A 72,089-nucleotide genomic window follows, 5' to 3' on the forward strand; every position below is an offset into this window, starting at 1 on the left:
GTATGGTGATATGGTAGAGACTGTAAGTTTCTCTAGATCAGCTAGGTGGCACAGTGGAAAGAGTACCAGGCCTAAAGTCAAGAAGACTCATCTTCCTGGGTTTAAATATGACCTTAAACATTTCCTAGCTGTCCTGGGCAAGTCACTTAACCCTGTCTGCCCCAGTTTCCTCATTTAAAAATGAGCTAGAGAAGGAAATGGTAAACCAATCAGTATCTTTGCCAAGAAAACCCCAAATGGGGTCATGAAGAGTCAGAAATGACTGAATAACAAAATCAAGCTCCTCTCATGTCCACCTTCTTACTAGAGTCTTTTTCTCCCTTCAGTGGACATGGAACATCTACTCTCTTGAAGTTAGAAGCTAGAGGAATCCCAGATCTTTCTCCTCTCTCAACAATGTAGAACACTGATCTCCACCAATGAGGAAAGAATCCCATGCCATTGGGCTTTGGATTACATTCCATTTGTCCAAGGTCACAGGTTGAATTAATGATAGATGCAGGGGAATACAACCTGGGCTTCTTTTCATATATCATGCCATGTTAACTATATTTATTTATTTTATTATTTAAGGTTGTTGTTTTTTGAATTAAATCTCCAAAATAGTATTAAATATAGTGAAAAAGAAAAAGAAACTTCTTCTGAACCTGGTTTCTGTAGGGCTGTCAATTATTAATTCATTCAGCAAATATTTGTTAAAATGTCTACCGTATGCAGAGAAATGTGCTGGTCACCTGCAGAGATAAAACACCAGGCTTTTTGCTGACTTTCTCACCATGGGCAAAAGCCAAAGAGTGATACCCAACCAGCTTTCTTGTTTTTTTTTTAATTTAATCCGCTTGAGTATCTATTCATTAAGAAATCTGGACCTTGGGAGAGGTTGTATAATTTTTACTACATTGAGCAAAGATACAGCACAAGGGAAGTATAGCTAAATCCTTTGTAACATGGATGACAAATGCTAAAGTCACTTTCCTCACTGGCCCAGATTTAAACATCTGATTTGGAAATTAAAATAAAAAAAATCTTCTAGCCCTAGTAAATTTCATTAGTCATTCAGTGCTGCCAACTTGGTGTTTCATCAAGAAGTTAGCTGAAATGGGAGAATGAAAAAATGAATTAATGAATGAACAACTTTCTCATATCAGTCCCTCTGGTCTTAGGTTCAATAAATGTTGCTGTTTTTCCTTAGGATGGAGGACTTGACTTCCCCTAGGTTTTTCACACCTGAAAAAATCAGAAGTCAACAGAGTGCTCCAATTGCTGAACTGGCAACAGGCAATGTGCAATTTATGATCATTTACTTTTTGAGATTTGGATATAATTGTCTTTGTCATGGATGCCTCTACTCACATGCCAAACATAAGAGGAAATGAAAAAGACCAGCCTTTGTTTCACCTTAACAAATTAAGATCTTACTATCAATAAGACTAAAGTGAATTGATGGCTTTCCACATCAAGTCAAAACACTATGACTGTCAGGATAGGAAGCAAAATATATTGAAAGCATTCCATGGAAAATTCTCTGCCTTCAGTTTGGTGACATAAATCTCCACATCATTAGCAGGAATGCAGTGGGTTCATCTAAATTGTAAATCAAGAGAGGCAATCTATAAGCTAACTAGAACACGATCCATTTACAAATTCACCTTGAACTATATATGGCTCATGGGTACTCTCTGATCCTTTTGTGAATCATCACCCAAGTCTAGTCCAAAGGATTCCAGAGAGTCTGGGAACATTCCAAGGTCATCCTCTGTGGTGTTGCATTCACCCTAGGGTGAATGAGGAGGTACAGTTTTGTCCATTACCCCTAAGAACTACCCAGTGGGAATTGTGCTGAATTCTCAGCTCATGATTAGAATGATATTCCCTCAACTGGGGTGGAATGAGACTTATACCTCATGTGTCTCTTTTAGGTTCCCTCATACTAGGTTTGTCCTGGTCATTGCTTAGCATTAGGGTAAGATAAAGACAGTTTCAACAAAGCACTATGGAAATGTTCCAATGATGCCAGGTGTTAAGCAGAATTTCTTGGGATTAGAAGGCTATGGCTACACTTCACTCAATCTGGAAAATGTGAAAGCAAGCAAACAAAAAAAAAGACCCCATAGTATGTTACTTCACAGGCTGTTGGAAAAGTGATCATTTACTCTCTGAGTTAGTCTGGTCCACATGTTTGCCTTTGCTAACACTATTCTCCATGTTGCCTCTTCTCACCTGTTGAATCTTATCCATGCTTGTCACATAGTAGATATGAAATAAATGTTAGTTTAATTGAAGCAAATTTTTTAAAAGCAAATTCAAATGGAACCTCATCCAGGAAGCCTGCTCTGATTCCTGGCCTGTCCCATTCACTTTATTAACCACTTTCCCCCTCAGACCTTACTTGCACTTTGTTTCATAACCTTTTAATGGACTTACTTACTGTGTAATATTTTATATTATGACTATCATATCACATGAGGATTAGTTGAAGAAAATGGGATTATTTACCTTGCAGAAGAGGAGACTCAGGTAAGATACCTATCTTCAGGTGCTAACTGTCCTTTGGAAGACTCTTTAGACTTGTGTTTGCCCTCAAAGAATAGCACCAGGAGCACTAGGTAGAAGTTGCAAAGAGGAAAGCTTAGTTTTGATATCAGTAAAAACTTCTTAATAATTAGAGTTGTTCCAAAGTAGGCTAACTAAAAAATATTGGGTTTCTCCTCCTTGGAAGTCTTCAGGCAGAGACTGAATGGCTCCTTGGATGTTATATTAGAGATGCCTTTTGAATCTAGCTTGGTCTAGATGGTCACTGAAGTCTTTGCTAATTCTAAAATTCTATGTTTCTGTGTTGGTGCCTTATTCCCCTGCTAGACTAAAATTTATAAATTTGTGTATTAGTGTATTAGTAAAACTTTACCCAGAACTTCTATCAAATAATTCCTAGATGGTTCTCTACACACAGAAAATGTTTAATATTTTTGTGTATTATATTTTGGATATGTGTATACGTATTTCACATATAAATTACATATAATACAGACATATGTATATGTGTGTGTGTGTGTGTACACATACAATAGAATCATTTTGTCCATCTTATTGAGCCATGACCAAAGCTTATGTAACTCAACAATGGCACGAATGACCAATCAGTTCTTTCTCCTTGTCTTCCACTCCTAAAGTCCCTAAAATGATTGTCAACTACCAGTTGAACAGAACTCAGTCATTTTCAGTGGAGTAAAATAAAAATCAGTGAGCCTCAAAGTCTTCTTAAATGTCCTATGAAAATGATTTCAGGGCTGCCTTCCATTTAACAAAATATTTTGCTCTAAAGGGAACCCCAGGTGACTGAGAACTTAGATCCAAGCATCACCTCCTTTCCTCCCCCATAGACAGATAGACCTGCGGCTAGATCTAAGGAAGGAGTAACTGAACAACAATTTATCTCAAATTTTAAAACATCATTTACCAAAATGTTGATTTGTAAGGGAGATTAATATAGTGAAATGTCAACCTCGATCTAAATCTTCAAAACTAGGGGAAAAAAAACTAGGGGAAAGCATTTCCAATGCATACTTAATTGGAAGGCAGTCATCATTAGCATTTTTTGCTGAAAGCAAATTCAAATGGAACCTCATCCAGGAAGCCTGCTCTGATACCTGCCCTGTCCCATTCACTTTATTAACCACTTTCCCCCTCAGACCTTACTTGCATTTTGTTACACAACCTTTTAATGGACTTACTTATCCTGTAATATTTTATATTATGATTATCATATCACATGAGGATTAGTTGAAGAAAATGGGATTATTTACCTTGCAGAAGAGGAGAATTTACTTTTTAATTTTCTCTTATTTTTATTGGCACTTTTTGTTTCTATATTGCATTAATTTCCAAAAATATCACTCCCTTTTCCCCTACCCAGATGCTTGGAACATTTATTATAAATATATTTATTGATTAGAGAAATTAATCAAAACATCAATTATGTATGACTATATATGTCATATTCTTTTTAGCCCTCCTTTCCCCAGACCCTCACCCTTTAATGAAGACAAGGAAATGAATTTACTCTTCTAATCCAGGCTTTGTCATTAAAGATGAACAGCATTTTAAAATTTTATTGTTATTTCCATTTCCATTGTTGTTGTTATTGTGTTTTTGTTATCCTGGTTCTGTGGACTTCACTTCATCCATTCATATGTTTTTCCTTATATCAGGCAAGTACTTAAAAAATCCAAATCATTTTTCATCCCAGTGAAAACTTTTAATTGTTTGATTTTATCGCCAGCATCCACAATGACTGCAGGTAACTATAGTGATATGCCACTATCCTCAGGATTCTATCAGTCCCTATAGGGCCTTGGAGGAGAGAGACATCTTTTGATCCAGCATGCCCAACATACAGGTAGATCACCTGATACTTCATATTCACAGGCCTTCAGTTGTCTAACTAGGCCTGCATGTTGCATGCCATATTCTTCATTCACCTTCTTCCTGGTGATAGAATACTACAGTCTAATCTCTTGCAGAGGATATTGCAAGAATAAAGTTAGGGAGGAGGCATAGCCAAGGTCTTCACTTAACTTATTTATTGTCAAGCAAAGGTGAAAAAAAAAGGGGCTCAGTCAGAAGTCCTCTCCAATGTCTGTGATGAATGCAGCTTCAGTGCCAAGGTAGTAAGTGCTATAGAAATAACCACAAGTCCCTGCATGTACATGAATGCACAATCAAAAGCAAATAATGGAACTCAGAGTCAGGAGAGAGGGACATTTGAATTGTGTTCTTTTCTTGGAGAGTATCATGGCCGACCACTGTGAGTCAGGTTTCTTCCTCAGTTTCTAGCCTGAGACCTACTGTAAGGAATCAAGAAAGTCGGGGTATTTTAGACCTTCTAGGCAATAAATAATAGATTATCTCCCCCCCCCCACCTTAACAACTTGCTTCTCAATCATACTATGGAAAGGAGATTGAAGACACATAATAGTTAATGAAGACATCAGAAGACAGTTTATTGAGTGGATGTATGACTGACAGCCTACCATTAAAAAGACTTAAGTTGTTGAAAAATGTTATCTTTCCAATGGTGCATATTCAAACTTACCTGTCAAAAGCATATTTTTAAACTCCCCCTAAAGTCTCAGTTCATCATTTTGATATACATGCTCCCATAGACAATTTATTTTACCTTTTCTTTTAAGCACTTTTACTAACATAGCTCATTGTGTCTTTAAAGGGCAATTTAAATGTTTTGTAGGAGGGAAGATATTTCAAAGAACAATAAATCTATTTCAATTTTTAAAAAATAAATTATACTATTTCCCTTGCTGGGCAAACAGTCTCACCTAAAATCTATCTTTTTCTGCCATTTGGAAAAAAAAATGCTACTATAGGATTAGCTTAAAATTCTCCCACTGGACAAGTTAGAAAGAGTGCTTACCCAAGATCTGGAACTTATTAACTGGCCTGGATAGTTTGATGTTTTCTTTTGCCTGTTTAAAATCTCTCAATGGAGTGACTTTCACTGAATGATATTTATTTACATCTGACTTTTTTCGGTTGGAGGTTGGGGGTAGGGAAATACTCTAGTTTCCTCTATCACAACCAGATAACTGTTTCTGTGCATTTAATCATTTTAAAAGTGAAAGGGAGAGTAGTAAAACCTGCATTTAATTATGAGTGCCAGCCCAGTATTGACCATCATTTCCTCTTTTATTGCAAGGTAGTAGGATTACCTTGATGTCAACACATCAAGTATATAGCTTTGTTCCCATAATACTTACCATTTACTGGTGGCACACATTCAATATATAATAACTATGATAAAAATAGTAGAATTAGAACCTGAGTCAACACAAAAATCAGTGTTACTCATCTGCTCTGATTTTTTTTCTCATGCTGAATGGAAATACTAAGAGAAATCCATTTTAAACAAGATAAAGTGAGATAATCTATAATTGCCACCCTGGAAGATTATCCAAGGAAGTCATAGGATTCTCCAAATGCTTTGTTTTGTAAGATAATCTACCCTTGTCCCTTTTATTTCTATGTTGTCCCTTTTGAGGGGGGTGGGAACTAGTATCCAAATATATTTTTCTTTGTCCCACTTTCTTCTTTTGTCCTCAGAATCAGTGGGGAAAAACATATTATTTTTATTGTAGCTGATGAAGAAGCATAGGGACTGCAAGGAGAGAGCCAAGTTTTCTTAAGAGCTTGTATAAGGGAAAGTTGACTTGCAAACAATGACTCAGAAAGTCTACATTTTTAATTACATTGTCTCACCTGAAAACACATATTTTTTCTTCACTGCTGTAACTTCAATCATTCTGGGGTTGTTTCTGGCCTAGAGTTAAAGATGAATAGTTTCACTCTTAGGAACCGCTTCCTTCCTCAAAGACCAATTGGGTGAACCCAGAAGTCCATTATGATCATTGCTGATTAATGAGACGCAGAAAAGGAATAAAGGAATAAAGGAATAAACAAAGGAAATCATCAAGCTCAGTGACTCTCTGGGGTGTTTGTTATTCTTACCCTAGCTCTTGTTTCACTTACATGAGTTTTGCTTCTATATTGCATCTTAACAGAAAAAAAAAAGTAAACAGTTGCCTTTTATTTAACCTGGCTTTTTCTAGGAATGCTTGTGCTCCTGTCAAATACTGGTATTGTGAGGGAAGGAATGAGGGCAACAGGCTAGAAACACCCAACAGGAGTGTCTAGAGGACATAAATGAAAGCTATGGTATCACTTCGGTTCTTAGGCAGTGTTCCTAATCTCCCCTTGGCTTGATTTAAACAAACCAGGGTATGTGGACTCAAACGAAGCTACGAGCGCTTCTGTTTGGATATTCCCTCCAATGAAGTAGGTTGAATCCCATCCATGTCTGCCCATTCTGGCTATTCATATCCATGTCCTCCCTTGAGTTCTGCAAAGGGGATCCATCAACATTCAAGAAGCTTTCCTTGATTTTTTTTCTGATGTCTAGTGGATTCCAATGAACACTCTAGTTGTCTTCTCTTGTTCTCACTACGTAGCTAGCTAACCTTTCCTCAGCACATCTGTATTTCCTTCAAGACGTCTTTTATTCCTATTCTTCAAAGTTCCTCCTCGATTAAATGTTGTAGCCTGAGTATGTGCACTGTGATCCTTTCCTTTGTCATTTGTGTGATATCCAAGTTTAATACTCAAAGGACTTCCATGTTTTGTGTTTTGTAACCATGCCACAATACTTACATCTATACAATAAAATGATTATTCTGCAGCATGGTCATAGAGGCAGCTGTGGTAAATTATAGAAAGGGCCAATTTCAGAGCCAAGACCTGGTATAAAGATCTGCCTCTGTCCCACACTGTTGTGAGTCCCATTTTACGTTTGAGTGCCCTAGGCCATGGCTTCTTAAACTTTTTCCACTTGTGACCCCTTTTCACCTGAGAAATTTTTATGCAACCCTGGGTACATAGGTATATAAAATAGATATATAAATCAAATATTTACTGATAATAAAGCATGAAGACATTTATTTTAAGACAATTCTTTGGCATACATATAATTTTACCATTTATTAAAAACAAAAGCAAATTTACATACTAATGAGATAGATGTGCTTGTTTAATTTTACATAATGGATTAAATCTTGGTGAAATATTTGATACTGCAGGGTACAGAGTATCTTCAAAGTTTTTTCAGAGTTGATAGATATTTTGATTTTATAATCATCAGTGCTGAGCCACTTTGCCTAAATATATAGTACAAAATGGCAGAAGTATGTTTAGGGCCATTTCAGAAATTGTTGGAAATTCTATTTTAATCCCAAACCAAAATTCATTTAATAATTTTGTATGTACAGTAAAAACACTACAATTCATAACATACAATTGTCTTGAATCTGAGCCCAGGTGTTTCTGGCAGCATTCATTGGTGTTGTGTGGCATGTTGGCATGCACAGTGCATGTTGTATGTTCAGAACCAAGGCTGCAGGGAAGTTGCACAATGCAACATGGGCGAGTGCTGCCAGAAATATCTCAGATTCATTATGCATTTGATTTTGAATTAATTTTTGATCATTGTGCATTCAAAAACCTTTTACTGTTACCAAATATTTTGAGACCCCTCAGTCATCTACGCTACCCCATATGGGGTCATGACCCACAGTTTAAGAAGTGTAGTTAGGCAATTCCCCAGGAATATAGGAATATAGACACAGCACCAATCTGCCCTGGGAAAAGGAGTTCCCAGCATTAATAAAATCCTAGATTCAGTACTTATCCCTATTCCTATGATCAGTTTAGTTATTTTAGATGGCTTGGTAATCAGAGTGCCATGAAATCAAGATTGAAAAAAAAAACCTTAAAATACAACATAATACATTCTCTGGTTGGAACTTACAGAATGTAGCAACCCTGCTAGTGCCCTAAGATTATACTAAAACTTCTCTACACCTAGCCAGAAGAAGAGGCAGGATCAACTTTAATATACAGTTTCCTATTTGCTATTACTTGTAGCCATAAAATGAATTTATCCATTTTTTTAAAAAATGGAATTTATTGTACTAATTTAATGTTAATAAATCATGCTTTAAATATTTAGAAATTTTGTTTTAAACTTTCTGTGTCATGTGATAAAAATATAAGGAGGTAAATATATGTTTTGTATTCTGCATTTATAGGATTTGAAATTCACCATTAACAATTGGAGGTAAAATATGAGTCTAAGATACAGAAAGGCCCATAGAAACATGAGTCTTTTAAAAAGGGTTTCTGGCCCTTTGCACCAAGAAATTTAAAATCTTCAATTTTATAGAGCGTCTGAAGCAAATTCAATATGTGCATAAAGCTCAAAGAACTCCATGGGTATGAATTTTAAAACAGTGCTGTCACCAAAACTGAGGTCAGGTGTTAAAAATGACTTATTTCTTGAAACTGACAACTTTAATGCTACATAGCCCTCACTCAAGTGATCAAATAAACTGAAGGTACTGGTTTCAAACTCTCTCTGATACTTGCCACTTGTACCACCTTGGGTAAGTCACTTATTCTCTCCAGGACTCAGTTTCTTCATTTGTAAGAAGAGGTAGTTGGATTACACAGCTTATGAGATGCCTTTCAGCTCTTAATCTCTGATCCTATGACTGTTGGCTTGGAAATAACCTTTAGAAAAAGCAGCCAGTGGAATTCCCTCACTTTATGGAGGAGGAAACTGAGGTGGAAAGATGCTAAGTGATTCATAGAAGGCTTCTACTGACAAGAATAGGCACTCTGTATTGATGGGCAGTTATTCCATTCAATGTATTTTGGAACCATTACATGCAAAGCACTGTGCAAGGCAATGGAGTGGGGAAGTATGATAGTCTTATTACTCACACCTCATCAGTACCCTCTGCCTCTCTGATGGAGAGTAGAGTCAAAAACTCCTCCACTTAAGGAGAGGGAGCAGGATAGACATTTCCTTATTTACTACATTTCCTACATGCACTCATTCTGGATTTCTGTGACTTCTCCACCATGCCACCAGGCTGGTTACCATCCACCCCCACCCCCCACCTTTTCAGCCTTCTTTTATGTGCTGTCTTCCCCCATTTGACTGTAAGCTTCTTGAGGGCAGGGACTGTCTTTCTTTTTCTTATTTTTATCCCCAGCATTTAGCACACTACCTGGCATATAAGAGACATTACTAAGTGTTTGTTGACTACAACTATGATTATTAATGCTAGAAAGATAAAAAGACCTAGTTCTGGCCCTCACCAAGGTTACAATTGATTGGAGCACAAAATATACACAAATAATTAAAAATCCAAATAAATGATTGTTAATGTTTGTCCTTCATTCTTGCAGAGGACCATGACATCAGAGAGGTGATGCCGTGACTTGCAAGTGAATTGGATCTAAGTGAGGGAGGGCTGTGCAAAATCACCAGCCTCATTTTCTCCTCTAGAGCCATCTGGGTCTAGTGGTGAGATATAGATCAGGATGATTGGAGATGGCACTGGATGCAGTGGGAGTAAATAGATGATGATAAACTCATAAGAGAAGTATTTAAAAAATTCAATGGCAGATGTGACAAGAGAAAGATCATTTTTCATGGAGGAGCAGGGAAGGTTTTGTGGAAGTGGCATTTGAGCTGGGTTTTGAAGGATAATAGTGATTATGATTGAAAGATAGTAATAACAGCTCATGTTTATATAGCACTTCAGGATTAACAAAGTACAACAAACTTGTGAGCTATGTAGTGCAATTAGTATTACCTTTGTTTTGTAGACAAAGAATCCAACACTTAGAGTGACTGGCCCAAGGTCAGCCAATTAGTAAATGTCTGCAATTGAATCCAAGTGTCCTAACTCCAAGTCCAACATTCTTTCCACTACACTTCAATGGTGAGAGGAGGAAGGAGGTATTTCCTGACCAAAGATGATTTCTACAATGAGACACATTCCTCAGAATTATAAACCTAGGAGCTTGCATTAGAACAAACAAACAAACAAAAAAACTTTGCCTGAAATACTATACCTTCAGTCTTTCCTTGACATTCTATCAATATTAACTTCCTTTTTAACCATGTTGATTTAAAAAAAAATCAGGCTAGACTGCTAAATGATTAATTAATATTTATGTTAATGACATTAAATAATCTATAGCCAACAAAATTTGCTTTGAAACTAGATACATCAAAGTGGAAATCACGTGAAGTTGTTAGACCTATCAATGGGAAGTATTTTATCTTTATGTAATTTCTGTGTTCGTGTCTATTAAATAAATATTTATAAGATTCTATATCATGATGAGTACTTATTCTATAATCAATAGTACTCTCAAAGTTATATGGAAAGATGCCTTGTATGAATGTATAATGAATAGTACTAATAAAAAGCTGCATATATAAAATTAAATGCTGGGCAGAGTTATCTTTTTCCTACTGAATTTCACTGCAAACAAAATAAAGTAAAGTTAATAATAGAATAGAGTAGAATAATAAAAAAGTACACATAAGGCTTTGGAATGCAGAGTAAATTTCCAAGGGAATTGAATGAAAAGAAATGTAGTTCTCTTGTAGCAGCTGGAAATTTCCACTTTACTTGGAACTTTTCAGGGTCTGAGGATGTTAAGATGTTCTGAGTACTAAGAAGTTGCTAAAGACACCCCAAGAATGATCCATAACCAAGATTCTCAAAAAAATGCTGCATAATAAGCAATCTATATTTACTAGTGTGCAAAGTTTTCTAGTTCTACACAAAAAGAAGCAAGGATAACCAACTAAAATGACCACTTAGGACTGACTAAAGCTTAATTGCAGTTCAAGCTAGTTTAGTCATGCTCACTTTGGAAAACAACCTTTCTGACTTGTGCTTATTTGTAGACAATAATTCAGACTGTTATGATTTGAGGAAGAGAAAAAAATACTTAGCACAATATGCTGTCTGGGTTTGAATTCTGTTTGAGTCTCTGACCCCAGTCATTTTGAGCACACACTCCATCTGGAGTATTCCCCTAACTTGCATTCACATTCAGGAAGTGGGTCCCCAGAGGTCAGCTGCTGCCTTGAGCTCTAGAAGTGATCCTGTGAGTCTTCACTCCTAGCACTTAAGCTCATGAGTTCCCACTGGTGTGTCCTTCCCATTAAACATCTTGTAGATATGATTAGTTCTTAGCAAAGTCATTTGTTAAGATTCTATAAAAAGGAAATTTGCTTGAAAACATTCCCTCCATAAATATAGGGACCATACTCTCCCACAAACATACTCAATGTTCCAGGGAAAAATGGGTTTAAACTTAGAAGACACTGGTAGTGAGGCACACTTGTAGGATACACGATACAAAAGCTATTCACATCCCCTGGTACTGCAGGACCTGGAAGTCTTTTCTTTCTTCATAGCACCATCATACTGTGTTCCCAGAGTTTGCTTTTCTCAGCTGCCTAACTCTTGATAGCCAGTGGTTGTGATCTTTAAAGCTGCTTCCTCTCTTGGGTGATATGTCCATCTGGAATGTGTCTCTGCTCCCTGATGGATTCAGTCTCTCCTTTTGTTCTAGTAGCTTTCCTTCAAAGTTGCATGGCTAATGTGTGTGTGAAGGGAAGATAAATTCCTGTCTCCAGTGTTGTCGCCCTCTCTATAGGCACAAAGGTCTCCTCTAAAGCTTCCTCTCATTCATTCAGGGATCAGCTGTTCAAGGTGTGGTTATCCTGAATGCTTAGGCAATCACAGTGTTCATTTCTCAACCTAATCAGAGAAGAACTTACATATGATTAGGCACATCTCTACAGTCAGTTTACTACCATATTAATATCTTGTGATTATGTTATAGGCCTTCTATGACTTTATCAATAGAGATGGAAAGGGAAACTTCCTCCTTTACCTTAGTTCCACATCTGCCTATCATTTACTTTTACAGGATTTTAACATTAGTAGAACTGTCATGGGGCATATGGTATGTACTCCTTCATTTCAGGCAATAAAATCAGCTACCTCCCCCATAACTCATTGGTTGTGGCATCATTTCTTCCTTCCCTAGTTTAATTGAGAAAAGGAAGACATTTTGAGCCTCTATAGGATCATCATGAAGAGGATAAAATAACTTTCCAGGTAGCACTCCATTTTCCATCAGAAGCTCTGCTTGGTTTCCATGGAACACCATGTCTCATCCAGGATAAGCTGATCACCGGAAATCTTGTCACTATGTTGTCTGATTCAATATTTGATGCTCAACACCTTCTCAACTCCTTCAGTCATCTCTCCCCTGTGATTGGAAGACTGGGGGGTAGGGTAATAAACTCATTCTAAAGCCTTCCTTTATAAGGGGCTTAGAACTTGCAGAACTTTCCAGGTAACTCTTCACTTTCTATTGGACTCCATAAAACATCATGCCCCTATCATCAATCCTTCTGGGGCCTTTTCCAACTTCCTTTTATGTTTTGCCTTTTCTCATTAGATTATAAGCTCCTTGAATGCAGGGATTTACTTTTTCTTATTTTTATTCCTAGCAGGTAGCACTGAGTCTGGCATAGAGTAGGTGCATAATAAATGTCTATTGAATTGAATTGAATTGAATAAAAGTCTTCACCCTAAACAATGGCTATAACAAAGAGATGGACTATGTGGTATGGTAGGGCAACAAAGAGTCTTACCCTAGCGACTGGTCCCCTAGCATAGGGAGCAGAATGCATATCCTGGGCCTTCAGGGTGTGTCCTGCCTGTCACTAGTGATTCTAGAAATGCACCTGACTGACAGCTAGCTTCTGTTGCCTGGGAGAAGCTGCACAATCAAGTTTACTAAAGAGCTGCCACTGCAGTAATTAATCAACAGTGAGTTGTACAACCTCAGCATTTAAGAAAAAGTTCTAGAAATTCATGTGGTACGGAAGTCATTGACTGTCATACACTGTTTTTACTAGTAAAGGTCCCATAGGGTGAAGGAACAGAGACATTCTGTAAGTAAGGAAGAGGAGGATAAGAACCACATAAAGCAATAGAAAAGAAGATACCAACCCACTACAAATGGGAAAGCAAATTTCTCAAATCCATATATGATAACTTGGCATATGTAAATAGTGCTTAAACATCATGAAGTATTACCTCACAATCCTAGGAGGTAGGGGAGTATATTTGCTTTTTGAGAAATACGGATTTTCTAAAGTCAGTAATTATTTGCAGTGACCAGAATAACATTTATTCCTGTGATTTGTCCACAGTTGTTTATGCGTTGATAAAGGCTTTTCCATTAAAAATGTTGTGGTTGAAAGTTCACTAATATAGTTCATACTTCTAAGATAATTCACAAAATGTTGATTTATGGGTTTACGTGTCTTCAAAAGTTGGGTGATCGTCAATATTCCAGTGCAACAATGCTTCTGATACAAAATCTCAGAGCCAATAAGGACCTTAGGGCTATCCACTGTACTGGCTCAGGAATCATCCCCTAACAAATGGTCATCTACCCTTTGTTTAAAGACTTAAAAAGGAGAAGGATTGACTTTTACCAAGAGAACCCATTTTACTTTGGGAGAATTCTATTAGGAATTTTTTTTCTCTAAATTGAAGCTAAATTTGTCCCTCTGCAAGTGCTACCCGCTGTTCCTTATTTTGCCCTTTGGGGTAGGCAGTGCAAATCCCTTTTGCATGGCAGACCTTCTGTGCTTGAGACGAACTACAATTTAGCTACTCTAAATCTTCTCTTCTTCAGGCTAAACATTCCCAATTCTTTTAACCAAAGAATGATTTTGCAACCTTCATGCATTACAGGAGTTTGACTATGGATAACCAACAGTCTAACTCTTGAAGTGCTAAAGTATCTATGCTAAACTTTGAGAAAATACAGCTTGTGAAATAATGATATTCTGGATATGAAAATCTTTAAAATGTATTACTTTAGGGGTTTATTATGTTTAGCTTGTGGCCTTATGAGTCTGATTTAAAGGCTGCAAATTTGTGGCAATTCTACTTCAAAGTACAGTTATGAAACATACGAATGGCTCATGATGATGATACCACCGGTTAAAGAGAGCGAAAATCTCTATAACAGTAGGTGGAGATTGGGATCCCAGCCCTATACTAGAAAAGGTCATTCTCCCCTATGTGACCTCCAGAGTTACCTCACAGCATCCCTCATGCCATGAACAAAGTGGTGCAAAGAAATGCAAAGGACAATATCAACTACAGGTTTTTATGAGGAATGAGATTAGATTTATCAGATCTTTATCAGTCTTTAACAGAATTTATTTAAATATATGCCTAGAAATGGATGCCAGTTGTGCCCATCTGAAGTAAGGTCTGGGAATGGGATTAAGGCCTCCAGTTACTGTGTGTCTTTTTCTTTTTTTGCTTGTCATTCAGTGCTTTTGCCTCTCCAGGTTCCAAGAAGAGGCAAAGATAATTTAATCAGATTTGTTTGAGTAGCACTGTTATTCCACATGTCTAGGATGCCCCGACAGTGGTCTCTACTGCCTTCTGTCAAAAGATATTCAAAATTCTCCTCAAAGGGGAAAAACTCCACCTTTGAGTCCTGATCTTGTGTTAGTGTCCTTTCTTCCTAAAGCATGGAAGTAATGCAACTCCTAGCATCTTTAGAAGCTTTGCCTGCCCCCCCCCCACCTTGCAATGCAACCAGTTCAAGCCTTACCAGGACTGTTTCATCTGTAATGAAATAGTAGGGCACTCTGCCTCCATAAGGTTCTGAGTCATGAACCAAATAAATAGTTATTGGTGGAGGTGATGAAAATTTCCTTGTTTCTAGTAAAGACCTTGATCTAATCACTTTGTCTGTGCTGCGACTGAACAGAAGCTTTTTTCATTGCTAGTAAAAGATGGCATTCCAAAGGAAGATCTGGGACAGAAGTGAAAGTACACCCTTGTTTGAGCTTGGTATTGCTATACCTCAGGGATCTGATGCCCAAGAGTGACTTCAAAAGCAGGATTCAGCCATCAAAATGAACATAGAATTTATTGGATTCATGGGAGAATCAGATAGTCATCCCAGGATGTTAACTAGAAGGTAACATTTAATTCCACTTGACTCTGCCAAAATGAAATGCTGCCTGAGGAAATGGGAGCAGTAGTCCAAATAATTCAGGCAAAAGTGCATTTTTTCCTTTTCTTTTAATTATTTGGATAACTATGTAACAATTTCTTTTCTTTTAGCTATGTAGGCCAGCCCCTAGTAAAAAAAATACAAAAGATTTTATTTCTTTATATTTGTGGGCTAATAGTGAATAGGAATGAATGAGGAAGACAATAATGCATGGCTGAACTACACATAATAAATACATGCAGGCATACAAACATATACACATTTGCATATATGCATGTGTGTATATAGGTGTGTGTGTGTGTGTGTGTGTGTGTGTGTGTGTGTGTGTGTGTGTGTATAGTGGATAGAGAGCTGGCCTGAGTCAAGAAGGTCTGGGTTCAAGTTTCATCATAGATACATGCTAATTTTGTGATCCTGGCTAAGTCACTTAACCTATCAGTTAAGTCCTGGCAATCCTCTAAGACTATAAATTTCAGAGCAGGTGCCCATTGGTGATAGTGTCCATGTGTGTATGTATATAGGTATATGTATATATATACAAAATCAAAGCCTATACATACACATACTTCATATATAAATTAACTCAAATTATATACACATGTAATTAGTACACATCCATACATATACATATATATTACATCAAATTGAATATAAATTCATGAGATTTCTCAGTATAATCATAAACTCTTAGAGCTATAAATGACCTTAAAAATCATCAGTTTTTTATTTTATACATGAAAATACTGAGGTCCACAAAGACAATGACCTTTTCAGTTTTTTCAACAGTTTGTCAGGGATATTATCTTGAATTAAAATACTCTAACAATAGGGTTGAGCAAATTCTTGAAGAAAAAATTTTCTCATAGTGCAAAAAGTGACTTAAAATTATTTCTTAAGATATTATTGTCTCCTTCCTTCCTTTCTTCCTTCTTTTCTCTCAGTACTCCTCTACTTTTCTCCTCCTTCCTCTCTTTCTTTCTCTCTGTCTCTCTACCCTCTCTCATTTTTAGAAGGAGATTCCCTTTCCAGCTATTGATCTTTCAGAACAAATAATTCATTCAGCTTTGAATCTCTTTCTCTTCATGGATCCCTGAATTGAGCTGTTTTGATTGGTGAGTGATCACAATCAGAATGAGACTACCTTATCTAACTGACCTCAGACCACCAAATGATCCTACATCCCATCAGGTCTAACTCTTGCCTTCTTGCCATTCACCCTGCCATGGTGAGCTAACTGCCCCTACTCACTTTGCACCCTTTGCTCTAGGATCAGTAATCAGATCAATACCACCATATGATCATTGCTCCTGGATGTTGCATCCTTTCAATTGACTTCCCTATGGATCAAATCACTATTCCTGTGATTGATTTCCCCACTCCCTTCTCTGGCTCCCACTCCTATATGTAGGTTTTCTCATCAGATAGAATGCAATCTCCTTGAGGGCAGGAACTATTTGAATTTGAATCATAAGTGCTTAGCTCAGAGCCTGTCACAGATTGAATGCTTATTTTTTTTAATTTGTTTTTTTCGGTACACACAATTAGAGCCTCTGCTCCAAGTAACAAATGACCTTGGGCGAGTCAAATCACCCCTGAGTCTCAATTTCCTCATCTATAAAACTGTTTTACAAGCTTCAAAATGCTACATAAATATATTTCACACCAGTAAGAAAAGATTGTACTTTCTTTCCTGTCATGATTAGAAAGACATATCTGACGTCAGCTTTTTTTCAATTCAGAGTATTTAATTTACTCTTATTTCAGATTAACTTTTTTAAACATGTATGAATATCAGTTGTTGTTGTTGTTGTTGTTTGTCCTTCATTCTTGAAGAGGACCATGACATCAGGAAGGTGATGCCATGACTTGAAAGTGAATTGGATAAGTGAGGGAGGGCTGTGCAAAATCACTAGCCTCACTTTCTCCTTCGGAGTCATCTGGGTCCAGTGGCAAGATATAGATCAGGAGGACTGGAGATGACCCTGGATGCAGTGGGAAACCTTGGATTTTTCACCAGTTAGCAGCATCTAAATAGAGGGGTTAAAGAATTTAGAAAGAAACAAATTGGAAATAGGTTGACTAGGTGTGAATGTGAAGGAAGTTTACATTTAGGCAAAAATATCTGGCTTATATAGTAGTTGGGCTAATACATTTTGTGCAGTTCATCCAAAGTACAGAGTAGAATATATTCCTCTCTGCTAACCCTGGCAACAATAGGGAATCTGCATAAAATAAAACACATCAACCAGCTGTTGATTTCTTAATAGGGAAATACCTGCATAGACTTTTCCTAACCTTAAGTGGAGTGTGGTCTTTCTAATTTATTCATTAGAATGAACAGTGAAAATGTTCAGAATGGCAGTTCCCAGGGACATGTCAGCTGATAGACAAGTAATAACTTAAAAAGAGAGAGGAGAGAGGAGATAGAGAGAGAGAGAGAGAGAGAGAGAGAGAGAGAGAGAGAGAGAGAGAGAGAGAGAGAGAGAGAGAGAACATTTTGTGAAGACAAAGACATGAAAATTCCCTGGGGTTAGGAAATTTCCCAATGTCAGTGTATGTCAACATCAGAGAGAAAACAAGAGGACACTGTATACATGTCATTGAAGATTGGCAGCATTCCAGAAGGCAGGCTCTTTACTGCTACATGAGGACCATACAACCCTGCTGATGTTGTTTCCAGCCCTCCATAAACATAGCCCAATTTTAGATCAAAAGTTCAAGGCTTAAAAAAGTTTCTCACAAACCTGTATCATGTATTTCAGAGGGCATCTGAAATGCTGTTTACAGGGAGCCAGGAACCGTTAAAAGGAACCATTTAGCAAGTGTAAAAAAGGTCAAAGGGACACTTCAAAGTTGGTTTGATTAGATTCAAAATGTTAGATTTTTAATCATAAATCATTACCCTGGTCAAAGAACAATATTCCAGGAAGTTATAATGAAAAACCAACAGCACCAGGGAGCAATAATTCTGCGCAAGTGGAAGATAAGTGACTTAGGAAAGACTTTAGGCTCCTACTTGATAAGGAGACTTTAATTGCTACATTCTGGAAGGTTTTGCAACTAAGGCTGCTAAATCTCCAAATGTTGTCACTCTAGCCAATGTGAGTCTGATATACATTAAATTAACTCATTCCATTTGACAATAGTAAAGATATAGAAAAGGAAAAGATTGAAATAAATGAAAACTGGGACTGAAGATTAATCATGGTTAAATCAAAGGACTAGACAGACATTTATGAAACAATGCCACGTCTGAACTTTATATGCATTTGCAATTTTGGTTCTTGATCTTAGGCCAGTTCAATTTAATTTAGTAAATATTTATTAAACATCTGCTAGATACAAAACTTTGTGCTAGGCTCTGGGGATACAGATAGATGTAATATGTAATCTAGAGCCCACAACCAACACCTTGAGGTTATAAGGACTAGATTCTTTCTAGGAGATTTTTTTCCTAAAATCTCTTTTGATTCATACCTCCACCAAGATTTCCCCTAGGAAAATCAGAATTTGACTTAAGTCAAGGTCTGAACAAGAGAGGAACAAAACCCTCAACTACCATGCAAGTGAGCTAGATAATGAGATGTTACATATAGCACCAGATTTATTTAACCCAATAGAAAAAGCAAAGAACATACAACCAACCCTCCAAATAGTTGTCAGTTCTTCCCTCTTCAGTGAACCTAATCTTCCTAAGAATGTATGTAGTTTTCCAGGTTATAGTCCTTTTGTGAATGCAATCATCCCTCCTGCAAGGGAGAAGGGCTTGTGGTTGCTTGAGAGTTAACCAAATGTCCCTCTGGTGAACATCATCTCCTCAAGGACTTATAACCTAGTCCTTTAAACTTATAGTGGTACCCTGAGTAGACCTCCTGGAACACAGAAAATACTTAAAGTTGATAGAAACATCTCCCCATCTCCCTCAGACCTTCACAATTCGTTTAATTCACAGTATCAGTGAAGGATAAGGCCTGGGTTTGGGGATTTTATCTTTTACATTATAGCACAGAGATGCAATGTGGCATAATAGACAGACCCCTGGCCTGAAAGCCAGGAAGACCTGGGCTCAAGTCCTGACCCTGACATATGCTAGCTGCGTCACCCTGAGCAAATGATTTAACCTCAGTGCTAGAGACAGTACTGAGCTCCAGTGGTAGAGAGAGTTTCCTCTTCTGAGAATTCCCTATACCAGTAAAATCACTTGTCTTGTCCCTAACCTTATTACAGCATTGACCCTTACTCCTTGATGATTCAGCTTCCATTTGCTCCAGGAACTCATTGTGGTCCAAGGACTCCTTCGTTTGTCCCTCTTCATTTGATGCTGATTCCTCAGTGAACATTACTCTGTGGAGGGCTCGCAGAGTTTTTCTTCTTCTAGGGAGGTGAGGGAAGGGATCTTGTGGGTTGCTGGAGAGGTCCTGTAATCTACTAATCTCCATGCTGGCCAGCCAATCAGCATTTGTGGGTAGCCCTTTTCCTCTATGTCCTCTGTCACTGCCAAAGGCAAGGTTATGATGCAGGTATATAAACCAGCCATGAATCAAACATCAGTCATCATCAACATAGCCTCACTAGGGAGACAAGTACCCAGGATGTAGCAACAAATGCACAATTTTCAAAAAGTCGTCCATGCCAGCATAAAGAGTCATACTAATAGGTCCATGAAGACCAGACAATACTTGTACTCTCTTTCCTGATGTAGACATATTATTTTCTCACAGATCTTATAATCCAATAGGAAAACAGTGAGATGTATACAACCATGATACAAAGGAGATTGTGAAATTTCAGAGGTAAAGGCAAAATGCTGTGCTAACTTTGAGGAAAATAGATAATGTTTGGGGAAAAAGGAGAGGAGAGGAAACATCTTAGGCATGGGGGATAAAAGGCACAGAGACAGTAGAGAGCAGATCAAGAATGGGAACAGTTTTTCTGAAGTGTACACTGTGTAAAAGGGTAGATTATGAGATAATCATAGTAACTAACATCTCACCAGCACTCCAAATTCAGTGCCCTTTCTACAGCTCCAGACTGCATACCTAGATGGAACCCAGATCACAGAGGGTTTTCAATGCCAAGATCAGGAGTTTACTTAACAACCACCACCACCACCACCACAACCACCCCATTTTCCCATAGCATTTTAAGAGGAAATTCAGTAAAATTCAATTCAACAAGAATTTATTTAGTACCCATTTAGTACCCACAAGGCTCAGTACTAGGTAATAGAATTGCAAAGACAAAAATAAAATAGTCCCTGCCCTCAAGTTTACATTCTACTGGGAGAAAAAGCAGCTTACTAGGATGATGAGGAAAACCTAGAGAGGTTACATTACTTTCCTAAAATCAGTAAGTCATTCAACTAACATTAAAGCACCTACTATAAGTCAGGCACACTGCTAAGCTCATACCAGTACTAAGTGGAAGAGATGGGATTTGAACCTAGGTTTTCTGTGCCATGTCACTTGCCAAATTAAGTTAGTAGCTAGAGATAGTCTAATAATTGTTATTCTTGGTGCTACTTGCAGTGTTATTTTTATAATTTTCTGCTACTCTGTAACTGTCAGTGAAGAAATAGCAGTGGGCCCCACATCATTATGCGCAATGAATGCACTTCTGGGTACTGGGCAACATACCCAGATAAATGACACATAGCTATTGTCCTCAAGGAGTTTACAGTGTGGTGGTGATGACAGGATGTTAACAAATTAATTATAATACAAGTTAAGATTAAGAAAGCTGAATTAAACTTTGCATTCTAATTTGTCCTACATTTATTTTTGTACATATTTTTAGATTAGGTACCTTCTCTCACTTATTTTCTCTAATGCCTACTTCTACAGCCACAGTGGCAATAAATATTTGTTGAATCATGGCATTACACAGTGCTATATGTATAGACGAAGAAGAAATCACTTTCAACTGGAGTAACAAAGGAAACCATGGTGTCATTGACATTTGAACTAGGTCTTGAAAGAAAAGTAAGAGGTCAACCAGCAGAGATGGGGGACAGAGGATAGTCTAGGCACAGGGAACATCACGATCAAAGGTGGGAAAAGATAGGATATATTTGGGGGATGATGAGTAGTCCAGTGTGGCTTAAGTATAAAGTACATGAGGGGGAATAATGTGAGATGTCTAGGAACGTAGTTTGGAACCAGTATTGTATGCATGTCAAATACAACATATACGAAGGAGAACTCATTATATACTTGTGGTGGTGCTGTTGTTGTTCATTTGTTTCAGTCATGTCCAACTCTTTGGGACTCCATTGGGTTTTTGTTGTTGTTGTTGTTGTTTTTGGCAAACATACTGGAGTGGTTTGTCATTTCCTCCTCTGGCTCATTTAACATATAAGGATAATAAGGCAAACAGAGCTAGGTGACTTGCCCAGAGTCACACAGCTAGTAAGTGTCTCAAGACTGATTTGAACTCAGGCCTTCCTGACTCCAAGCCCAGGGAACTATCCACTGTACCACCTAGCTGCCTTATATCCCTGTGCAAATCCATAATTTTACAAATTTCCCTGTTTCTGTTGAGGATACCACCATCATTCCAATCTCCAGGTTTACAATATTGGAGTCATCCATGACTTTCCATATATAGGGCTATAGATAATGAATAAATGAATGAATGAATGAAAAAGCACTTATTAAATATTTTCTATGTGCAAAGCTCTGGAGCCACAAATAAAAAAGTAAGATAGTCCTTAATCTCAAGGAGCTCATATCCTAATGGGGAGACAGCACATTTAGCAGATTTAATTATATGCCACATGGAGTGGTCCATTGCTGATTAGAATGTAGTAGCAAAGTAGATGGCAACGCATCTTCTTTCGATTAATAAAATAATATTAATTTCTACTTTGAACCTTGATGGTGTCAAGGACTTTGGCATGGAGAACTTTCTTCATTGGGTCTTCCAACTATGGCTGAAGAGAAGGTAGGGACTACAGCACCTGCAGAGGCAGTCGACAGGTCCTTGGGGAACCAAGAGTCGCTTGCCTGGATACCAGCTTCAGGGCAAGCGAGGCTATTACTGCTGTTCCTGGGGTTCTTGTGTTTAACTGCTCATTTTTCACAGTTGATTGACCGATGGTTTTGGTGGTGGCAGAGATGGTGCATCCCTTTTTAAGGCACTGCTCCAGCGGATGAAGGCAGTGGAGGCTAGGCTGGAAGCAGATCCGATGGATTGTCTTGGTGCTGCTCCTGTTCTTGGGTTCTTCTGAGCTCCAGTCCCATATCACCAAGTGACTATTGGGCATTTCTAATTGAATGTCTGAGAGATATCTTAAACTTGACATATCCAAAACAGAACTAATTTTCTTTGCCCTAAAGCCCATCCCTCTACCAAACTTCCCTGTTTCTGTAGGGGGAATTGCCATTCTTCTTGTCTTCTAGGTTTGTAACCTCAAAGTTATCCTTGGTTCCCTTCTCTCAAAGAACCATCATATCTAATTAATTGTCAAATCTTAACATTTCTACCTCCAAAACATCTCTCAAATCCAACCCATTATTTTTACTCACACAGCTACTACTGCTTAGTTTAGGCCTTCATCACAATGGACTACCACAATGGCCTCCTAATGGATCTCTCTTCCTCAAGTGTTTCTCCACTACAAAGTTGCTAAAGTTGTTTTCCTTATAGAATTACAAAGGAAACCAATTATATTGAAATAAAGATGTTATTTTTTTTCTCATCCAAGTTGACGGGACCCCCTGAAATTTGTCTGTAAACTGCAGACTAAGAACACCTGGATTGGATAATCTCCAAGGTAATTTCCAACTCAACATTCTATGATCCTATGATCTCCCCTTCTGCCCTATTGCTACTGCTCCCAACAGAAAAATCTCAAATTATTAATTATCTTTAAGCAAAGATCTGACCATATTATTCCCCTCCTGTATAAACTACAGTAACTCTCTATTGCTTCTTGGAAAAAAATATAAATTCCACTGTCTGGCTTCTAAAATCTTTCACATACTGGCAGCAGTCTATTTTCCAGCTTTGCTGTACTCTATACTTTATACATATACCCTATACTCACATATTTCATATGGGCAGCCAGGTGGCACAGTGGATGGTGCTGGCCCTGGAGTCAGGAAGACCTGAATTCTTACTTGAACATTGATGGTGTCAAGGATTTTGTCATGGAGAACTTTATTGGGTCTTCTGACCATGGGTGCTGAGAAAAGAGGTGGAAACTATAGCACCTTGCAGAGGCCCATCTCCCTGAGAGAGATTTGCCTGGATACTAGCCTCAGGGCAAGCAAGGCCAGATTCTTCCTAGTTGTGTGACCCTAGACAAGTCACTTGTCTCAGTTTCCTCATCTGTAAAATGAGCTAGAGAAGGAAATGGCAAATCACTCCAGTATCTTTGCCAAGAAAACCTCAAATGGGGTCATGAAGAGCTGGACATGACTGAACAACAACAAAATACTTCAAACTGATCTCCCAATTTCTCATAGACACCCTATCTCCAATCTCCTTGCCTAGCATGCATTCCCTCTCACCTCTGCCTTATAGAATACCTCACTTCCTTTAAGAGAAAGTTCAAGGACACATTTTTCTATGAAGCTGTGAAACCCCTATGCAACTCATAGCTTCTAGTGTTTTTTTCCAGTTGCTTTGTATTTATTCCTCTCCTCCCGCCCCCATCTCCCTAGAATGTATATTCCCTGAGGGCAGAGATTGCTCATATGCCTGGTATAGAGTAGGAACTAAACACATGCTTGTTGATTGATTAGTTCTTTCAGATTTTGTGGCTAATTGGCTAGGAAGGATGTTGGCTGGTATTGAGGAGGAATCATGAAGAGGGAAGACTCAAGATTCTATGACTTATTCTAGATCCAGGAATTTAGGGCTGGAAGGAACCTTAGAAATTTTGTGTTTCTTTCCCCAAATTTTATTTTTTTTCTTTGTTTGGCTGTTGTGTTTACTGCATGAAAGACCTGTGTTTCTTGGTCTTTCACAAATTCTGGGATCATCCCTTACTGAATTCAGGGACCTATTGAATAGAAAGGCTATGAGCCTAATAACGTGAGTTGGTGGCCGTTGCCTTGGGTCCCTTCTGCCTCCAGTGCCCTTCTTGATGTCTGTGTTGCTTATTACTAATAATTTGGGGTTTTTCTGATGGGAGTAGTAGCAATGGGGCATAGGAGAGGTCATAGGATCATCTTAACTAAAGAGTTGGAAGCGACCTGGTAGATTATCCAGGCCAGAGGTTCTTAGGGGTCTGTGGAAAGATTTCAGGGGGGTCCTGTGAACTTGGGGATAGGAAAAAAAACAATCCTTATTTTAATATAATTGGTTTCCTTTGGAACCCTGTATATTTTATTTTATGCATTTAAAAATGTTATTCTGAGAAGGGTCCATAGGCTTTAACAGACTGCCACAATGACTAGTCTAGCCCAACCTTTGCATTGGCAGGGGCCTGAGGACCAGAGAAGTGAAGTGACTTGGTCAAGGTCACACAGTTAAGAAGCAGACCTGGGAGTTCAAGTTTTTCAGGTGGGCATGACACGGGGATTGGTGGCTCAAAAGAGTTAACTCCACTTTCCTTAGGGCTTCCAGAGAGCGAGGCGGGAGGCGTCGGGGGGGGGCACGGAGGAGCGGCCTGGGACAGCAGCTCCTCCCCCACCGCGCCTGCCCAGCCTGGCCAGACTCCGAGGAGGGGAACGGAGCCGAGAGGGGCGGGGCAACGAGCGGAAACGGAAGTCTGTGGCCCTGGCCGGAAGTAGGAAGAGGAGCGGGGACGGCCGCGGCGGAGGTGGCGTTGTGGTCTCCCTAGTGCGGTTCAAAGACGCGGCGGCTTCCCAGGTGCGGAGATGGCGGAGAAGTTTGACCACCTGGAGGAACATCTGGAGAAGTTCGTGGAGAACATCCGCCAGCTCGGCATTATCGTCAGCGACTTCCAGCCCAGCAGCCAGGCGGGGCTCAACCAGAAACTGTGAGGGTCGTCGCCCCCTCCCCCCTCCCCCTAATCTCCCCTCCCCCCCTCCAGCCTCCCCTCCCCGGGGTCCTCTGGGCCTGGGGCTGCGGGCGCTTGTCTGGAGAACACGGAGAAGCCACCCGGGGCGCGGGGAGGCGAGCCCTCGGGGGAGGCTGCGCTGCTGCCGGCTTTCCCCGCGGTCGCTGCTGCAGGTTACTGCACCCCTGCTTTGAGGAGGGGGGACAGCAGCGGGGAAGAAGCCCTTTTTTCTAAAACGAAACCACTGATATGTTATAATTAGGCACCTCGATTTAGTGGGGAAAGCATTGGATTTGGAGCCTGGAGTTGTGGGTTCGAGTGTCATTGCAGACTGATTGCTAGGACTTTGGGCGACTCAACTTCCTAGGCTCATCTTTCCCTTTTGTAAAGTGGGGCTAAATGTACTTCTATTACCTCTCAGGGTTGTTGAGGAAAGCACTCTGTAAATCGTCTATTACTCTGTAAATATGAATTTACTGAAAAGTTAAGGCTGGCATGGGAGCTAGAAAGGGAGAAACTGTCAGCTGCAGGAGTGGTTATAGAACTTGAATATAGCTCCTAATGTCCAAGAATCTGCAGCTTATGGAGAGAAGATAAATTAACCACATCGACAAGTTTTTCTTGAACACTTTAATTCTGTGCTTTTAGCACTGTGAACAGATAAGAAAAAAGTTTCAGACAAAGTAACATGTAGAGAGATTGGTATAGGTATATGTATATGTGTAATATGAATGTGTGCATATCTATCTTCTATACGTCTGCTCTTCTAGAGAACAGAATACACCCACCATAGGATCATTTTATACATGTATTATACATGCATGCATGTATACACTATGTGTTCTCACTATTAATATACAGATATAGGAGGTAAGAGTATGGTTATAATATATAGTATATAAATGTGAATACATATACACCCTCCTCTACAAACATTCATGTGCATATGTAGACATGTGTGTGTATACATACACACTTGTACACACATATGTGCATCTACACGTAAAAGAAACTGACTCGTAGATGTGGAACTGGAATGGTTCATAATAGACATATAGTTCATTTCCCCTCAATTTACAGATGAAAAAACAGTTCATTAAGATGAAGTGACAAGCTCACAAGGGACCCCAGAGGGGCAGTTGTCCAGTTGTATCTGCCTCTTCATGACCCCATGGACCATAGCACACCAGGCCCTTCTGTCCTCTGCCGTTTTCTGTGGGGTTTTCTTGGCAAAGATACTGAAGTGGTTTGCCACTTCCTTCTCCAGTGGATTTCCTTTTTAGAGCTCTCCACGATGACCCGTCCATCTTGGGTAACCCTACACAGCATAACTTAAAGTGTCACTGAGCTATGCAAGCCCCTCCACCATAACAAGGCAGTGATTCAAGAGGGAAAGTACTGTAATTGAATTCAGGTCAGCGGGATGGTGTGTGTGTGTGTTTTAATAGAATATGGGCTTTGTTGTTAGTGCTTCAAGTATCTAACCATGGATTTAATTTTTGTTTTATGCCTAGGAATTTTATTGTGACTGGCTTACAGGATATTGACAAGTGTCGACAGCAACTTCATGATATTAGTGTCCCTTTAGAAGTTTTTGAGTAAGTATAATTTTTGATAGTAGTTTACTATTAAAACTCTTGAGTAACTAGGGTATGTGGAGAGAATTAGCCTAAATAATCCTCTCCTAAAAAATTGCCAGGTTCTAGACTCTTTAAAAATTGACAGAGTATTCATATAGCTTAAGGATTATTAAAAACATAAAGAATACCCTCATGAGTTTTTAAGCCCTCTTTATGGAGAGAGCTAATATTTTCTCCTTATAGACCTTTCTTTTCTTGGCTACATAGGATAAATGGTTACATACATACTAGCTCTCGCACATACTGGCTGTGTGCTCCTGGGCAAGTCACTTAACCTCTCAGTTAAGTTGCCTAGTTGCACTAGGCAACTCTCTTAAGATTATAAGTTGTGAGAAGGTGACAGTTTGCATTGATGAAGAGTTTCCTCACTTAGCAGTTCCCTGTATCAGTGAAATCATTGGTCTAATCTTTATCCCTATTTTAGAGGCTAGACAATAATTTTAGTATAATAAATAGTCTTAGAGGAACAAGTGTGTAATAATGTATTTTTTAAAAAAATACTGTTTAAAAATTAAGATAGCAGGTTTCCCATGAATGTTAAAGTGCAGAAGTGGAAATTGTTATATTGTCCTACCTTTTATAATGGAAACATCTAGTTTAGCATCCATTCAGTAACTACAAGAAATAGAACTGGCAGTTCTGATCATTTTGGCTCATTTTTCTCCCCCTTCCTGTAGTCCAACAAGTGAAAAAATAATGTCAACATGGACTCCAAGAAGTTGACAGGATAGTTCCAACATGGGAAATTTGAGCCTGTTGCTGTTGCTGAGGGCATAGAATGCTGTAGAAACAATGTAGCTGAAGAAGCTCACATCCTGCAGTGATGATTAAGAATGGAGCGGTAGCAAAAAAGGGTGAAAGATCCTTCTCAAGACCCACTGAAGTAGAGCTTTGAAAATATGGTATGACCCCAGACTTCTGGAAAATAAAAGCATAGACATGGAATGAGTCTAGTTCTTTAAGCAGTAACATAGAGCACGTGATCAATCTTTGAGGCAGTTAGAAACAGGGGTAGGCACTTAAGAGTGAAAATGCAATTTCAAGTAAAATGTTGGTATGCATGCATTGTAGGGAAGGAATTACTGCTTTAGAATTAGCCTTTTCAACTGCCCATGGCTACTAGGGTGGTTACTATACAGTTATCCCTTCCACATCAAAGTCCTAGGGTCAAGGCAATCCTGCGATCTGGAAGAGCCATGTTAAGTTTTTTGCCTCTCCCTACATACCAGAGAAATCTGAATTCTTTTTCTTTTATGGGGTGTTTATAGTATCTTAGTGTAAAATTTGGGTTAAGTATTTTTCTTTGTCATCTGCTGGTCTTTTTGTGTCTTCTATGGCCTCTTCAAAACTCTCCAAAAATTCTCATTTAATTTCTTATGCCTATCCAAGATATATTGAAACCAAAATGGGGAAGGTCCTGATGTGTAAGCGTAACTAGTTATACATCTGGTGATCAGGTATTCATTCAGCAAATAGTTAACACAGTAGTAAGCACTGAGGAGGTTTAGAGAAAAGCAAACAAACTCTTAAGTTCTGTCACAGTCAGTCCTAGAGGTTCTTACAGTATAAGTGATTTATGGAAGTTGACTCCAATTCTGTCTGGTTAGCAGATGTGTATGTCCTCTGTATATTATGTTTATTTACCTGAACATGTTAACATTCCTGTTGTGCCTCTCCCCCCATTACAATGCAAATTCTTTGACTTGAGAGACTCTCTCATTGTATTTGCATTCCGAGCACCCAACACTGTATCTCTCAGATAGTATGTCTTTAAATGCTATTGACTGATTGACGGAATGTAGAAGCATATTAAGTACCAACTGTGTGCAAAGTACTGGGAGATACTAAGACAAAAATATAACATTTCCAACCCTCAAAGGACCGTGTTATTTATTCTGTCTCTTGTGCTGTTTCCCCAGCCCTTGAACTCTCTTCGCACCCACCACAGAACTTTCTTCTCCATGTTGTTACTGACCATGTTATGCAAGGCTGCCTATTTTCTCCTTTGGAACTTGATGGATTGTGTTTGGAATGTTGGTTAATTCTGTTTCTTTCATTCCACCTGCTCCCTGAAATGTAACTTAAGTGGAATTTATAGAATATGCCAATTTTTGAAGCATTCTCATCTGTCAGATGAGTATAATGTGTACTCTACTTCACAAAATTGTTTTGAGAATTAAAATGAAGTAATAGAAGTAAAAGCAATTTGAAAAATCAAAATGCCAGACAAAAATTATCATGACTTTTGATACTTATTTAACTTAGAAATGATATATTTTTTGATTCTGTTTATTAGTATTAGCAGAAGTTTAGTAGTAGATCTTTTACTTCTTGGTCTAATGTGTAAAAGACAGTTGATTTGACACTCATTCAAAAAAAGTAAACATATATTGCTTTTACAGGTTAAATAATTTTGTAAATTGAATTCTTTTGACAGGGAGTACCTTAGCAGCTATCCTTTTCATATAGCTAATGTTTTAGTTACTTTGTTTTGTAGAGTATTTTATTCTTAATGATAATTTAACATGAGGTGTTTCATGTTTTCAGATATATTGATCAAGGCCGCAATCCCCAGCTGTACACCAAAGAGTGCTTAGAGAGGGCCCTAGCCAAAAATGAACAAGTTAAAGGCAAAATTGACACTATGAAGGTAAGATTGTCATGATACGGTGAAAAAGTTTTCAGGATTTGAATAAAGAGAAATTTGGTGAGAAGAGCCTGCCTTTTTCTGTCTTTTTGTTATTTTCGTTCAATGTAGGAAGAATTGAAATATTTCATGGTTAGGATTTCTGAAATTTTATCTCTTAGGTAAAAATAAACAGCCCAACAAAATTCTGCTTAATATTAGCTGTCTTCAAGCAGCTGGGTGGAACAGTGGATAGAATGCTGGATCTGCATTCAAGAAGATCTGAATTATTATTAATTATTATTAACTATGTGATCCTGCCTATATCATTTAACCTCTTTTTGCTTTAGTTCTGTCATCCATTATCTGTAAGATAGGGATCAGAGCTCCTACCTTCCAGGGTTGATGTGAAGAAAAAGTGACATAATATTTGTAAAGCTCTTTGCAAACCTTAAAGTGCTATATAAATGCTATTATTATTGTCATCATCAACATTATTATTATCACTATCATTGTTAAATTGTTGCTGGTAGAAACGTGACTAACACAGCTACTAAGTATTGGAGGCTGGATTTGAACTTGGGTCTTTCTGACTGCAGGTCTAGCACTATCCTTTTTGCTTACTTATTGTACTTTTCTTTATTTTGCTATTTTCTAGGCTGTCCTGCTAAGAATTACCTCCATATTTATATTCCCCAGGCTTATTATATTCCTTAATATCTCACTTTTTTGTATTTCCCATGAAAGAGTCTCCAGCTTCTGTTTTCATTTCCATTTTGTTACACATTCTTTCCAACTGCTTTCTTCCTACTTATTATGATTCTCAGCTCCCCTGTGTAACTTTTGCCTTTTGTTTTAAAAATAGTTATGATAATAATAGCTAACATTTATATAGCACTTCAAGGTTTACAAAGCACTTTACATGTGCTATCTCATTTGATCTTGGCAATATCCCTGGGGTGCTATCCCCATTTAACAGATGAGGAAACTGAGGTCAAGAGGAATTGTTATTTGCCTAGGGCTAGACAACTAGTAAACATCTGAGGCACAATTAGAATTCATGTCTTCCCTATTCCAAGTCTAGTACTTTATTTACTGTGCTATGTAGGTAATTGATAATACTTAAAATATTATCTACTATGTGTTGAATTCTGCACCTAAGTATAGGAATTTTTTCTCTCCCTTAGAAAAAAATCGATAGGCTAATCTGAGATTACCTCAAAATTTCAAATTATCTGAAATTTTCTGTTTATGTCTCTGTTTCTTTCAGTCAGAGACAGGTGTTGAAAGTATTAGAATTAATACTACTTATATTTAACCTCTCCCCAAGGGGAGAAAACCAATAATATATAATTTATTTTAAATTAGATTCATGAATCAGGGTCAAAGTGGTGCAGAACACACAGTGGCTCTGAATGTAACAATTTTTGAAAAAAGCTCTGAGCAAAGGTGAACAAGTCAAAGGAAAAATAATGCTTGAACCCAGATGGTTGAATTTTTTTTGCCTCTTGGCTTGCAAGGAATGCTTAGTAATATGCTGTTGTTTATTTTGCAGTGTTTCTTCAAGAAATGTTGGTAAAAGCTTTGTTCAAATTCAAAGAATAGGTACAATTGCAGGCCCATTTTTCATTCTTCCATATTTGGAACTATGCTGTTCATTTTTTTTTTTTTTAGGGGAGTAGTGTAATCAGTATGATTTCAGGTATTGGAATTTAACATAATTCACAGGATTAAGGGTAGAGCTTTCCTCCTTATTTGGCTATATATAACTTACATGATTGTACCTAGAAATTAATGATATTTTGACTGTTTTAAATGGTGTACTATACATCTGACATCCTTACTGCTGTTTATAAATCAGGCAGCAATCACTTATTAAGCACCTGTGTGTCAAGCATTGTGCTAGACTCTGTGTAGACAAAGATTGAAATGAAATAGCAAGGGGCCTGGCTGCTTGGAACTTTTGAGGGTAAACCAACATGGCTACAATTGCCCAAGCATTTGCTGAGTGTCTGTCCAGGCATCCACTGAGTGATTTTATGTGCTAGTGTGACAATTTTTATACTTAGTTCTCTTTGCACAGTTCAGAAAATTCACTTAAGGCAGTAATGCTTCGTGACTGTTCCATTTGTCTTCATTTTGGCATTCTTTATCATGGTTTTTCATTTTCTTCACTTCTTGACTGTTTGACATCCCTGTTCATGGTTCTATCACTTTGATTTTCTCAAGTGTGGACCTTTGTTATAAAAGACTTTTTTTTAATCAAAAGTTCCATTTTAAATAATTATTGTAGAATTGGACTTTGAATATTACTTGAACTTTGTTGCACTGTGGGAGAGTGGATAGAATGCTGGATTTAGGTTACCTGGATTCATTTCCTACCTTATCTAGTAACATTACTAGTTGTGTAATCCTACCTGCCTTCTAACATCCCAAAGCCTTTGTTTCCCCATCTACATTTTTCCCATCTACAACATGGAGATAAAAGTACGTACTCTGTCTGTGTTAGAGAGTTGTTGTAAGGAAAAGGTTTTGCAAGCTTTAAAGCTCTATACAAATGTGAATTGTTACTTTAAAATATTTTAGTTCTTATTGGAATAGTATATAAGAAATAACTGATTTACTGTACAAATGGACAGCTGTTGAAAATTTAATCAAAATAATGCCAGTTCATGTCATGATGTTTGGAGTAGATTCCCAGGTGTTCTGAAGATCTTTTCTATAAACTGTTTGCAGACAGTAAGTTTGGTATAGTTAAGGTGCAGTTGCTTAATTAGATCCTATTTGTGGAATCCTGTTAAGTGAGTTGTCTGCCAAAATCAGTTCCAGCTGTGTGTTTCCCTTCTGGGAGAAGGTAGTACTTTTACTTGAAGCAAGAAGGGTGTGTGCTTGGTGTAGGGGTGGGTAGGTGGATAGGAATCTTTGAATGCATATGCATTGTTGAGGTCATTTTGAAAGAAACTTTTAAATTGGTTAATTTGAAACTAGTTTTTCTAGCTAAAATAAGTCCTATGTCAAATATATCAGTAAACACTAACAAACTATGGATGTTAAGCTTTAATGAAATGTAGGCCAGTTTTGTATGAATACTTTTGAGTAGATCTGGTTCAGTTTTAAGTGTTGTGTAGCATTCATGTTCTGTATAAAGCTTAACCTAGATCAGACCTGCACAACCTGCGGCCCACGGGCTGCTTACAGCCTGCAGGCTGCTTATGGCACGCCAAAGGATTTCTGTGATCCATGAAAAATGTAGAGGAAAACATCCTCTGTTTCTCGTGGGCCGCCTGAAATCCTTTGGCAGGCCTGTGGGCCACAGGTTGTGTAGGCCTGACCTAGATGATAGATCAAAAATAGATATCTTTTGACATTTTCTGTTTTTCTTCACAGAAATTTAAAAGCCTGTTGATTCAAGAGCTTTCTAAAGTGTTTCCAGAAGACATGGCTAAGTACCGAAGTATCCGGGGTGAAGATCATCCCCCCTCTTAAATAGGTTGCTTTCATTGTGTCCAAAGAAGCCTGTTTACAACTTTCACTGAATTGTCATGTCTTTTTGAAATGTTTGTCTGAGGGTATAATGCTTAAGATGAAAGTGTTCTTGAAATGTGAAATGTGAATCTCGAACAGTTATTTCAAGACCATTACATTTTTCCTCAAGACCTTTGTGTTTCAAAAGAACTCTCACTGGACATTGGCGCCTTCTCTTCGTTATACAGGATATGTATAACCAGCTGTCATTTCTTTTTCCATGAATAGTACTTCTTAGGACTAAAATGAAACTTTTTATTGTCAAGTGCCAGAGTATTAATGGTTCATAATCTCTTCAATGTGAATTGACATTGGGTGGGGAAATTGTACACAGGATAAAACGTCACCATGGGAAATGACTGTCATTGTCAACTTGTTTTTTTACATGGCCAAGCATAGTTTGGTGGAAGACTTAAAAAATTGACCTGATGGTGGTTTTTTCCTTTGTGTACTTTCCATTCCATTTTTCATTGTAAAAAGTTGGGGGTCCGTTGTAGAGGTGGCTTACATGTGATAATGTTATTTGTATTTTGTACAGTTTAACTTTGATGTGTAACTGAAGTTTTTAGTGTAACTGTATTTACGTTTACTTTAGTTAAGCCAAGTATATGTAATAAAATATTTCCAGATACTCTGTTACTTAATTGTTCCTTTATAACATTTCCACAATCTATAGTATAGTATTCTATTTTGTAAGCATTCAAACCACTTTTGCCTTGTTTTAATAATATTCCTGTAATTCATATGAAAACATGTCTCAAGGATTTTCCTCTCTACCTTGTAATATTCAGTCAACATGCAACAACAGAAAGTCTAAAATCCTAATTTATCACCATTGCTACATGTATTAACTTATTTACTATCATAGGAAATGGCTTAAATATTGACTTAGTGACAAATTTTATGTTGCATATGGAGAGAGGTGCTAGAAGTACAAACTTCCAGTTATAGCATATACTCCTGTAACTGTCAAATTCCACCTTGATTATGTCTATTGGAAAAAGGTTAAATATCCAACTGTACAGTTTGAGATAATTTTTTGTCAGTAGACTGTCAGAGCAGAAAGCAAAGAAATGTTTTAGCTAGCCAAATCTCATAACACATTCACGTTTTATATAAGCCATTCATATATAGATTGCTTTCTAAAGCAGCTTATCACTTAACTGGGTTAGAGTGATTTGCAATTGAAGAAATTATTAAGCATGTTAATATACTTGAACAGTGTGGTAGTCATATCTTTTTGAGACCTGTTGAAGAAATTTAATTTTTAGAAGTTGTACTGTAATAATTTATATTCCAGTTGGTTTTTTGTTAAAGCACAGTGCATTCAGGTTTGACCCTTCCCTCAGGGCTGGTACACCTGCCTCAGCCAGCCTTTATAAAATATACTTCGTGTTGGTTATAAGGGGAGTAAATGCAGATTAGTGCTTGTGGTTAGATCAGTTTACATTCTGTTACCATGACTACTTGAAAAACTCAAAAAGTTCACTCTGCTGATGGTACCTAAGTAGTACTGTCATGAAAAGGATGTCACTTTAATACCTAGTCAGTTTCTGTTTTAATGCAGTTAGCTTTGGTTTGTATGTTAAGAGTGTGGTTTCTCTAAATTGTGCTTAGCAAAAGAAAAAAACAAGCACCCTAGTGAATTTCTATTTGTTTAAAATCAGCCCCTCCTGCTAAACTAAGTATGTCTTGATTTATTCAGGTTGTGAAATCTGCTTGTGAATTTCACTTATCTAGGTTTAGTTGTAGGTTCTAGTTTGATAAAAGTGTTGGTATCAGTGCAGCTCAAATTCTGGCTGAGTTGAAGGTAATGGATGGAGGAGAAAAATCAAAGGCAAAAGGTTGGAAAACAGAGTAATTAAAAATCACCTTCACCTTTCCCTTGAAGATACCAAAATACACTTCATTTGTGAGGAAAATGATTACTTCCTTTTGTCAGCTATCCTCTGCTGGTCCAACCTTTTCAGCTTTAATCATTATCCAACTTGATGTGTTGGACATTTTAAGTTAGATAGAAATAGCTGTGATATACTGGAAAGAGTCCTTTATTTGATAGAAGTAGTTCTGGATTTGAATTCTGGCTCCTTATTAGCCTCTCTAAACTTCAGTTTCTTTTCCTTTACATTCTACTTTGTGATTGATTTTACAAAGAATTTTACATTCACGATGTGAATTGATGTCCATGTGAGTTGCAGGGTAGTATAAATATTAACCTCCTTTTATTGGATTAGAGAGGTTGATTTGCCCAAAGCCATATGTATGTTGCCAAGCCAGAATTTGAACGCAGGTGTCCAAATTCCAGATCCAATATCCTTTCTGCTGTATTTTTACTGTCTTACAATGAAACTTAATGGATCCAAACCTTCAAGACTAGCCCAAGATGAGGCATTGAGAGATATCAGTACCAATTGAATGAAAAATCAGTTGATAAACTTACTAGCCACGTGATCTTGGAAGTTACAGCCTCCCCTGAGTCTCAGTTTCCTCATTTGTAAAATTAGTATATCATTGGGATAATGCTAACACTTCTTACTTCATAGGGTTGTTTTGAGGAAAGTACTTTTTGAACCTGAAAAGTGCTATAGAATAGGGAGTTATTCCAACTCAGGGTAGTTTTTGACCTGTAAATATACTTTGTTTATTATGAATGGAACATTTGTATTGATCCTTCTTTAGAATAGATTTTATAACCTACCTTAATTACCCAATTTCCTTATTACCCCAATTATTTTTTAAAATATTAATCATTCCCTGCTATTTTTTAATTATGGGACAGTCTTGTATTTTTGTTATCATGTACTGGACTGATTCAGGTGCACTTTGTATTCATGTATCTTTTTGAAGGCCTTCTTGAGGATCTTCAGTTCTAGTGATGTCTAGGACCCAAGTCAAATTGCTATGTAAGAATGTTATTAACGATTTGTTAATATGCACTTGTGCATAGTTGTTTGCGGATTTCCTAATGTTATTTATTCATAATAATTAGGGAGCACTGAATCAGATCATAAAGTAAATTCTTTTATCTTTGGCTGGTTAGGGCATCGTGGTGGTGACGAAGCCAACCCTGTGGATTTTCTTGCTGAATAAGTATATCATACTGACAGAGGAATACTATTCCCTAAATTTCTTTCCCACTCAACACCATCTGCCCCTTCCCAAGCTGCTTGTAGATAGTACTTCTAACCATATCCATATCTAGGTATTTGTATTGTATTGTACTGTACTGTATTATTATAAAAGGAAGTATAGTTAATGGATTACCTCATGTCTCTCCTCCCTTCCCTCCTTGCTATCATGGTAGATCATTAATTCAAGGTAGAGGTTATAAAATAAATTTTATTTTTCCATCAACATTACCTAAAACATTTATGATCATATTTACCCTCATCTCTGCTTCTGAATGTGTTACTAATGATTTGTGCAATATAAGGTTGGCAACATTTCTATTTCTGAAATAAAGTATTTTGAAATTTTGTTTAAATCAGCCTTAGTTCATGACTCATCCTCCTATATGAATAACAAGTCACGTCAAATTGACAAGCATTTATGAAGTGCCTACTATGTTCTAGGTACTGTGCTAAGTTTTGGGGCTACAAAGAAAGATGAAACCAGTCCCTACCTTCAAGGAGCTTACATTCTAATGAGGAAAGACAACATGCAAACAACTATATACAAATGGTGGTACTAGAGAAGACTTGAGAGTCTTGGATAGCATGGAGATCAATTCATCAGTCAATACTTAAAGATTAATTCAGGCTATTCACTGGAAGGTCAGATACTGAAGCTTAAGCTTAAATATTTTGGCCACATAAAGAGAAGACGAGACTCATTGAGAAAGTTGGGAAAGATTGAATGCAGAAGGCAAAGGGAATGGCAGAATATGAGACAGTATCATGGAAACAACTAACATGACGTGATACAGATTTTGAGAGTGCCATGGTCCATGGGGTCATGAAGAGTTGGCCACAGCTGAAAGACTGAACAATGACAACAACAATGAGGGAAGGCATTAACATTAAGGATCTACAAAGGCTTTTTTTTTTTTTTTTATCTTTTTTTATTTGCTCGGGGATCCAACCTATGGTCTGGCTGTTGCCCCATATTGAAGATTGTTAATTCCTGGCAGGAATCCATCATATGTCCCCTAATGTAAGTAACCCAATTCACTAATACCTGTAATCAATCTGGCCTTGGCCTCTTCCTTTGGTATAGAACTTGACCTACTGTTTGGGGAGGGAGAGGCAGGATTCCCTAGGTGGGGTAATTCTGGACCTTGCATCTTTCTATGCTTTTGTTTCCCCCTTCTATTTTTTACAACAGTGATAATACATTCATGTACCACACTTTAAAAATCCAATTTCCATTTAATGGGCATCTATACTGTTTCCAGGTCTTGTTGCTATAAACATTTTGATGTATCTGGAGCCTTTTTTTTTTTTCCTTTTGGTAATTAACATCCTACTAGTGTGTGCTTATTAGTGCAATCTGGGTCAAAGAGTATGGGCATTTCAGTTGTTTTCTTTACGTAATTCCAAATTGCTTTCTAGGATGGTTGCATTATTTCCCAGTTCCACCAACAATGCATTAGTGTACCTGTTTCTACAATCCATCCAGCAATGACTATTCTGATTTTTTTGCCATCTTTGCCAATTTTCTGATGTGAGGTCAAACCTCAGAGTTTGATTGCATTTGTTTCTCTCATTATTTGTGATTTGGAACATTCTTTTATGTGGTTGTGAATAGTTTGTGATTCTTTTGAGAACTGTTGATTTATATCCTTTGACCTCTAATCAGGGAATGACCTTTAGTCTTTTATGTTTGTTAGTTGTTTATGTATGTTGGGTATCAAGCTCTTATCAAAGATATTTGATACAAAGATATTTTTCTCAGGCTACTGCTTCCTTTATCCTACATATGTAAACTTTGTTTCTGCAAATAACTTGTTTTGATGTAATCAAAATTATTTATTTTTATCTTTTGTAGTTGTCTCTATCTCTTGTTTGATCAACAATTCACCTTCCCCCACCTGTAGCTATGAAATATATGTGGTTTGTTTCTCTTTAGATTAAAAAATATGTATGATCTTTAACACTGAAGTCACATAAATTTAAATCCAATGTTGAATTTATTGTACAATATATTGTAAGATGCTAGTTTAAGCCTAGTTTCTTCTATACTTTTCAGTTTCCCCAGCATTTTTTTTAAACAAACAGGGACTTCTTAGGTAATTTATATTTTTAGATTTATTGAATACTGGGTCATTTAGATGAATTATTTTTATTCTTCCTTGAGTTACTTTTCTATTTTTTCATCAGTTCCTAATTGTTTTGTTGAGTGCTTCTTTACTATCTAGTTTGTTGTCTGGAAGTATCATTCTTTCTATCAAGTTCTATTGTTTTTCTCGATATTGTAGATCTTTTATTTCCCCAAACAAATATTATTATTATATTGTCTATCTCTTTAAAATATCCCTTTGGTAGCTTCATTATTATTGCATTAAATCTGTAAATTAACTTTGGTAGTATAGTCATTTATGTGATATTAGCATTGTCCAGCCTTGAACATTGAATATTTCTCTGTAGTTACTGAATTTTTTCAAGTGCTCAATATGGTTTGGTAAATTGACCCAAATATTTTATGCATTTTTGTAGTTATTTTAAATGGGACTTCTCTTTCTGTTATTGCATCTTGTATTCTATTATTATATAGAAATATTGATTTTGTGGGTTTATTTTATAGCCTGCAAATTTGGGGAAGTTGTTGTCTCAGGAAATTTCTTTGTATTTCAAATCACATAGCTCAGTTGTATTCCCTCCCCTTGGTGTGGTCATTTTCTTTCCCATTTGCCATGTAATCTCCTCTCTAGATCCATACCCTCCCAACCAACTGGGTGCCACTTGCCCCCAGAATCACAGGATGTTGTCTTTGTTGACACATCACTTTCAGGAATGGTTTCCCCGTACTCTGACTACCTATAGATTAACTTCATTGTAAAGCCCTCATTACCCATTACAGAATTTATTTCTCCCTACATGGGCATGTTTTTCAGTGAGACCATTTTATTCTACAAAGTAGAGATCTCCTTCTATCCTCCTGTTTAAATACTTCCCATTGCCACTCCTACAACTTTACTGAAGTTGTTAATTGTTTCAGCTAGTTTTTTAGTTGATTCTCTAGGGTTTTCTAAGTATACCATCATACCATCTGCAAAAAGGGGTAGTTTTGTTTCCCCATTGCCTTTTCTAATTTCTTCAATTTCTTTTTCTTGTCGTATTGCTATAGCTAATATTTCTAATGTAATATTGAATAATAATAGTGATAATGGATATTCTTGCTTCATCCCTGATCTTGGGAAGGCTTCTAGGTTATTCCTGTTGCAGATAATGTTTGCTCTTGGTTTTAGAATGATAGTACTTATTATTTGAAGAAAGGCTCCATTTATTCCTGTTTTCTGCTTTTTTTTTTTTAAGGCAATTGGGTTTGAGTGACTTGCCCAGGATCACACAGCTAGTAAGTGTGAAGTGTTTGGTCTGAGGCCAGATTTCAACTCAGGTATTTCTGACTTCAGGGCTGGTACTTTATCCACTGCGCCACCTAGCTGCCTGTTTTCTACTGTTTTTTTTTAATAGGAATGGATGTTGTATTTTGTCAAAAGTTTTTTCGGCATTTATTGACATAATCTTTGGATTTTTCTTAGTTTTGGTATTGATGAGGTCAATTATACTTATAGTTTTCCTAACATTGAACCAGCCCTGCATTCCTCATATAAATCCCACCTGGTCATTTTGTAAATCTTTGTAATTTATTGCTTTAGTCTCCTTCCTAATATTTTACTTGAAAAATTTCCATAATTATTCATTAAGAAAATTGACTTAAAGTCTTCTTTCTTTGTTTTTACTCTCCCTGGTTTAGGTATCAAACTTATATTTGTGTCATAAAAGGAATTTGGTAGGACTCCTTTACCTAATTTTTTCAAATAGTTTATTTAACATTGGGATTAACTGCTTCTTAAATGTTTGATAGAATTCAATTGTATATCCATCTGGTCCTGGGGATTTTTTTTTAGAGAGCTCATTTATGGCTTGTTCAATTTCTTTTTCTAAGATAGTTATTTAAGTATTTTATTTCCTCTTTTGTTAATCTGGGCAATTTATAGTTTTGTAAATAATTGCCCATCTCACTTAGATGGCATATAACTGGGTAAAATAACTTCTAATAATTCCTTTAATTTAATCTTCATTGACAATGCTTTTATCCTTTTTATTGATGGTAATTTGGTTTTCTTCTTTCTTTTTTAAATAAAATTAACTAATGGTTTTACTATTTTATTTATTAAACCAGTTCTTAGTTTTATTTATTAGCTTATTTTTTTAACCTTCAACTTTATTAATATCTCCTTTTATTTTTACCATTTCCATTTTGATGTTTAATTGGGATTTTAAATTTTTCTTTCTTTTACTTTTAATTGAGTGCTGCTCTTTCTTTTATTAACATATGCAGTTAGAGACATAACACTTTCTTTAAATACTGCTTTGACTGGATCCCACAAACTTTGCTATGTTGTCTTATTGTTGTTTTTCTCTTTAACGAAAGGATTGACTGTTTCTATGATTCGTTCTTTTACCCATCCATTCTTTAGGATTAGATTGTTTAGTTTCCAACAATTTTTAATCTTTGCTTCCAAGGCCCTTTGTTGAATTTTATATTCATTGTATTTTGGTCTGAAACGGATGCTTTTAATATTTCTGCTTTTCTGAATTTGGTTGTAGGTTTTTATGCCCTAATAGATGGCCAAATTTTAGGAAAGTGCCATGTACAGGTGAGAAAAAGGTATATTATATTCTTTCTATTCCATTCCCATTCAATTTTCTCTAGAGACCTATCATATCTAAGTTTTTCTAAAATCCTATTCATCTTCTTAACTTCTTTCTTATTTAATGGTTAGATTTAACTAGTTCTGAGAGGGGGAAGTTGAGATATCCCCTGCTAGTGTAGTTTTACTGTTTATTTTCTCCTATAATTCATTTAACTTTTCCTTTAAGAATTTGGATGCTATGGGATTTGGTGAATATATGGTTAGTATTGATATTACTTCATTGTACCTTTTAGCAAGATGTATTTTCCTTGTTTATCTATTTTAATTAGGTCTATTTTTGCTTTTGCTTTGAGATCATGATTGCTACCTCTGCCTTTTTTACTTCAGCTGAAGCATAATAGATTCTGCTTTAGTCCCTTATTTTAACTCTATGTGTCCCTCAGTTTCAAGTGTGTTTCTTGTAAACATTTGGGATTTTGGTTTCTAATACATTTTGTTGTCTGTTTCCATTTTATGGTTGAATTAATCCCATCATTCATTTTCACAGTCATGATTACTAATTTTGCAATTCCTTCGATCCTGTTTTCTTCTGTTTATCCTTTTCTCTTTCTTTTTATTCTGCCCTTCCTCAAAAGTCTTTTTTGCTACTGACTGCTGCCTCTCTTACTCTCCCCTCACTTTTATCATACCCCTATATCTTCTATCCTGTTTTCCTCCTATTTTCCTATTGGATAAGATAGATTTCTATACCAAATCTAGCGTGTGTGTGTGTGTGTGCATGAGTGTAAAAATTTCCCTCTTTGAACCATTCTAAAGAAAGTGAGATTTAAGTATTGCCTGCCACCCGCACCACTCCCTCCCTCCATTATAAAAACTTTTCCTTGCATACTGATTTTATGTGAGAAAAATTTTCCTCTTCTGCCTCTCCCTTCCTCCTTTTCCCATTGCATCTCTCTTTCTCACCCTTTCATTTTTTTGAGATCACCCCAACATAATAGACTCACACTCATGCCCTTTGTGTATACTTCTAACTGCCCTAATAATGACAGAGTTCTTAGGAGTTACATGTATCATCTTCCCAAGTAGGAATGTAAACTATTTAACTTTATTGAATCCCTTTACTCTTTCATGTTTATCTTTTTATGCTTCCCTTGAGTTGTGTTTGAATGTCAAATTTTCTTTTCTTTCTTTCTTTCTTTCTTTTTTTTTTTTTTGGCTAGGCTTGTATTCAATTTACATTTTTTTATTTTAGGTTTTGCTTGTTGCTTTTTTGGACAGTATTATTTTCTTCTGAGTTTGTGTCTTGATCATCCCTGTCACCATAATAGCTTTTTATACTCAAGTTCTTTTTTAAATTGTTTGCTCATTTTTCCAGTATATTTCTTGACTTCTCACACTTTATGTTAAAAAGTTTGACTCTGTTTCCAGGGTGGGAGGGGGGCACTGTCCTAATCTTCAGGCTTTTTCCCATTGCTGTTTTCAGAGCTAGTTCTTTAAAGTTTTCAGTTCTTTCAGTGTGGTGTCATCTGAGGAGAAATGTGGTCACTGCTTTCTTGTAGCCTCAAATGATATGGCTCTTCAGGGCCCTTACTTCCTTGTGACAGCAATTGATACAGCTCCTCAGGGCCCCAGACCCCTTATTTCTGTTAGTGCTCCTCTCAGCTCTTGAACTGTGACCCAGAAGTGGATATAGGCAGTGGAGTTGCTATATTGCACTCTGTCCTGCACCCAGTGCTAGTACAGTGGTCCCCTGTAGTCTTTTTCTGATCAATTGCCAGATCGCCTTACTGTATTTGTTTTGAGAACTCTTGAAGTCACTGTTGCTGCTGTTGTCACCTCCAAGCCCCACAGCTGGTGCTCCAGGCTGTTCCTCACTGCAATGTCAGAGATTTTTTCTTCCAACCTCACAAATTGTTTTGGGCTGGAAAAAAGGCCTCACCCCAACCTTTTGTTGGCTCTACCACTCTAGAATTTGATATGAGATGTTATTTTGAAATTGTTTGGAGGGGAATGTTGGGAGACCTCAGTTATAATGCTTCCTGTACTCCACCATCTTGGATCCACCTTTGGATCGTGCTTATTATCTTCATTGTTTATCCATGAAATTGATTAGATTACATAGTTTTTCTCTCTATCCTTCACTTTCTACTCTTTTATGTATTTTCCCAAATTGTAATGTTGTCCTACAAAATACATTAATTCACCTCTAGGGGACCTTGTGGGGTTTAGTCCATGGCATTTCAGGCTTGCTCCTCCACATCACTTCTCTTTCTTTAAATTCTGCTTTCATCTTGATTTCCTAATATTCTTTTAGAATGAATTCTTTTAATGGTACCCGGTTGTTTTTAAGTTTTTTTTGTAATCCAGTAGATGTCCTTTAAAAAAATTTAAATTATTAACTGTTATTAATATTTTATTATTAATCAATATTGCCAGTAATTGATAATTAATAATAACAAAATACATTAAATTTTATGTTTTAAAAATTTAATAATGTCTAGAGATGGGATAACTTAATTCATTATTTATTCTTTGGGTGTTACTTTTATTTTTCTTGTGTTTTTCTTTTGGGTGCTTGCAGGTTTATTAATCTGCTCATTTTTTTAAAGGAGTTTTTCAAATACTTCTTTTTCAATGAATATCCATGTTTTTACGTTGATGATTAGGTTGCAGTTCTCAGGGTATATCATTTAGGTTGCATTTTGAGTTTCTTTGCTTTTTAGACTATATCATTCCATTACTGTGATATAAATTATGGTGGGTGTAGTATAGTCTTGCATTATTTGAATTTCCTTTTTTATAATGGAAGGTATTTCTCTCTCTTTTTTTTTTTTTTTGCGGAATTTTTGTTCGTCATTTGAATTGTTAAATCTAACCATTATATGACTTGGAGTTTAAAGCATGGTGTTTGCTTGTTTTGTTTTTGCCCCCCTGAAGTCAGTCTTTGGTTATCTTCATTTGATTGATTGATCTTTGTTTTCTGTCTTCAGAAAATCTGGGCAGTTGTTATTTTCTTTTTTCTTTTGCATTATGGTGGCCATTTTTTTTTTTTCACTTGTCATGTTCTTGGAAGTTTGTCATCTGGGAAGGTTGTCTCAACACATTTTGTCTTCTAGTTCATTGCATTTTGCTTATGTAAAGATCACGTGTTCTTTAATGTTACTGTTTTTTGCTTCTCTCCTAGATTGCCCTTCATTTTAGTATATTTATTTTTTCTTTGATAAGGCTCACTACCATGGATGCAAGTTTTTCTCTTCCGATTATTTCTGCTGTACAGGTCATATATTTTGCCATTTTTTCCTTTTACTACCTCTCTCAAGATTTTACTTGCTCTGTTAAATCCTGGAATCTCCTGTTGAGCTTTCCTTGGGAATACATAGCATTCTATGTTTCTTCAAGTAATAGCTCAATTTCCTTTTTTTGATAAGTATTTATTCAGAGAGATTTGTATTCTCTTAGATGTTTTGGTAGCTGTCTTCTCTTCTAATTTTAATATCATCTCTGTTGATTGAGCTTTTTGCTGTAGGTTTTTAATTTAATTGAATGTTCCATGCTCTATTCTGTTTCCACATCATTCTATGTGTCTTCAGGCAATGGTTGAATTTACTTTGTAATATTGTAATATTTTTTAGAGAAATTTATAATAATTTTGATTTTAAAAGCACTTATTCTTTACAATGTTTTTAATCTTCTTTGTTGATTTATCTGCTTAAACTGTAGGTTTTTAAGAGAGTATTCTTGCTTTTGAAATTTTTGGTGGTTTTTAGCTTTTTTTTTTTATATATCCCCTGTGCTTCACTTTCAGACTCCTTCACCTTAATAGTGAACTACAATGCTGCCTCATCCTCTTTTCATGTTGGGGAATTTACTATTTACACTCATGGACCCTACCTTTAGTAGTTTCTGGGGGACAAGACTGGCTCCGTCTGTATTTATCTCCTTTTTTTTTTTTAAAGCCTAATATATCTACTCACGCTGGTTCTCTGCTCCAGTTTCAATCTTGGCTATAATCCTTTGCTTCTTGTTTCATTCTTTCCTCATCTCCTTAGCTAGCTCAGGATCCATATTATGACCCCTTATTTAGGGTGTTCCTCAAGGTTTTGTCCTAGGGCCTCTTCTCCCTCTATAGATTTTTTTCTTTTGTTAACCTCAGATATCATAGATTTAATTATCATCTCTATGCAGATGACCAACAGAGCTATAAGGTGTCCTAAAATTCTAAATGCAGTTTTAAGCTTAAAAATAGCTTTAAAATGCACTAGGATTTTAGTCTTTATTCTAAAACTTTCATATCTTAAAACTACACTAAGACTTCAGCCTTTAGTCTAAAGCTTTCATGGCTTCAAATTGCACTTAATACTTTAGTCTTATGTTTTCATAGATTAAGACTGCACTAAAAATCTTGGAACATCCTGTCCCCAGGTTCTGCCCTGAGCCTAAGTCCCTTATCTCCAATTGTCTAGTGGATATTTCAAATTGAGTGTCCTGGAAACATCTTAAACTCAATATGTCCAAAACATTTTTTTTTAATCTTTCCCCCTAAATCCTTTGCTTTTTCAAGCTTCCCAATTTTTGTTGAAGGAGCCGCTATCCTTCAAGTCACTCAGGTTTGTAACCTTATCCCCTACTCCACTTCATACTTCATATTCAGTCAGTTGCCAAATCTTAATGTTTCTATCTCTACAACATCTCTCAATCTGACTCCTTATCTCCACTCACAAAGCTTCCATCTTGCTTCAGACCTTCACCACCTCTTGCCTAGATTATTATAATAGCCTCCTAATCTCTTTGAAATAGTTCCCTGCTGCAGTCCATCCTATGCAGTGCTCCCAAAGCAATTTTCCATAAATATAGACCTCACCATGTGACTCCCCTACTCAATTAACTCCTGTGACATCCTGTGGCTTCTAGGATAAAGTATGAACTCCTTTGTTTCACTTTTGAAGCCCTAAAAAACTTAGCCCCAACCTATCTTTCCGCTGTCATTGGACATTGCTCTCCCTCCCACACTCTATGATACACCTGAAAGACTTGAAGGATCATTTGGGGAAGGTGGTCTGCAGGGCCTGTTGAGCAATTAAGGCCTTCGTTTCACTCATCCGTCAATTTTGGCTTAGTAATGGCAGGCCCTTTCTTCTTAGTCATATTCATCTCATTGTTCTTTGTCTACTTGGCATTATTACAGAAATTTCTATTTGCTGATGACTCTTTGTGATGACATTTTGTGATGAATATTTCTTAGTATTCTAGAAAAGCACTTACTGTGTAAAGAATAATAAAAAATCATTAGATATAGTTCTAATGCTACTAGACATCAGTTTTGTTTAATTGTACCATCTTGATTTCCAAGAATCTATAATAACCACTCTTTTGATGATGGAGCTCTGCATTAAACATCAAATAATCTTCTTCATAGATAATGAGCTTCTTAAGTGTGTTGCCATATCAGCAGTTTGCCTTCAAATCATCGTACCACTATCTCTTAGGGGTTATATGGCTAATGAAAGAGCTAAGGAACATTAGATGAAAAGAACTGTGTGCCCAATCAATCAATGCCAGGCACTCTGCTAAGTATTGGGTACATAAAGACGAAAATAGCCTCTACCCTCAATAAGCTAACATTCTAATGGGGGAGACCGCATGGAAATAATTAAGTACAGATAAGGCATGTGCCTATAGAGTAAGATTGATGGTAATCTCAAATGGAAAGTGACCAACAGCTTAAATGGAATAATACTAATCTTTTGAGGTTTCCAAAAATTAAGTCAATTAAGTAAGCATAACTAAATGTTTTTAGTATATTTTTGTTAATATGCTAAAGGGAAACAATTCAATATAGTAGAAACAGCTTTGGACTGGGAGTCAGGAGCCACCTGAATTCCAATCACACTTCTGAGACTTTCTAGCTGAGGGACTGTAGTAAGTTCCTTGACATCTTTGAGACACAGTGGTATTCAGTTTAAAATCTGTGGGATGAAAAAATTATACTCATTTGCTTGGACTTTCCTAAAATAATCATTTGATAATCCGGGGGTAGTGGATGCTTGCTATGTCTGTCTGTCTCATTATATAAGGGGCTCTCCTAGGGAAATAGTCCTCCTTTTAAAAATTATTTTTTGCTTTTCAATGAGATTCATTTCTGAATATGGACCTTCTCCACCCATACACAGTGGAGAATATACATATAAAGTTAAATGTATATATGTGTGTGTGTGTGTGTGTGTGTGTATACACATACACACATATACATATACATATAAAGTTTTCTTTATAATAAAGGAAAAACTAAACAAAATAAAACACAAAGCTCACTAAATGAGCTAACACACTGACCCTATCTGATAGTATGTATAATATCACACACCTGTATTTCTCATTTCTTCAAGGAAAGCAAGAAGTTAATCACATTTTAGCATCCTTTCCCTGGGGTCAAGATTAGTAATTATAGTTTCATAATTTTATTTTGTCGTTTATTTGATATTGTTGTAATTATTGTGTTCATTGTTTTCCTCATTCTACTTTCTTCACTCTAAGTTCTTTTGAGTTTTCATTGTTTCTCCAATTTCCCCATACTTATTGTTTCTTATTGCACAGCAGTTTGCCATTACATTTATGTACCATAATTTGTTTATCTGATGTGTACCCACTTTGTATCTAGTTCTTTACTACAACCCTTTTATTTTATGTGATATGTAATATCATCTGTCTATCTATCTATCTATCTGTCTATCTGTCTATCATTTCTATTTTCCTCATATTCCAGTACCAGTGTTCTTTCATTCTTTCAGTGTGCGTAGGGGCCCTTTTCTCCGTCCAAGCAGGAATCTCAACCCCTGATCCTTGTTTTCTGGAACACTTTCTATAATGTATTATCTGTTATTTTCTCCATCCCTAAGTTTTTTCCTTCCCAGCAGCCTTTTATGGTTTTGATGACCACTGCCAGAGGTATTGAAGATTCTTAGACCTAGGATGTCAAAGGTGGAAGTGACCTAGTCCTGGAGACTACTGGAGCCAGGTAGTTTCTAGACCTGGTTCACAAGAGTTGATCATTGAATTTTCACTGTGAACCTTTGAACCTCAGAAATTGACAAATGCTGTACATAAGGGCTTGATTTATTATGTTGTTGATGTCTAGACTTAAGAACGTGATAAATAAAGTTTTGGGTTTTTTTGAGAGCCAGTTGTTAAACATTTACCAACACAGTGTTGCTAGTAGCCAGCTTTATAGATGAGGAAACAGAATTGCAGAAGTTAAATAACTTGCTCAGGACCATATAGTTGTTAGTGGTAGAGTGGAACTAGAACCCAGATACTCAGCCTTGCTAAAAAGCAAACAACGATATAGCAGATAATCATAATACTTGAAGTATCCCTGATTTTATTGGTGTGTATTCTTCAACCAATACAGATTATAATCTTTCTGTGCCCGAATAGGCTGCTTTTGTTAATCACTATGGCTGATGCTTAACCCTTTAGTGATGAGATTCACCACATTTGGTTAGATTGGTCTTCAGATGGCAATCCATTAATGGGCCCATAATCAAAACCTTTCTACTCTTGTGGTACCCACCAAGCTTGTATTCCATTGGTGTAACTTTAAAGAATCCAGAGTCACCTTTATGGCACAATAAGGCATCAGTATAGATCTCTGGTAGATGGCAAAATTAATTAAAATAATACAACCACAGTTAGTGAACTAAAGAAGGACCAATTCTCAAATTGGATTCAAATTCCCACCACTAATGCTGATCTATGTGACCTTGTCACTAAACCTCTTTGATCTTCAGTTTCATCTTCTTCATATAAAATGAGACTAACACTGACAGAACCTGGCTCATTGTTATGAGGCTCAACTAGGATAATTTACATAAAACACTGGCTAACTTTGAAGCAACTTAAGTATCATTGTTGTCATCATTATTGTTATTCATTGTTAGTATCGTTAGCCTCTTTGACCCTCAGATACTTCCCTAAGACTTATCTCTAAGTTATAGACAAGTTGTGATCTGCATTGGGAGGGAGTCCCTGTTTCAATGAAATCACCATTAACTCCATTTTATAGATGAGGAAACTGAGGCTGACAGAGGTTAAATAACTTGCTTAGTGTGCACAGTAAGTGTCTGAGGCAGGATGTGATCTTTGGTCTTACTGACTAAAGTCCAGCACTTTATCCATTGTGCTACACAGCTGTCTACTTTCTCCTGTGGCCACGTTACCTACTTCCCTGACTTCACTTGCCGCCTTTATGCAGATGGGTCCCCAACGTATTCATATATCCAGCCCAGCTCTCTTCCCTGAGCTCTAGTCTCTCATTTCCCACTGACATTGGTTGTCTCTCCTTACATGTCCTGCCAGTACCTCAAAATCAATATGTACTTTAAACTCATCATCTTACTTCTAAAATACAAAGTATACCCTTTCTCCTAACTGATCTTTTTCTGTTGATGACACTATCATCTTCCTAGTTTGAACTTTCTAACACCTGAGCCAACTCTGATTCTTCCAGTTCTCTGATGTCCTGCATCTAATCAGCTGCCAAATCCTGTCAATTCTTCCTCCGCAATAGCTCTCAAATCTGTTGCCTCTTCTCTATTCACATTGTAATTATCCTATTTTAAGCTTTCATTTCTTCTCATCTACTATTACAACTAGTCTTCCTGCCTTTAGTCTCTCTTTTCCTCCAGTCTATTCATCCTATTCCCCAAGTAATTTTCCTAAAGCATTAATAATCTGATAATTACTAATCTGATAATAATACTCCTCTCAAAATCTACCAGTGTACCATGTTCCTGGAATATAATTTCTTTTCATTTCTCCAAATCCTTCTCTTCTTTCAGGGCTTGGCTCAAGTATTATCTCTTCCATGAGGTTTTCCCTGGTACCTGAAATGAAAACATTTTCTCACTTCTCAAATTTTCTTATTGCATTGTTTGTCTCTCTCCTTTGTCCCTAATATTTTATTATGTATATATACTGTGTCCCCTTGTTAGATTCTAAACTACCTAAGGCAGAGGTTCTTTTGTGTGGCATGGACTCCTTTGACTATCTAATCAAGTATATGTTCCTGTTCTCAGAATATTATTTTTAAATGGGTGAAATAAAATACGTATGATTACAAAGAAAACCAAAAGTTAGTGAAAATAAATTTGTATTTTTTTTCCAGATTAAGTATGTAAACCATTTGAAATCTATGCATGAACCCCTTGGGGGATGTCAGTTGACCCCAGGTTAAAAATACCTTCCCTAAGGTCAGGAAGTACATTTTTTTTCCATTAATTTATTTATTTTTAGTTTTCTACATTCATATCCATGAGATTTTGAGTTCCAAATTTTCTCCCCATCTTGTCCCTCCTCAACCCCAAGACAACATGCATACTGAATACCCTTTCCCCTAATCTGCCCTCCCTTCTGTCTCCCCCCCCCCTCGCCACTCCTTCTCTTATCTCCTTCCTCTTCTATTTTCCTGTAGGATAGGATAGATTTCTTTTCCCCATTGCCTGTATATCTTATTTTCCAGTTGCATGTGAAGACAATTTTTTTTTAACATTTGTTTTTAAAACTTTGGGTTCCAAATTTTCTCCCTTCCTCCCTTCCCACTCACCCTCATTAAGAAGGCAAGCAACTCGATTCAGGTTATACTTGTGTAGTCATGCAAAACACTTCCATAGTAGTCTTGCTGTGGAAAACTATATTTCCCTTCATCCTATCCCACCCCCCGTTTATTCCGTTTTCTCTTTTGACTCTGTCCCTCCTCAGAAGTGTTTACTTCTGATTACCTCCTCCCCCAATTTGCCCTCCCCTCTATCATCACCCCCCCTTTTCCCTTCCCCTCTATTTTCCTGTAGTTGGTAGGATAGTTTTCTGTACCTAATTGAGTGTGTATGTTATTCTCTTCTTAAGCCAAATCCTATGAGAATAAGATTCACTCATTCTGCCTCACCTTCCCCCACACTGTAAAAGCCTTTTCTTGTCTGTTTTATGTGAGATAATTTGCCCCATTCTACCTCTCCCTTTCTCCTTCTCCCAGTACAATCCTCTCTCACCCCTTAATTTTATTCTTCAGATGTCACCCCTTCATCTTCAACTCATCCTGTAATCTATCAATCTATCTGCATATAATTTTTTCCCTTCAACTACCCTAATACTGATATAGGTCTCATGAGTTACAAATATCATCTTTCTATGTAGGTTGTAGTTCAACCTTAATAAGCCCCTTATGATTTCTCTTTCCTGTTTATCTCTTCATGCTTCTCTTGAGTCTTGTATTTGAAAATCATATTTTCTATTCAGCTCTGGTCTTTTTGTCAAGAATGCTTGAAAATCCTCTATTTCATTGAATATCCATATTTTCCCCTGAAGGATTATACTCAGTTTTGCTGGGTAGGTGATTCTTGGTTGTAATCCTATCTCCTTTGCCCTCTGGAATATCATATTCCAAGCTCTGCAATCCCTTAATATAGAAGCTGCTAAATTCTATGTTATCCTGATTGTGTTTCCACAATACTTGAATTGTTTCTTTCTGACTGCTTGCAATATTTTCTCCTTGTCCTGGGAACTCAGGAATTTGGCTACAATATTCCTAGGAGTTTTCCTTTGGGGATCTCTTTCAGGAGGTGATTGGTGGATTCTTTCAATTTCTATTTTACCATCTGGTTCTAGAATATCAGGACAGTTTTCTTTGATAATTTCTTGAAAGATGATGTCTAGGCTCCTTTTTTGATAATGGCTTTCAGATGGTCAAATAATTTTTAAATTATTTCTGCTAGATCTATTTTCCAGGTCAGTTGTTTTTCCAATGAGATATTTCCACGTTGTCTTCTGTTTTTTCATTCTTTTGGTTTTGTTTTACAATATCTTGATTTCTTATAAAGTCAGTAGCTCAGGAAGTACATTTTAAAAAGATCTTTGTGTTCCTAGTCTTGCACATAATAAATACTTAAGAATACATGTTGAAATAAAATATGTCAATGTTTGAATCACTGAGGTTGATATTCAGATTTCTAATTGCTTCTCAGCCATATATAGGTCATGTCTTAAAATCTTCATTGCTTTATGTCATGTTACATGACCTGCAATTAGGTCATCCAACTGGAAAAATCCAAGATTGATAGAACCTCTTGAAAAGCATAGTTATGATTTAATTCTTAAAATTACAGGCATGCTAAAGTGAACTATAAAAATACTGATGAAGTGCCTTCCATAGTCAAAGTCCTGCTGCAATATTACCCTTATTATAATTTTTACTGTTTCCTATTTGCCAGTTCCATTTTAAAAACCATATTTTGACTTTCATGATTATTAGTAATGTCCAAGTTACACTCTATCCCTTGGACAAATTACTCAACCAAGAATGTGGGGTACAAGAAACATTCTGTCTGCTACTCCTTTGAAGTTGAAATAATGATAATTATAATGGTTTGATTCCTGCAGTAGATTTTAATTCATGCTTCTCAAAGTCCCATCAACATTGAATCCCCAAAGCAAGGACAGAATATTTGCAAGGGAAGTGTCTGCCATGAATGAGTTTCCTTAGCCCCATAAAAAGTCAGAGCTGAGATCAGAGATTAGGTCATTGGACGAATTCATAAAAGCACACCTCATCAGAACATGAAAGAGGAGGCAAGTTTTCCAGGTTTTTCATGTTAGGATAGTAGCACTGACCCAGAACACCTTCTGCATGCAAGCAAATTGCAGAGAAACTGGTGTATTTTTTAGAACAACTGCTGTTATCTAAATAATTTTTAAAGACATGGAATCAGATGGACTCAATTTCTTTTGGAGGCCTTAGGTTTTTTTAGGTTGTATTTTTTTTTTTTTTAAGATAGCTGAATTTGATATTAGACAAGTTTCCTGTCACATGAATAAGTCCTTTCTACATTATTCTCACAGAGTAGAGCCTATAGGTTACTGTGTAATTGTGAATTGCTTTTCTTTCTTCTTTTTTTTTCCCCCTAGGAGAGATTAGTTTTGTGGGAGAGAAGTTAAAATTAAGAACTAGGAGAAAGCTTTGAAATCTCAAGTGCCTATGCCCACTTTTCCAAGTAGAATGGCTTTTTGTTTTCTCCCCAAGATCTTTTCCCTCTATTGAAGAAGAAAAATGAAATAAAATAATAATAGGGACCAGGCCTTCTGATCTGAAAGCCACCTGGGCTGCTGATAAGGAAGAATCATTGTGGGTGAAGGTTGCAGCTACAAAGACAAGCTCCGTTGAGTTCTTGCTGACAGCCTAGATATACACACACTTCAGTAAATAGCTCATTATTGCAAATTTGTTGGAGGTGTGGACTGGAGGATATGCACTGGAATAATTAGTTAATACATGAAAAGAAATGGCATGTATATGGAGAGATAAAACCATCAGGCAGCCTATATTAGAGCAGCCTTTGTGAAGGTAATTACAAGATGAATTCACAAATTACTGTGGCCTTGGCCCACCAGGTTTCCATCAAAGCTTCAATGTATGGACTGCAACATTGGAGGGCGTTCACAGCTGCACTCTCTCATTTGCTACTGAACTCATCTCTATGAACGTCAGTAGTTTGCTTTTTATTTAGCAAGCTGTCGGCACTGTACTAGATGTATAACCAGAATCCCAAACCGATCAGTTCTGTTTTTAAATTACATGAAATCAGAAAGGCTTAGTTTTTTTTTTAGGAAGTACCTAGGAAGTGTAGCCATGCCTATAACACGTGTAAATTCTGAAATAATTTTGAAATAAAAGAGAATAATAGTTGTGCTAACTGTAGGATTCTATTCAGGACTTGTTATTCACAGAAAACTCATCCTTCCCTGCCACAAAGGCACAATGTGTTGTTTCTGAGGAAAAACTTGTGCATAAATAACAACTGTGAGATGGGAGGATGCTTTAGCTGCTTGAAAGCATACTTGTCCTGCATCTCTGGAATACTGTATGAGGTGCAGCTGGATTCTAGAAACAAGAGTCATGTCCATACAAGAAAAGCTTATTTCATGATTTTATGGTCAAATTATGACCATGTAGAAGCTAATATTTAGTATGTAGTATCAATTCTTTGAGGATTTTGGTGAATTCTTTGGTGTAAGAATTCCTTCTACCAATGCCGGCCAGACACAGTGTATAATTTAAACATTTGCTTGAGTGTCAGAGAGGCTAAGTATCTTGTCCATAGTTCTCGCTAGTAAGCATCAGGGATGTGATTTGACCGTAGCTTTTCCTAACTTCAAGTCTAGCATTCTAAAGTGAAGTGATCAGAAGCAAGAGAATATTGTACATAGTGGCAGCAATATTGCAGCAATAATCAACTGTGAAAGACTTAGCTACTCTAATGAATACAATGATCCAAGATGATTCTAAAGGACTAATGATAGAAAATGCTATCCACCTTCAAAAAGAGAACTGATAAACTTGAGTACAGATTGAAATGTATTTTTTTCATTTACTTTATTTTTCTTGCCTTTTTTTTTAAAAATCATAGCTAATATGGAAATATGTTTTGTATGATTTCACGTATATAATGGATATATTGTTTGTCTTTTCAATGGGTGGGGGAAGGGCAGAAGGGAAGGAGAAAATTTGGAACTCAAAATTAAAAAAAATGTTAAAATAAAGTATAATTCTAAAAAAATGTCTAACATTCTATCTATTACAACAGAGATGTCAAACACCCTGTCCGTGGTGACATGCATCCTGCAACACTCCCAAATAGGGCCCAAAGAGATTAAAATGTAATTGGGAAATTTTAACAAAATAAATAAAAATACAATAAAACATAGATAACTAAGTCAAAATGTAACTCGTAGGGCTTAGTGACCCCTGTGTCTATTTATTTATTTATTTATTTATTATTACATCATGCTACCTCTAGGCTGTAAAGATGAGGTTTCTGGTGGTGTTATTCTTGATGGGTAGACATGTGGTTAATCAAAGAAACTCATGATTAACATCTTCTGCCAAAGATTAGCCCATTACAAGGCCAGGCTTATGCCAGAGTCCACGGTCTGTCTAGAAGGCAGGAGGATGCTGCTTGGGGTTCTATCTTTAGGCTTCCTGACATTGCTTCTATACTACTAAACCATTCTGGATAGCAGCATTCACAGAGGTACTATCTGTCATTTTATGTTTGTCTATGTCAATAGTCATCTACTATTGAAGTGCACCCACTTTGGGGTGGTGTGGGAGAGAAGGAGGCTTCTTTAACTAGTGTGGCAACAGACTTGGGATGTTAAGTAAGAGAAAAAGCTGTATAAATCTATGGTTATTAGAAACAAGGAAGGAGATGAAAAAGAAGGAAATGATGGTGGAATGCATGGTGGTAGGATTATGTTGGAGTAATGTAAATCTCACAATCCTCGTTTGACTGGAGTGATAACCTATGCCTTATGATGATGGATGTGATCTTCAGGGCCTAAAAGTGAGTGGGACTTTTCTCTTGCATCTCATATTAATAACATTCATATAATGCCTTTCACTTCTGGGAACTCAAAGCACTATACATACATTTAAATAATCTTGCTTGGCAGGTGGTAGTCCTAATTTCTGGTTTGGAAGGGGATGCTTAGGAGGAGGGAATTTGTTTGGACTATATCAGGAAAAGCATGAGCAATGAAGTAAAGCTTAAACCATCCTGTACAAAACACAAGCACAATCCTGATGCTGTAAGACAACACCTATTCCAGCTTATAATAGAATCATGGAACTGGAAGGAACTTCAGTTGTCATGTCATGTAGCCCCCTGCTTCTAAACCATTGATCTCCAGTCCTGGTTTTGTGATACGCTTAGATAGCTCTAATTATCTCAAAGGATATCTCTAAATTGTGAAAAGTATCATTATTAATTATTATTATTATTATTATTATCAGCTGTTTGTTGGATTTACTTCAAGTCATGTCGAACAGGACCCCTCATTGGTACAGTATAGTATTGCTTATCTTTCCAGGTTTGTAAAAGATAATGACAGCTCAAGATAATAACAAAGACACAATGTTTTCAGCAACCATTTCAAAATGTAGGACTCCTGACTTTATTAAGATTAATTAGATTGTAGTTCTGGGGGTATTTTATTTAGTTTTGTTCATTCTATGCTCTATATACTGCCATACTTTTTGACAATAATAGGGTTGATAGCCCAGAACAATATGCTCGGTTCAAAAATTACTCAGGCAATATTTGCCTAGGATTATACAATTTTCATCTTCAGGACCTAATTCCAAAGCAGAAGGGAGGCAGATTGAGTGTGAATGCAGTATGGGTAGAGACAAGAGGTGGGAGGGCAAGGAGGGGGCAATCACAATAGAAGCCACATTTGCCATTTTTCCAGCTGGGCAGTGAGAACAGGAACACACACACATGCTCTGCAGCTAAATGCACAGAGGAACTTCTGAGCAAAGACCACGAAAACAATTGCTGTATTGATATACTTATGCCTCAGTTTTATTTATGGAATCATTCTGTTCAGAGTTAGAAAAGCAGAAGGAGCCAGACAGCAGAGACATTACTTTGCCCTATTTTTAAATCACTGCTTTCTTGTTTCATATCCTTTCACATTTCTGTTCTTTGCTTCCACTCTGCACTTCTTGAGGTTGCTGGGTAGGCCGGTTATTGGCTCCTTGGAATCTTGTGCATGAGTTATAATAGGCTACTAAAGCCTTTGATGATCAGGTGGTCATTAAGGGGAACACGTTTGTGGTGGAAACATGCGACTACTAAGACAGAAAGGCTTTTTTTGTGCTTTCTTTTCTTGGTATTGATGGTCGATTGTAGTTATTTAGTTGCAAAGAAACTTGGCTTTTTCCATATTCCATGGCTATCCTAACTGACAGAGGGAGATGCCTCAAGCACTGGAGTATGAATTCGTTTGTGTAGTTGTATTCCAGACTCTGTCCCTGAGAGTACATGACACATCCGTTCTGGGTCAGAGTTTTTCATCTTTAATACAGGGGGTTATTTACACCATCCATCAATGTCATAGGCCTTGCTGTTATTACTGTTATTGTAGGAGGGAGGGTGAAGAAGTAAAAAGAACAGTAAACGTGAAGTCAGAAGACCTGGGTCCGAATTTTGGTGTCACTATTTACTAACCATGTAATCTCTAGCAGGTCAGTTAGCCTAAATTTCCTCACCTTTAAAATGTGAATGTTAGCAACAATTGCCCCATGTACTTCACAGCAGTTTTGTGAAGACAAGTATGTGTAAACATGTTCTGTAATTGAAAAATCCTCCAGGAACATAAGCTGTCACTATGATTTCAAATGTATATGTTCATACATTTGGCACATATATATGGAGAAATATATATATGTATATACATACACATCTATATCTATATCTACATATATGCAATTTTATATCAATATGTTGTTGTAGTTGTGTCATTTCAGATATGTCTGACTTTCCATGGCCCCATTTTGGGGTTTTCTTGGCAAAGATGCTGGAGTACTTGGCCATTTCCTTGTCTAGCTCATTTTATAGATGAGGACCTGAAGCAAATAGGGTTAAGTGACTTGCCCAGGCTCACATAGCTAATACATGTTTGAGGCTGGATTTGAACTCAGGTCCTCCTCACTCCACGGCCAGTGGTCTATCCACTGTGCCACCTAGTTAGTTGCCTCCTATAAATGCACACACATATATACATATATACATATATATATAATATATATACATTTACATACATATACACACATAAATATAAAATTGTGCTACTATGTAAGCGATATAAACAAATGTAAGACAACAGTCCTTGCCAACAAGAAGCTGGCAATCTGGTTGGAGAAACAAGATAATTTTGACAAGTTCCATCATCTTTAAAATGATGAGATGGGACTAAACCAGTCAATCAATTAAGTACCTACTATGTGCCAGGCACAGGGTTAGGTGCATGGTATATATACAAAGAACAGAACAATCCCTGCTTTTAAGAAGCATACATTCTAATGGGTGAGATAAGTACCATGTAACAATATAAAGTGAATACATACACATACAAAGTTGTTAAATGCAAGGTATTTTGGGAGAGATGGCATTAGCAGCTGAAGGGAGGTGGTCAGAAAAGGCTTCATGAGGAAGATGGTGGTTGAGCTGTGTCTTAAAGGAAGAGAGGAACTTGATGAGGAGAGAGTGTATTCCAGGCACAGGGAATACCCAGTGTAGAAGTGCAGAGACGAGACATGAAATGTTAAGTGTGAAGAAACAGAGAGGGAGCCAGGTTGACTGGATTGCAGAATGCAAGAGGGGTATCAATGTCCAGTGAGGCAAGAAAGGTTGGAACAGGTTGTAAAGCAATTTAAAAACTAAGCAGAGGAGTTTATATTTTATTTTAGAGGCAATAGGAGACCCTGGAATTTACAGAATAGGGAGATCACATGGTCAGATCTTCACTTTTAAGGGAAATTACTTTGGCAGCAATGTGCTGGATGGACCAGAGTCAGGAGGGACTCAAGGCCAATCAGGGGCCTAATGAAATAATCTAAATGAGAGGAGATGAGGGCCTGTGCTAAGATGGTAGCTGTGTGAGTGAAGAGAAGGGATCAGGTGCAAAAGATACTATAAAAAAGAAATAACAAAATTTGGCAACTGATCAGATACGTGAAATGAGGAATTAAGGATAATGTTTCGGTTATAAACCTGGAAGACCGGAAGTATGCTGGTACTTTCAACAGAAATAGGTAAGTTTGGAAAAGGGTAGGATTTGGGGAGCAAAGGTAATTAAATCATGTTGGGACATAGTGAGTTTAATGTTTTTAGGACATCTAGTTTGAAATGTCCAACAGGCAATTGGTGATGAAGGCTTGAAGCTCAGGGAAACTGACTGAATATGTGTGTGTTTTGTGAGAGACAGAGACACAGAGACAGAGAGAGAGAGAATTATCAAGTTTGACAATTAAAGATTATTAGCAACTTTGGGGAAAGTTGTTTAAGTTGAATGGTGAAGTTGGAAGGCAACTTGACCTCTGAGGTCCCTTACAGTCCCAAATCTATTATTAAATGTCAAGATAAGTTGTATAGATTATATATCAAAGTAAGAGAGATTAATAGGAACTAGGATAGTTGGGGAAGGTTTATTTCATGGAGTTCAGGGTGGAGCCTTAATAGAAGAGTAAAGTTTGAATATTCTGAGAGGATGAGGGAGAACATTTCAGATGGATAGATGCAGCATGGACATGACAGGAATGAGCATGACTTTTGATCAGAAGTGGATTGGAAGATTCATGTTAGGAAGCAAAAGATAAAGTTGAAAAGATAGATTGGATGGGCCAGATTAGATCTAGACTTGACTAGAATGCTAAATTAAGGAGATTAGACTTTTCCCAAAGGTAATGGGGCCCCATTGACAATTTGATGCAATTAAAGTGTCATTTTAGGAAGACAAATGTGGTAAAGTAAAAGTTTTATGGATGAATTGTAGTAAAACCAGTGGTGAGGATCTTGTAATAGTTTGGATGTGAGTTAGTAAGGGACTAGACTAGGATGGATAGCTTTGGTAATGGAAAGGAAGGAATGGATGCATGAATTAAATTATAATCATAGAATCAGGACTGGACTAGGATGGTGGCTTTGGTAATGGAAAGGAAGGGATGGATGCATGAATTATATTATCATCATAGAATCAGAATGTTTTAGAGCAAGGAGGGAATTTAGAGGCCATTTAGTTCAATGCCCTTATTTTATAGATGAGGAAACTAAAGCCCATGGAGGTTGTTACTTTTCTGAGGTTGTTCAGTTCATCATGTCTGACTTCTTAATCCCAGGGACTATACTGTCTATGGCGTTTTCTTGGCAAAGATACTGTAGTGGTTTGCCATTTCCTTCTCCATGGGATTAAGGCAAACAGAGGTTAAGTAACTTGTCCAAGGTCACACAGCTAATAATTGTCTAAGGCTGGATTTTAACTCCAGTCTTCCTGCCTCCAGGCCCATCCACTAAGCCATCAAGCTGCCCTAAGGTAGCCTCTAAGACTAGTTGTTGACAAAGTGGGAAATAGAACCTAGTTCTCCTAACTCTCAGTTTAGAGCTTTTTCTACTATGTATAAAGAAAGAACTTGTAGGGCTTGATAACTAAACCAATGTTTAGAAATGAAACAGAGTTAAACCTCAGTATAACAGTATGTACCATAGAGAGGGCAGACAGGTGGCACAGTGGATAGAATACAGGCCTGGAGTCAGCAAGACCTGAGTTCAAATCTGGCCTTAGACACTAGCTGTGTGACCCTGGTGGGCAAGTCACTTAACTTTGTTTGCCTCAGTTTTCTCATCTCTAAAATGAGCTGGAGAGGGAAATGGTAAACCACTCCAGTATCTTTGCCAAGAAAACCCCACATGGGTTCATGAAGAGTTGGCTACTGAACAGCAACAACTGTAAAGTATTCAGTTGAAGGCAAGTTCTCTTAGGATCTTCAAAAGGACTTTGATATGAGGTAACTTCACCCATAAAGTAGACCTATCACATGATTCTTGACATGCAAGTCAGAAGCAGTTTTCTCATGTAATTCTCCAAGGAGCATGGAGTACTATATCAACTATAGAGCATCATTATGTGGCATTTTCGAAAAAAATAGAAGCCAGGCCAGTATGTCTTCTTTGGATGATGTTGCTTATTTTACTCTGTGTCAGCCTATTCGTGCTTAGAAAATGATCGCATTCCCTTGAATTCATCCTGTCTACTTAGACTCAGGGCGATGTTCTTCAAAATGGATTAAGGCAGATTTTTTTTTTCATTACATTTGACTTGGTCCAGTTCAGGAGTGAAGGGAGAGTATGCATATTATAGATAGATAAACTTTGAAGTATGGGATGATTGGATCCCTGTACACACACACACACACACACACACACACACACACACACACACGCATGCACACAATTCTGCTCTTGGCATTTTAAGATGGAAAGTTACTCAGTAGTGCCTTATAATCTGCCATCCTAACCAAAGGCTAAACTTTTGGCTTTCATGTAATTAGCTCCCAATTCCAGAGTGAAGAATTTTCACATATTTTAATTTTGTTTATGTGATGGGGCAAAGGATTCTATAGCATCTGTTATCATAAGGAACAAAAAGTCTTTATGCAGGACCATTAATTATACTTTTCTCTTTATGTGTAAACATTGGGTCTATCTTACATCTTAACCTCTAGGCAGAGTTTGAGAACGAAGAGAATATGATATGCAGGAACATCAGTAAGTTTTCTCTTTGAACTTGGAATAATAACAATAGTAAAAAAGGACACTAATAGAATATGCTTCTGTCTGAACTCCAAAATTAGTTTGCATATTAATTCTAAGTGGCAAGTGCTAAAGGTTGTAAGTGAATGAATTTGGAACAATGAAGTCATTTAAATGTCACTATACCTATTGACTATGCCAATACCTTGCCTTGTAGGCCAATAAAATTAGCATGTGGATGGTGTCATAGTTACTATACCTCAAACCACTATTATCAAACAAACATTAGAAGCATTTGATCTTAATCTGCTGAGTGGAGAAAATCAGCTGATGCCAACATTAGTCCAGATCCCTGAAAAGATTCTGGAAAACTAGTGGATTATATGCTAGTATTTGGTAGGGGACAGAATAATCCAGCATGCTCCTCTTGTGTTTATTTTACTTCTAGAACCAAACTGCTCTATAACATATCTTCCCAACCTCCCTTCTTTTCATCTTTCTGCTCTAGCACTCCTCTTCCTCTATCCCTTTCTTCCTGTCTCTTTTCAAGACCTAAAACAACAGAGGCATGGGTATATAGATGAATGATTCCAGTTTCTTTTTTTTTCTTTTAAACAGAACAAAACACTGCAAGACTTCTAGGCCAATTGGAAATACTTCTGCTATTATACTATATTCTTTTCAGGCACCTTCCTACAGAGATGAAGATTTGAGTCAGACATAAGATTAGGAAGATTTCGCTAGAAAGAAGAAGCATTTTCCCCCTGTTGTGACCAGAATATGTGTTAATCCTAAGTGATCATATATGTCCTCATGCCACCTGCCATCAGCTTTCCCCACTCAACCCTGTCCAAGACCTTTGATTTTCTAAAGCACTATATTAGGAAAAGACGCAGTTATTTTAACTGATCTTGTGGGCAGCAGATTTGTGTTGAGGTATTAGCAGATTTAGAAGCCTATATTAGTTGCAATATTAGGGTCCCAAGGGGATGATAAAGTCTACTGATCTAATCAAATGAAGCAGCTGGGGCCCTTAGTGGGTTCCAGTTATGAAATTAGGGCACACAACAAAACACAGTGTGGGTCTTTTATGTAAAATCTTTGCATGACTGCTTTCAGTTTGGGTTGGGATCTGAATGAAAAACTAATATAAATCCATTACCCTGATGCCCTCCTCTCCCAATTTATATCATGCACCATTGTGAGACTAATTACTTTGCCACAGCCAATGGAGACCATTAACCATTACTATTATTATTAACCATTTGTAATGAGGATTACTTATTCAGCATAGGAAAATAGCTTCCCCATGGCTTGCTTAGTATTCTTTTGTAAACTTCAATGAAACAAAACAAAATAATCAAGCCAGGTTTTGGAGTATGTAAGGTTTGTTGGACATTTAAAAGCACCCACAGTAGAGAAATGGATGGTAAATTATAACCTTGTTTCCTACATAATCTGACACAGAATCAGGTATATGGGAAACTATTGTCTACTTTTTTCACCAACTCTGGGCTCCCTGTCACTGAATGTTATTGCCACTCCTTCCTCTCCTATATCCCAACACACATGCAAACACACACACACACACACACACACACACACACACACAAACATACTCAAGAGAAAGGGGAAAACAGATATTTGCTTTTGGTGACTAAAATTATTCCAGCATTCATAATATGTACTATGCAGTCACACACTACTATATGTATGTATTTGTATGGTTTTATATTTTATCTAGTTCTTTAAAATCTATACATCTTTATCTTGCTCTTTGGCTTGTAAATACTTCTCACTATGGGGACTGTGTTTACTTTGTATTTAATATACTCCACAGCAGAGTAATTATACCTGACATTTATATAGCCCTTGATACACATTATTATTGTGCAAAGCACTTTATGTATATATTTATTATGTCACTTCATCCTATGATACGTGTATTACATATTATTCCTATTTTGCAGATGAGGAAACTAAGGCACAGAGGTTTAGCTAGGAAGATAGATGAGGGGGAGAATGAAATGGAATGCCATTCAGATAATTTTCTTTTGAGAGTTTAATGAATCTTATTACTTTATGGAGAGGTACTTGTGATGTATTGGAAAGATTTTGGCCTGCCTTTAGACCCTGCCTCTGATAATTACTGGTTATGTGATGGATGACTCATCCATCAAATGGAGTGATGGTGTGGACCAAATCTGGTAGTCTATGGAACAATCCTTCTGCTAAGGTTTATACCAGCTACCTTGCCAGGGGGCTGAAATTACTGAGGAAGTAGGAAGTTATGTTTCTTCCCAGCTCTGGTCTTTAGTGATTTAGCCTGCCCTGGCAAGGCAGACAATCTAAGCCTCGAATCACATTTACAGTAAAGAAATGGTTTACTGCTCCCTCCCTCACAACCTCACAAAAAATCAACCCAGCAAAAAACTCCAAGTCCTTTTGGGATTTACATACATAAAATGCTTCACAAACTTTAAAGGGCTATATGACTGTCAGTCATTCTTCATCTGAACTCAGGGCTACTCAATGCAAATGAACAGCTGCTCTGTAAAGTAGTAAGGAAATGTTAGTGTATTGAAGAGTCAGACTTGTCCCCTGCTGCTGCCTGAGGCCTGTAAAACCCCAGTGTGACCTGAACCAAATCAAAATGTTTTTCGGAAATGTGTAACAAGATACATAAAAATACAATGAAATACAGATAATGTTAATTTGTGATTTTCTTAGTTGATATGCAGCCAGCAAGGATGCATTTTTTTTTTTTAGTTTGACACCACTGTTAGACTATCAAAACAATAACTGTCTGATTGGCACCACATTTAATTTTCTCCTTTTCTCTCTCGTCTGCCGTTTTCAAAGCTTTGTGCACTGCATTGTGGCCAAGAACAGGGGTCCCTGCTTTGCAAGGTACTTAAAAAAACAAAGAAACAATTGCCCTACTTTCTTGTCAGAGATAACTGTGAAGCAATGTGGTCACAGAGGGGTTTGAAGCAATGGGGGCAGGAAGAATTCTATAGGATCAGAGTAAGAATCATGGAATTCTTAAATGCTCTATCTTTGATGGAAAATGAGGAGCAGAGTGTAGATAAGAAGGACTTCCCACTGCTCCTGATAATGCAACAGTCAAAGCATTTTACAATCACTCCATCTGGTCCTTGTAACAACCCTATGTTATCCTCATTTACAGAAGTTCACGAATGGTAAGCTTATTTCCTGGATCTAGTATTAGGAGTGGGATATGAATCCAGACCTCTTGTGATTCAAAGTCCAGTACATTTTCTGTATACCACACTGTCTCTAATATCTCTTGTCCAATGATCATTAGAAAATGATGAACTGAAACTAATACACAGTCATCTAAGCAAGAATGTGTTGCTAAGTGTTTAACAACTGGATCTCTGAAAAAAAATATTCAGGATATACTTTTAAGCTTAATGTGCATTATTAACATTTTCTCTGTCACTTTCTTAGGTTCAGACAGTTGATAAAATAATAAACCAGTTCCTGATTTGTAGCATTTGCTGTTCTTTGAAATGTAAATGCTCACATTGAAAATTTAACAATCAGCTGGTATAAATTGGCTGAGGAAGAGCACAACCATGTATCCAAGTATGAGTAACTCAAAACATAAACTGATTCCCTATCTCACTCCCTAAGAGGGGTGGGAAACAAAAACTGCCAAATCTTTTTTCTTTCCTAAAGACACCCCCAGCTACCCCTTCTTCTCCTCAGCTTACAACCTGGCTTCTTTATGGAGAAAATTGAGGTCACTCAATGTGATTTCCTTCTTTTCCCTTTCTCGTCTCAAAGTGTCTTAGCATACTCTCCGAATATGTAACCCCCTCTCCTAATTTCTGACAATTAGGTGGTCTTTTTCCTTGTCAAGGCCAAGTCCTCTACTGTCCCTTTGATTTCACCCCCCCCCCTCCATTTTAGCATATCGCAACTTCAGTTACTCCTCCTGTCTTCAACCTCTTCCTATCAACTGGCTTCTTCCCTATTGCCTTCAAACATGCTCATACCTCCCTTATCCTTTTAAAAAATGAACAAAAATAAACAACCATTCACTAGACCCTACAATCTTCCCAAGCTATCTATCAACCTACTTTTCTGTCCTTTTTGCAACCAAAGTCCTAGAAAAGGCTGTCTATATTTTCTGCCTCCACTTCTCCTCTTACTCCTTTGTAATTTTGCTTCTAACCTCATTACTAAACTGAAACTGCCCTTTACAAAGTTATCAGTGATCTCTTAATGCCAAATATGAGGTTATTTTCTTGGTTCTAATCTTTTTCAACTTTTATGTTGCATTTGACACTGTTGGCCACCTTCATGTCCTGGATATTCTCTCCTCTCTAGGATTTTTTCACACTCCTTTCTTCTGTTTCTCCTCTTACCCATCTAACTTAGTCTCCTTTGCTTGGTAGTCATCCACATCACACCACCTAATATTATTTCCCATGACTTTGTTCTAGGCCCTTTTTTCTCTACCTTCTCTCTTGGTGACCTCATCATCTCTCATGGGTTTAATCATATCTGAGTCAATAACTCCCAAATCTTTATATTCATCCCTTTCCTGTCTTTCCTGTCAACTTCAATCTTACATCATCAATCTTCCATTGAACATTTCAAACTAGATATTCCAGACATGTCTAAAATTCAACATGTCCAAAGCAGAACTCGTTATTTTTTCTCCAAAATCTACCCCCTTTCCCAAATGTCCCTATTTCTGTCAAAGATAGCGCCATTTTCTCATTCTCCCAGGTCTGCAACTCCTTACTCTATCTCACTCCGTGATTACATATTCAAATCTTGCCATTTCTAATTTCACGTCTCTTGCACCTGTCACCTTCTCTCTTCATATAGTTATAACCTTAAACTAGGCCCTTACCACCTCTAGCCAAGAAAATTGCAATGACCTAATTGTTTTCCCTTCCTTGAGTCTCTCAGTGCTCTAATCCGTCCTCCATACTTCTGCCAAAGTGATTTTCTTTAAGTGCATGTGACCTCCCCTACTTTGTGCTCTCTAGAGGCTCCTCCCTTTTACCCCCAGAATTACATATAAACTCCCCTATTTAGTTCTTAAAACCTTTTATAACTGTCCTAACCTAAGTTTCCAGCCTCACTGCACATTATTCCCCCTCCCACATTCAGTAATGCAGACAAACTGGCCTTTTATATATTTGTTACTCACACGACACTCCATTTCCCATCTCTGTGCTTTTGCGTTGGCTGTCTCATAGCTTTAAATGCACTCCTTCCTTACCTTTGCCTCATAGAATCCTTTTTTTCGTCCATGACTCAGTTCAAGGATCACCTTCTATATGAAACCTTTTCTGATCTCCTTGATTGCCTTACATTCATCTACTTTCTATTTATTTTCTTTGAATATGTCCCATGTATACCCATTAAATTCGAATTGTTTTTCCATTCATAGAGGTGAGTACAGTAACAATAGCTGACATTAATGTGTTGATTTAAAGTTTATAATTTATGTATTTTATCCTACTTGGTCCTGACAATGATACTAAGGTAAATAATACCTCAGGAGAAACCAAGGCTTATTGATTGAGATAAGTGTCTTGACCATGGTCTTCTGACTAGTAAGTGTCAGAGGCAAAATTTGAACCCAAGTCTTCCTAACTCCAGATCCTTTCTAAAGGCACTTCTGTAGGAGAGGGATTGTTAAGAGCAAAATCTGTGGCCCTGAAGTAGTGTGAAAGTAACTGGCCCATCTGAGACCTGGACCTGTGACCTTAGGCTTATTAGTATCCTGTGCTAAGCAGCTGAGCCATAGTGTACCATAGGAGCACTCCGTTCTTATTCAGTGAAAAAAACCCATTTTGATAGTACAAAAAGATAGCAATGAAATCAAGAACAGTTCAAGCATATGCCTAATTATAAAGACTGAAGGTTAACAGATTCAGGCTCTGCTTTTGGAGGGCTTGGCCTCTTTCCTTTATACATTAGTTTTCAATGCTGCCACCTGAAACTAAAACTATACAGCAAAGAGACCACTGTAGTATTGTCATGGATAGGGCAGAAAGATCCTCAAGATTTAAATGAATGCACTAAGACAGAATATTACAGTGAATGTTGTCATGTGGTAGTTAGTGACAAAGGAACCATTCTCAATTTTAAGAACTTGTTCACAGATGATTAAGTCTAAGGAGGAAATGTCCTTCAATGCCACTATGAGCATTTATTTAGGGTCATTGGAAAGAATTCCACTTATAGAATCCCCCAGGATTCTTTGAGGAAAAAAAATTAATTCCAGATGTCCTCCTCACTTTGTCTAGCTAAGCTCTTACTGCCCAAACTCCTCCACATTTTTTCATAAAAAAATTCCACATTTGAAATCTCCATATGCTTCACTTTAATTAAGATCATTGGGTCCTTCAAACATCCCATTCAACTCCTTGGAAGTTTTGTTTCATTTTGTTTTAAAACTCTTCCCTCTTTGGATTTGTGGCTTTGATCATTAACTCTTTGTAGATGAGAGGAGGAGACAGGCAACATGGAAATACCAACAACAGAATTTGGCCACTGATTTGATATTTGGAGTGAGAGTGAAGGGTTGAGAATGACTCTGAGGTTAACAGTCTGGGTGCCTGGAAGGACAGTGGTGTCCTTGACAGAAATAGAGAAGTTTAGAAGAGATGTGGGCTTGGGGTTGAATGGAAACAATGAGTTCTGCTTTAGATATGTCAAGTTTGAGTGGCCTGTAGGACAACCAGTTTAAAAAGTTTGATGGGAAATTGGCAATGTAGGATTGGAGATAAAGAGAAAGGCCAGGACTGGACATATCGATCTGGAAATCATCTAGATACAGAAGATAATGAAATATGTAGCTTCTCCTTTAGGGCTATATCACAACTTGCGCAAAATCCTCCTCCTCTGAGGATTGCCCCAGGTTCACAGTGAGTTATGATCTACACTCCTAAAACTATAACTTGGAAGCCCCAAGTGGTATATTTAAATCACTCTGTTCAGCCACTGGGCAGAATTAGTTAAAAGCAAAGGCATTTACTGAAATTGCATATGTGGGGTTAACATGGCATCCAGGGGTGGGTGTCAGGGGCTCCATGAACTTAGGTGGAAAAACTCACCTTTTTATTTTCAGTAACTGTTGGTTTAATTTATAATCATATTTATTTTATTTTATGAGTTTAAAAATTATTTTAAGACGTGGTTCTTAAGCTTTACAGACTGTTAAAGGGGTCAATGATATGGAAAATAAAAAACACAACCAACCTTACATAGATGAATACTTTGGTGCCTGAAAGGAGAAAGAAAAAAATGTTTTAATAAAAAATGTATAAAGAAAGACATCTTTCATGTGGACTTTGGACAGAAAATGAACCATGGCATAAATATAAAGACTCAAATTATCTAGTGTAAGATTTAGGATGATATCTTACTTGTATGGGAATAGCTTGATGGTTTAAAGGGACAGCGAATTAACTTTTACTTCTTAAAAACTGGAAAAATATTACTACAAGCAACAGTTTCAAGGACCCAAAATGTGTTTGAGGATCATGTTTGGGAATTTATCACTATAGAACACTATGGTCCCTCAGCTCATTTGCAAATACATGTTTTATGACAAAAGAGGGTAAAATTTTTTAAAAAGTATATAACAACTTTAGATTAAAATGTGATTTTTAAGTCTGTTTATTTTCCAGGGGAAATTTAGTGAATTACTGTCTTTTAAGTGAAAGATGATCTACTGATAGCCAAGAGGCTTTAATCTAATCCACTGGTAGATATGAGTTGTATAGGAAGCATAAGAGACAGGAGGCTAAGGCTGAAGAGGGGAGAACCTGACAAGTGAAGATGGAAGAAACAGCAGGGGGTTAGAAAACTTTGGTGAAGCATTTGAAAAGAGCAACAGCAAGAGTAGTCAGCTAACTGATTTCTGATTAGTTGAATGAAGATTGTAGTTTTAGCTGTTGACCATCAGTGCCACCTAAGGGTGGTAAAGGGAGGTAAAACTTTCCAGAGGTATATGTTGCCCTTTTCTGCCCCTCCTGGTTTAAGAGGAAAAAGAGGAAAAGAAGAATTTCATGTACTTTGGCTGCTTTATAGGAAGAGTTAGGGGCTGGTTTGCCTCACTCACAGAGCAACATGCCCAATTTACAATGAGCATCATTCAGATCAGATAACACAGCTTCCAGGTGAATGAATAACTGGCCAGGCTTAGTTCTCTGTCTCAGAGATAGCCAACCCAAGGCACTTTGTAGTTCTCTGACTTGAAGGGACCTGCTATTCATTAAGAAGTAATGCTTTCTTATTGACCTCTTGGAAGTAATTGTTAACCAAAAGAGCTTGTAAATGCTATATTTGAGGTTAGAAGCAAGGAGGATTTGCCCAGCTGCAGAGAGGTGAGGGCTAAGATGCTGCTGGCAGCAGAAAGGTGGTTTTGTGTGGTACTGATAATTCCTGAATGAACTAATGACATCAAAGCCTATAGTGAAGAGTTGTGAATTACCTGAGCACATGAATTTTCCTCCCTAATGTGCTTCCCTGCCAGGTTCCTGTAAGCATGTGTTCACTCTCCCCCATAGATATTGAGTGAATTTATGGTAGAGTATAACCCAGATTTTTATATAGATTGTGGTATTTTAGTATTAATGCATTTGCTTTAACATATGATACCTATGATATTATTTCTTTCCTTTATTGCTAAGTAAATAGTTATATTTTAAGATCTAAAAGTGTCATCACTGTAAGTGACTGGCTTGTGTAAATGTTGACTCATAGTTTGTCTATTTCCAGTGTAGCCTAACATGGTATTACATAGTAAGTGTCTGGTTGTGTAAATAGATTCATATCAGTGGGGGCTCAATAGCTACAGTAGTGAATAGAGCTAGAATATTTCCTTTCAACAAGGTTATCCCTAAGGCCCTGAGAGAATTTGTGAATAATTGTGCAGTGATAGTCTATCTCTGGGAACTAGACCTGCTAGTGTGAGAGCATGTTGGAGCAAGTGAGAAAACCTGGGACAGTGAGTAGGCATTGATATGCCCAGGTAAGGAATGTGAAGTGCTACATAGATCTTACACATTTGCTACAGGGGCAATCTGTTGGAGAAGATGGAACTCAGGGTGGATGACCTTAATTTTCTCAATAAATTATCAGGCAAGACCCTCACCTGAGATGGTGGAGGGAGGGAGTGATATCAGATACTTGAGGAGAGAAAACAAAATTTAGAATATTTTCTATAGTGAAGATATATAGTGAATGCAATAGAGAATCAATTAGGGAGGAGTAAAAAGATTGCTTTGCTATGGTGAGGATCCAGGTGAGGAATTCTGTATTCTATCTATTCTTTCTCAGAATCATATAAGACAAGCTTTGACAGAACTGTGAGGCAGATATGGAGATTATAACCATTTCAAGACCAAATCTGCATTGAGGTCATAACTAGATTGAGACCTGGAAAGTTCTATTCACCTGCTTGCATCATCATTGCTGCTCCCAGCTACTGATGATGTGGCTTAATTGGGTCTCATGAAGTTTTCTGTAGACTTTGCCTGCCTTATGACCCTCTGAAGACAGTGGTATAGACTGAGTCATGGAGCTCTGCCAGGCACAGTGGCTATGAACTAATGTAAAGCAAGATAAACAGAACCAGACAAAAAAGAAAAATACTGATAATGATAAAAACAATAATTAGCATCTATATAGCACTTTAAGGTTTTTAAAACACTTATATATGTTATTTCATTTCATCCTCACAGCAACTCTGTGAGGTAAGTGCTATATTATTATCCCCATTTTACAGATGAGGAAAATGACATATAGAGAGGTGGAGTGAATTGGCTAGGATCACACAGCTAACTAGGTATCTGAAACAGAATTTGAAATCAGCAGCCCTAGAGTCAGGAGGCCCTGAGTTCAAATCTGGCCTCAGACACTTGACACAACCCCATTGCCTAGCCAAAAAAAAAAAAAAAAACCAAAACAAAAAACGAAAAACAAACAAACGGACAAACCAAAAAACAAACCAGAATTTGAACTCAGGACTTTCTGACTCCAAGAACAGCACTCTATCCACTGTACCACATAGTTAGCTGCCTCTAAACAACTGACTACAACAATGTAAATGGACAGATCAACAACAAATTAAGCCCAATGATTGTGATATAATGACCAAGCTTTTTCCCAAAGAAGAGGAGTGAGAACCTACCTCCTTCCCAACTTTGCAGAATGGAAAACTTCATATTATTTTGGATTTAGTTGATATGTTAGTATCACTTAACTGCTTTCTTTATTTCTTTTTTATTTTTTGTTAAAAAGGGATAGTTTTCTGGGTGGGGAGGAGGAGGTAAAGGGAATGTAAAAACAAAAGATATCAATACAAAGCAAAAGAAAATAAATTTCTCATATGTCTATTTCTTCCTCTGTGTCTCAGACTAGGGGCTTCATCATGCTACTTTTGGCAAAGTAGATAGAGAGCTGGATTTCAAGTCAGGAAGATATGAGTTCAGGTCCTACCCAAAACACCTAGCTATGTAGCCCTGGGCAAATCACTTAACTTCTGTCTTCCCCAGTTTCCTCATCTGTAAAATGGGGATAACAATAGTACCTACCTCCCACGTTTGTCGTGAGAATCAAATGAGATAATAATAGTACACTGCATGGCACATTTTAGGCTCTATATTCATTCATTTAATAAACATTTATCAAGTGCCTGCTATGTGCCAGGCGTTGGGCTACACACTGGGGATACAAAAAGAGACGAAAGATAGTCCTTACCCTTAAAAAGCTTACAATCTAATGGGGGAGACAACCTGCAAATGCATGCAACATGCAAAACAAGCTAAATATGGGATAAATAGGAAATAATTGAAAGAGAGAAAGCACT

At 37.1% G+C, this 72,089-nt stretch overlaps 1 protein-coding gene across 1 annotated transcript; it reads left to right on the top strand.

Moving 5' to 3' along the window:
• Positions 1-25,233: 25,233 nt before the first annotated feature.
• MED10 (mediator complex subunit 10) lies at positions 25,234-33,893 on the top strand. Its single transcript, XM_027869134.1, has 4 exons — positions 25,234-25,450; positions 26,986-27,069; positions 29,659-29,761; positions 33,125-33,893. The coding sequence occupies exons 1-4, from the start codon at positions 25,329-25,331 to the stop codon at positions 33,221-33,223; spliced, it is 408 nt and encodes a 135-aa protein (XP_027724935.1). The 5' UTR covers positions 25,234-25,328; the 3' UTR covers positions 33,224-33,893.
• Positions 33,894-72,089: the final 38,196 nt, after the last annotated feature.

This window comes from Vombatus ursinus, unplaced genomic scaffold, assembly GCF_900497805.2.
Source record: "Vombatus ursinus unplaced genomic scaffold, bare-nosed wombat genome assembly UNPS02014791.1, whole genome shotgun sequence".
In the NCBI taxonomy this organism is placed as follows: Eukaryota; Metazoa; Chordata; class Mammalia; order Diprotodontia; family Vombatidae; genus Vombatus; species Vombatus ursinus.

Excerpts from the sequence above, each read along its gene's own strand:
- MED10 (XM_027869134.1), top strand. The coding sequence starts at position 25,329 with ATGGCGGAGAAGTTTGACCACCTGGAGGAACATCTGGAGAAGTTCGTG. Across the intron at positions 27,070-29,658 it reads GTCCCTTTAGAAGTTTTTGA|ATATATTGATCAAGGCCGCA; the intron begins GTAAGTATAATT and ends TCATGTTTTCAG. Across the intron at positions 29,762-33,124 it reads GCAAAATTGACACTATGAAG|AAATTTAAAAGCCTGTTGAT; the intron begins GTAAGATTGTCA and ends TTTTCTTCACAG.